The sequence below is a fragment of the Taurulus bubalis genome (genome assembly GCF_910589615.1).
Source record: "Taurulus bubalis genome assembly, chromosome: 4".
Classification (NCBI taxonomy): Eukaryota; Metazoa; Chordata; class Actinopteri; order Perciformes; family Cottidae; genus Taurulus; species Taurulus bubalis.
Window position 1 is genome coordinate 742605 of NC_136592.1, and position 63673 is coordinate 806277.

The 63673-nt window shown below is 45.4% G+C and overlaps 3 protein-coding genes across 4 annotated transcripts; all 3 read right to left on the minus strand.

The window, feature by feature from the left end:
- Nucleotides 1-391: 391 nt before the first annotated feature.
- chsy1 (chondroitin sulfate synthase 1) lies at nt 392-39232 on the minus strand (the record flags this gene model as incomplete). The annotated part of the gene is made up of 3 exons (XM_079217272.1): nt 38916-39232; nt 34066-34561; nt 392-1984 (listed from the first exon to the last, which is right to left on the minus strand). The coding sequence occupies exons 1-3, from the start codon at nt 39224-39226 to the stop codon at nt 392-394; spliced, it is 2400 nt and encodes a 799-aa protein (XP_079073398.1). The 5' UTR covers nt 39227-39232.
- A 4056-nt stretch (nt 39233-43288) lies between these two features.
- Nucleotides 43289-47775, minus strand: selenos (selenoprotein S). 2 transcript variants are annotated; one of them, XM_079217151.1, is made up of 6 exons: nt 47566-47775; nt 46710-46841; nt 45064-45170; nt 44841-44930; nt 44088-44160; nt 43289-43886 (listed from the first exon to the last, which is right to left on the minus strand). In XM_079217151.1, the coding sequence occupies exons 1-6, from the start codon at nt 47663-47665 to the stop codon at nt 43807-43809; spliced, it is 582 nt and encodes a 193-aa protein (XP_079073277.1). In that variant the 5' UTR covers nt 47666-47775; the 3' UTR covers nt 43289-43806. The 2 variants fall into 2 exon arrangements, with proteins under 2 accessions (XP_079073277.1, XP_079073276.1); XM_079217150.1 differs by having other exon boundaries at nt 46710-46859.
- Nucleotides 47776-48840: 1065 nt separating this feature from the next.
- On the minus strand, nt 48841-56413 carry snrpa1 (small nuclear ribonucleoprotein polypeptide A'). Its single transcript, XM_079216560.1, has 9 exons — nt 56257-56413; nt 54597-54744; nt 53956-54034; nt 53416-53462; nt 52520-52622; nt 52161-52240; nt 51584-51659; nt 50139-50232; nt 48841-49528 (listed from the first exon to the last, which is right to left on the minus strand). Exons 1-9 carry the CDS (start codon nt 56336-56338, stop codon nt 49323-49325), a joined length of 915 nt encoding a protein of 304 aa, XP_079072686.1. The 5' UTR covers nt 56339-56413; the 3' UTR covers nt 48841-49322.
- Nucleotides 56414-63673: the final 7260 nt, after the last annotated feature.

Sequence of the window (63673 nt, forward strand, 5' to 3'; positions counted from 1 at the left end):
TGGAACCCCGGCCAGAGATCGCTGTGATCGAGTCACTGATGAAACGTTGTTGACAATCAGTCTTTTGTAAACATTCACAATCAAGAGTTGAGTTCTATTTGGAGCACTGCTGGTCTGAGACCATTGGAATAACCAAGGACATGATGTGGCTTCATGTCACAGGAAGAGGGCCTCAGGCTCACAACACATTTATTTGATCATTAATCAATTATGTAATGCCATACTAGAACCCAGACTTGTTTAAAAAAAAAGAAGACATATTTTCAAAATATATCCATGTTAAGTCTTTCGTTTCAGTAAAAAATAAATTAGGTAGTGAAAACACCACGCAGTGAGACGTCAGGACCGACCGGTTCCCTCTTCAGTTCATGACCGTCTGACCCGGCTTTTCTCACGCTGTCCTAGCTGAGCCGTTATTGCTGGCCAGCCTCCTGAAGCCGTGGTCGTTCTTCTCCAGCCACAGCTCGGCCAGCTGCTGGGTGGAGCCGTGCGACGAGGCCTTGGAGCCCAGACACATCTTATATTGCTTCGCCTCCAGGTTTGGGTCACATATGACGGGGTGGTGCACGTGCACTATCCCCGTGTCTGTGCTTCTGAACAACTTAATCCCCGACTGGACAAATTTATTAAAAAGGTCCACGTCCTCCAACCCCCAGCCCTGTATAGAGGTGTCAAAGCCTCCAGCTCGAACCAAGTCCCCCTTGTAGACACAGACGATGCCGAAGCCGTAGTTCCTCCACAGACCCGTCTTGGCGGTGAAGACGTAGTGGTTGTTGCTAGGGACCTTCCCAGCATACACCACCTTGGGGTCATACTGGCTGAAGATGATGGGGAAGTATGTTTGCTCCCCCAGGGCCGTATTGGTCCGACAACGCTTGAGGAAGTCACTGGTGAAGAGCAGATCCACATCGCAGTAGAAGAGCAGCGAATCGTTGGAGAAGTGCAAGGAACCCACTTCCAAAGCCAGCGCCCTGGAGAAGGAGCCGGTGACGGGCTTTATCTCCATCTCGGCCCGAGGGTACTTCATGTGATACTCCCGCATCAGCTCCACCTGCTTGACCCGCTCCGTGTTGTTGTCTGTGCTGAAGAGCAGGATCAGCAGCTTGACGTTCTGGTTTGGGATCAGACAAACGCGTTCAAAGTTAGCCATGAAACGCACAAAGATGTCATAGCGCCCCGACAGGGGCACCAGGATGTTGACCTTCTTCTCTTTTGGTTCCCTCTGGTCCTGGCCAGAGGTGGCCAGCTTGAAAGGCACAAGCATCTTGAGAGAGTTGGACAGAAATGAGAGCGAGTCTGAATCCTTGTTGATATGGCTGGCCAGAGCTCTGGCATCCATCTTCTCGTCCTCTCTGAACTGGATCTGGCTGAAGGTCTGCTGCAGGTAGGCATGCCTCCTCACAGGAACCGTCATGGTCTTTCCTTTGTGCTTCTTGTACAGCAGCAGCAGATCCAGCACATACTCTGCCCCGTATAAGGGGTTGACTCTCCGGTAGCCATACTGGATCTCTTTGAAGTCAATGACCCGCCCTCGCGTCTTAGCATTGGCGTTGATCATCTCCATCACTTGCATGATGATGTCATCCAGGGCTTGCCTTTGGGAGGAATCCATCCCGCGGCGAGGCGGCTGACTGTCAGAGGAGGAGAACAGGTACTTCCCTGTCAGGAACTCCCACTCCAGCACCTCCTCTCTCTGCCGCGGATGGAAGCGCATGAACGAAGGCGGCATGCCGAGCTGCAGGTCCTCTCGGCTGGGCTCGTTGGCTCCGTAGCGTCCCATCTGGACGATCTCCCGGTGCAGCTGGATGGTTCGGTGGCGCAGGTCTGCGATCTTCCGGCTGAGCATGTAGCTGTGGAGGCGGTACTGGTAAGGAGGGTTCTTGTTGGGGTGGAGGGTGATGGCTCTGTGGATCTTGCTGTTGTGGAGGTCTCGTATGTAGCCCTTCTTATTTGGTTCGTAGTTCTCATAGAAGAGCTGCTGCATCTGTGGAGACAAGACATGGATTGTGTTAGTGCCAAGGACACTTTTGCAATGTCTGCACCCAACCACACAGCTTACTAATGACAGATGAAGGTACAGGTATGACCAGCAATTTCCGTTGCCAGCTGCACTCAGAACCATGATGTTGCGAGAACATGATAAGCACCTTGCTGTAAGTACCAGTCTGTGGAGCTACAGGCTTCAATAACGTTCCATAAAAGTGTTTCTACAGGATATACAGCCCACCCAAAAGGTGCGTTCAGAGCACAGACACATGGTTGTATTTTACTCAATCAATGTAACACAATCTGTCAGTACGGAAGACAGTAGGAGCAACTTATCAAACGCCACTTGAACAACTGGAACAGAAAGACTTTGTCCGATACGCCTGCTCTCAACTCCATGTCGCCTTTTTGGTGGATAAAATAATGGACAGTTATTGCCCATACTTTGCACAGATACAACATAATAAATAACAATTCACATTTCCCACACAGTTTAACACAGGTGGTCACCCTTTCAGAAAGATGTTTGTGAACCTGAAGGCCTGTTCCTGACCAGGTAACATCCCTCTGAATAATAACACCAGCAGGAAGAAGAAACTTTCTTCTCGTAGAACCGCTCCACCTGAAATGGACTTCTCTTTACCAGGTTTGGTGGGAACAATTTCCTGCAGCAGGTGTTTGATCTCGTGTTTTTCTTCAAAAGGAAAACTCTCCAATATGTTCAGCTGAAGGTAATCACATGACCACAGTTATTGTTTTCTGGAAAACAAATATGACGGCCAAATTGAAATGGAGCAACCGGTTCAACAGGAACCAAGATTTTCATGGCAGGCAAACTATTTCACAACTTTTCTGTCATTTACAGTCCTTCAATTGAACATTAATCAAGATGTATATTCATGTCTAAAGAGTGTGCTGCACAACAACAACTGCACAGTCCACTGCTGGCAACAAGTGAGTGAGTGAGTGTTCACTGCATACCTGCTGAGCTTTACAAACGACTGTTCCTCAAATCGCAGGAGGCTGAATGTGTGAACTTGCTCTGGAGCTGTGGCAGGAGCTCAAGCGTGGTCAAGAAGGCAGGGTTTGTGTATGTTGTCTCCCAATGAAGGGCTGCCGCCTCTAGAAAGTCTAATTTGAGAAGACGGCTCTGGAATGCAGCGACAATCCCCAGGGAAAGGCCTTACAGGGAATAGGACAGGACGGGCCTGAGAGAGATGGAAAATGATACCTGAAGCTGCATGCGATCACAGGAACTGCCTGAGTAACTCGTTGCTTTTCTGTGCTTTGGCTTGCATTCCTCTGCAGCTAAGAGAGGGCAGCCTGCCAATCAAAACACCCTGTAGCATGTCATTAATGGACGTCTTGAGCCAAGCTGTGCCTTCAGAGGTGAAGGGTCAGCCTTCATCTCAAACTGGGTCATTGCATGTGTAACAACGAACAGAAATTCACGAGTGCATTCTTTCAAACCAAAAACACTGCCCTCATCTGACAACGTTCCTGTGAGGGACTTTAACTCATTTAGGCATCTGAAGGCTGGAAAGTATTCTGATAAACCAGACTTATTCAGAATTAATCATGATTATTGACTTGGCCAGTCATCTATAAATGCTATAAAATTGAGAATTTGGCTGCTGAACTTTATGAAGAACATTCCTGGAAGTTGAGGAGTGAAAGCCGTGTTCATCACTCTGATAGCCCAATAGTCCCAACAACATCCTATTGGACAAAACTCCATTTGGTTTAATTGGTCTGGAGCATGTTGACGTGGTCGGGTGTAACACAGCCGGTCACAATCATTCCAGCGGCTGTATCGAATGTCATTCCGGCTTCGGAGGTTTTTGAAAGACAATTTGAATGTCCATCGTCACATTCACATTCACATTCAAGAAGATGGGGTAAATATTGTGCAATGTACCGTTACAAATGTTACTTTGAGCGTTAGTTTATGCAGCATCCAGCAGCACAAGTGAACTGCAGCCTGTATAGTCTGCAGAGCCCCGAAGCTCCGCCTTCCCTGAAGCTCCGCCCTCACTGTTACACAGGTATCGGTGAGTTTATTCAAAATGTAGTACCGTAAAAGTCGGGTTACAAGCTGCTTCTACATTCGGTGAGTGTCCCCGCTGTAGCAAGCTAGCACTGCTGCTAGCTCCCCACTGCTGCTGCTACTGCCCGAGTCGGGTATCGAGCCGGGGCTGGCCCCGCTACCGTCGGGGTGGTTGTCGGGGAGCTAGCAGGAGCGCTAGCTGGCTACAGCGGGGAGCTAGCGGGGACACCGACCGGAGGTAGTAGCGGCTCGTAACCCGACTTTTACGGTAATACTGATTGTGTGTCCAAATTGCACCAAATTCCACAGAGTTATTGCTGTGAGGTCCCCAGCAATACACCGGCAAGTGTCCATGCAGTCGGAGGAGCGGGTCATGATGAGATACGTGAAGGACACACAGAGCAGATGAGCCCCAGGCTTTAGTCTGCGTTTGTTTTACTGTAGGTTCCCTCCCCACAGTACGTGTTCAGTAGTTCATGTGTTGGCTCAGACGTATCCAGCAGGGACACACCGCTGGTCATCAGCTGACAGCCAACTGGTCCGGATGTTTATGGCTCTCTCCTGTGGTTTCCCCATCATTAGGACCTGTCCTAATTACATGACCTCTACTTTGTGGTCACCGTTGCAACTTATGATTCCTTAGTGCAATTTTTTCACAGTCATTAACCTCACAGCATCCCTGAACGGTTCTCTAACAAAGGCAAAGTAAGTCAGCAGGTATTGGGAGCTGAAGCCTGTGTGCTTCATTTCAAACTCTTCAGTGAAATAGACAGCGGACGGCTGCCCTAAGATTGCATCACGCTATTTGGGTTGCGTTCGGCATCGGGAAGATGAACGCGTTGGTTCCAAATTGGCTTGTGGTCGACTGAAACAGAGACAGCCTCATCAGACACGACGTCTGGATTCAGTTTCATCTCCACTACTGGGAGCCAAACAAGTCAACACAAACATAATAATCACAGCAGAGAAACAGTATTATCAAACCACCAGCACGTCATATTATCTGAAGGGAAAGGAGAAGATCTGTGCTGTGATTACAGAGGTTCAGACTCTAAATACACACTCTGACATGCATCAAGCCTGGCGTCCCGTAAGTCTCACGTAGGACGTCCTGCTGGAAGAAAGGTCTTTATAAACCAACTACACGGTCACTGTTAACACTAAAACACAGGAAAGGTGATCTGGGATTGCTGTTGGTCCCTCAATTTATTACCCAAAATAAAAACGGACTATTAGGAGTTACAGAGTTCAGTCAGCTGATAAAGCAGAGCGTAATGTTAAATGATGCTCAGTCACGGAGCACACGGAGAGGAAGTGAGGCTCAGTCCGAGCTGGAGGCCGCATGGCGTTTAATCTGCAGCACAATGGGCCCTGCTGCTTGTGAGCGGGCCATGCAAATCTAACTGAACACCGCATTATGCTGCTGTAATTGGCTCTTTTGTAAGCGAGGGTGGTCTGTCCAAACTCAATCTAAAAGCTTGTCTCACCTAAGACAGCGCCACAATAGTCTGTGTGATGCGTGTGATGGGAGGAGGTCATCCCATCAGCAGCATCAATGCTAACCGTCTGAGCGGTGGAGCTCTGAAGACATAATGGAGGAGTGGATGAAGAGATGAAGTCTCACTGCCCACAATGCAACACTGCTGCTGCTTTGATTCTCTTATTGCACATGTTGATGAGCAGAACATCAGTATGAGAATACAAACTCAACACTTCCTGTATCCTTTCAAATGAAAAGCCCTGTAGCGTTCCAGTGCACAGTCACTTCCTAACAAGACTTTCATTGTGAAACGTGTTGAGAAAAAGACCGTTTTCATATGCGGCACTGCAAATGTAACTACTGGTCCTGCAGGTGACGACCTGCAGCGTGGCATGCATGAAACAGGACAAGAACGCTTCAGATGACTCCTCCAGAACAAGGTGTTGAACTTTGTTTAAATTAAAGCAACAGAAATAAACAGCATGCACATTATATGACAGGCCCCAAGAATTCATCTTCATAATAGGTTTTATCATTTGCCCTTCATTTAAGCAGCGGGACCTCATGAGTTATGTTAACCTTATTTTAAATGCACTTGTTTTCTTCATCATCTGTAATGCAATAAAACATTGGTTTCTTAACGTCATGTGAGGTAAAGTGCCATTTTAAGCACATTTTGATGATTATTGTGATAATATTGTCAATCACAATTGTTTTGGCGGATACTCAGGACCTGAAGTGTTCGTATTGTCTGGATGGAAGGACAGGTGAGGAGAAAGAAGAGGAGGAAGCAGAGGAACAAGAGAAGAACCGCTGGATGGACCCAGACTGCCTGAAGCACCAGGGTTCAGATCTTGGTTGTACTGTACGTCAAATGGTAAATTTCCCATTTTATTTTTGTCAGTACTATTCCTTTAACAAGGTCATGGAATTTAATACAATGTCCTCTCCAATCAACCACATACAATGATTTACAAACGAATGCTGATGGGCTGTGTCTTTATTCTGAAGAGCCCTTCAGAATAAAAGCCACAGCAGTGTGATATGAACTGTGTGGCTGCAGCACAAACCAATAGAGCTGCTGGCAAGAGAGCAGAAGCGACTGATTCAGAGTCAGCAGGTGAAGGTTGTGTGGCCTGAATTCATTCGATGAGGAACCAAACAAAGACGAGGTGCGCTTTGAACAGGGCCGGGTCAGGATATTAGAACGACAGCAGCAGGATATGAGGCTCAGTGAGTCACATCACTCTGGACTCCTACTTATCACAGTCAACCGGACAAATGGCTCTTTCTACTCTGAGGCAGAGGAGTGAAGCGTCTCATCAACTCCTAGAACTGAAAAACCTCTGGATTAACATGACTTCAGAAAATAAAAGCTTTTTCTGACAAGGTTCTGTCTACAGAACCAGGCTGAATCATTGCCTGTCTTTCCTTGTTAAAGTCATTACCAGCTGACATACCATTGCGAGTTGGCAGATGCAATCATTTCCTTTCTTGTATCATAGAACATCATCCCGTGGCTACAAACTGCTCAAAAGAGACATTCCAGGTCCACATTTATTTTCCCGTTTCCTTCGTTGGAAGTTGACCAAATAGAAAAAACAAACATGCTGAAAGATGCCTGGCTTTCCCGAGCCTCCTTCCAGGGCCCGGAGCAGCGTGTGAGCGAGCCGGCGCTGTTCTGATGGAGCAGAGCCACCGCGGGATGACACACACACACACGCACACACACGCACACACACGCACGCGCACACGCACACACACACACACACACACACACACACACACACACACACACACCCCATCCTTTCTCTTGGTGACCTGAGGAGTTCCATAGCCACGTCAAATCAGAATGTTAAGTAGCACACATTCAAAAGGAAAACGTTTGACGACACCATATCAGATCTGTGGCAGTTGGATGCATTGATCTCCCCCAGTCACGTTCCAGTCAGGTGGTTGCTGGTCCACGATGCAACACACTGGCAGGAATCCCAGTTCTCAGACCGGCTGGTTGAAATGTGACCGAGGAACACGATCCCCTCCTCTGTTGCCATGACAGCATTACACTGAGCCCGTATCCATCAAACCCAAACACACATCATCTGTATCTGCCTGTCTTACACTGCATGGGTCCGTGATGTGCAGGACATGAAGACACTAAGGCTGGGTTGGTTACACCTGATTACATAGTTTAACTAATCATTTTTGCACCAACCTTTAAACTGTAGTTCAAAATGAAGAATACATTTAAACCTCTTTAAACGTAACTTTAGTTTTGACTAAACGCAGATTAAATGTAATTGCGTTGTACCAAAACATTCAACTTCAAGCTCCAAGTGAAGCTGTGATCCAGGGTCACCTGTGAACCTCCACCTGAGGAGGGTTAGCTTTTAAAACCACCTCAGATGGACCGAGCAGAAGAGGGTTCCTCTCAGGAAGTTAAGGACTCTGAAGCATCTTTCGATGAGAGTCATGAGTAACGCTCACGAGCTGACTCTTTAGCAAACAATGTCATGTTGTGTTCAGGAGCACAGAGCGGCCAGTTAGAGCCACTCACTGGGCCAACATGCATGTGCTTTTATTTGGGTCAGCAAGCATCTCCATAGTTATTAAACTAATTTGAATTGACTGAACTTGATCGTACACATCCAAGTGTGATGATCCCTCCGGCCAGACGCCATGTGTTGCACATCGCAATAGAAGGTCGATGAGCTTGATAAGCGTCATTATCTGAATATGAGCTCTTATTACTCCAGCCCTTTTGAGAGCTGCAGGAGGAGTCTCTGGTCTGAGGACCGGACTGGTGGCAGGGAGCAGGAAAGGCCCTTCGTTCCCTCTCTCCAGAGGTCTTCTTTAGCTCTCTCCAGGAGAGATGGGAGATATGCACTGTTAAGACTCAATTACAGAAGAGTTGAGGCCACGTCGGAAAAAAGAAAGATTTCTCACAGTTCTCAGAAAGACAACTAGAATTCTGACAGTAAAGTCTGGTGAGAACATGTATTTTTCTCAGATTCTGTTCTCCTGGCTGTGCTCATCCCATTAAACATGGCATCACCACTGGTCTCATGGCTTCAGAGACGTCCATCACATCCCCACTGCTGTCGGAGGATCAGCTGGCATCGCTTTGCTTTATATTATCCGTCTGGGCTTCCATCTATGTGTTGGACACCAGTGCCTCTCTGAAAAGTCTAGAGTTTAAAGTTGAACTAGAAACATACTCATTCTCCTTGTTGGGACCAATTGAAAAACAAACCCCCTCAGACAGCTTCTTTTCCTGCTCAGGACAGTGTAGCCCAAACATCCCACCACCTGGGGACTCGGGGACCCACTGGGTTTCTGACCGGATGTCAGCCTCTGATGGACCTGGACTGTCTTCCACATAGCAGCCTCTTAACATCCCTGTGGACCGAGAGGAGATCAGGCCTTAGGGACAGCTGATAGTCCCAGGTAATGATGGAGTCATAACATCTTCTGTGTAAGTAAAGAATGCTTTCATGGCACAATCTGAATACATGACGTGAAAAACACCTCTCCCCACAGCTTTATGTTGATGGATGGGCGGGGCATCCACGCCCACTCGAAGCCGTGATTGGTCGACTGTGTGGCGGTGAGGAGGAGCCAGGGTTTGAATTACTCCTGTCCCGTTTCACGTGAACAGAGTGAAGCGCACTTCAAGGAGAGCCTGTTGGAACACGCGTGTCATTATCCCCACAATCAAACGAGTCCTTCTCCCTAAGCCTGAGGAGCGCAGACAGCCAGCGTGGGGCAGACGTACCTGGAAGGTGTCCAGGTCAAGAACCCTACAACACAGGATGCAGCTGAACCCAGAGACCTGCCCAGTCCTCTCCTGGTGGCAGTCCGTTCTTCAAAGGGAGACAGTGGTTTGCACCAGCACCACAGGGCCGTATGCACCGTCAAGCCAACCGCCGTTCATGAATGCGTCTGTTCTGAGCTGACAGATGCACGTTTGGGTTTTTTATAGCGCAGAGAGTTGAAAACTGTTCTACTTTATGAATAATAAGCCGCTGCACTCGTCACTGTCACTTTTTTACAAGCGTCACAGTCCTTCTGTGATCTACATTCACCAATAAACCAGTATGTATTACGTTTTAAAACCGTCATACAACAATATACCGAATAATAGCCTCACAATAAAACTTATTTATAACTAAAGTCAGGGGAAAAGGCTGTTGAGCCAATCGTTGTCGCTTCAGGATAAAGTCCTTCAGGCCACATGAGCGGCCCTACAGAATATATTCATGCACAGAACATGGCAGCAGACGTGTGAAGCTGCCAGGTGGAAACCACTCACGCCGTTACTCTGTACAGGCAGCCCAAGAGGACAGCTTACCACAAAAGCAGAACTAGACGCTTGCTCCACTTCCGTCTCAAAGAAACCGTCACAATCAGTAGCTACCAGACCGGCGTCTTCATCACGTTGTTTGATCCCTGTTCACAGTCTGAAGTATTAACGTCAGACTGCTCATGTTTATGAATCTTCTTTTAGTGATGACAACATATTGCAGGACTCGTGACTACAATGGAACTGAATGAAGATCCAACTCTAAGTATCCTTACCACCCAGCATGCAGATGTTTTAGGAGCCATCTGCACAGTTCCAACTAAATGATGCCGACATAAAATCAATCCAGTGAGAGGATGAGGACAGTTCAATTATCCTGCTACTGGGCAAACCCAGAAGAACGCAGCGTGGTCAAAGATCTGAGGAGGGCTCATCATCATCATCATCATCATCATCATCATCATGCCACACCAGAGGCTGCTCTCACTAACCAAGAAGCAAACACACCTTCATCTGGTACCAAAAATAGTGAGAGTCCCTGCAGGCGGCCGTCCTCCTCACTAAGTGCTGCGGCGCCCGGGAGAGTCTGTGTGGCGTCACGCTAGCAGCTTTGATGTGTCCTGGCCTGCACCCTGGAGGGGGACGGACACACCCCCAGTCCACTACCAGGATCATCACACACCCCCAGTCCACTACCAGGATCATCACAAACCCCCAGTCCACTACCAGGATCATCACACACCCCCAGTCCACTACCAGGATCATCACACACCCCCAGTCCACTACCAGGATCATCACACACCCCCAGTCCACTACCAGGATCATCACACACCCCCAGTCCACTACCAGGATCATGAGCTCCGGTTGAGCTGCAGCTCCTTCATGAAGCTTTTAGAGAGGATCATCTCTGATTTCATGTGCCATGACATAGAATCACTGACTAATTAAACCAACAGGAGTTTCACCTGCCAGGCTGGTGTTTTGTTCCCTAAAGTGTATCAATTAACAACAAAGACCGGCGACAATTGTCAAACTTAATTTGGGATGAGGTAAAGGAACGTCTGTCCAGTCATTGATTATAAACCTGAGCTCCTGTTTCCAGGATAACTGAGATGGGCTTCAGAGCATAAACAGAGCCCGGTCAGTACTGCACATGAAGCCAGATGGCTCAGTCTTTCACTACTTCCATCATCAGCTCCTTTTTCCTCAGGCAAGCAGGCAATCCTCATTGTCGAGCTGCCTGCTCTCCATTTGATAAATACAATAAAGGAGCGCTAACAGCAAAGCGCCACCAGGTCAGTCCTCAGCCTGACCCACAGGAGTAGTCCGCACTACTTTGATATGCGTGATGTGGACGAGGTCTCCTGTCACCGACGGCCCACAGCTCCTCGTCATTCTGCGAGCAGCTGCTTGGTTATGGCAGAGCATGGGCGGATCACAGCATGAGCTGCCTCCACCACCGAGGCACAGGCCTAAATTAAAACCTTCCATAAAAGCGAAGGGAAAAACTACCCAATACTGGTCAATTTCTTCTTCGTTTTCTTTATTGTTGGAGGTAATTATAGCTGCGCAGTGGGCAGCAGCATATTTGTGGAGGCCTGGTGGTCCATGGAGCTAGCATTTAGTGAGTGCCGCCCAAGGAAGCTGGAGGAACCAGGAACTGGGACGTGGGTGGAGGAAAGCTCAGAGACAAGTGTTTCTACACAATGTCCCCGACTGAAAGTGAATATGTTCATGCAAACCTGTAATCTGCCCCCCTAAACAATCCCTCTGTTCCAACTGAACATCTCCCTTTCAAGTCCAATTCCTCCCCAATTAGAGCTCGTATCACAGTGGAGGAAGTGCATGGAACAGCACCTGCTACACAACAGCAGCTCCATCCTGTCAGAAGAGCTCTAGAGGTGTTGGTTCTGGTCTGCATTGGGTCTCCTATTAGAAATACATTTTCCTAAAATGTCTCCCTGTTTTCTGAGCTACCCAGGAGGTCAGAGGTCAGCCACCTGGTTGTACTAATACATGTCACATAAAGCGACAGAGTTCTTAGTGTGAAACCGTCCACTATGCAACAAATGGATTGCAGATTCATTACAACAGTGAATCTTGCAGATGAAATGTGCAGATCCAGCCATCGTTTAACCAAGACCTCACAGGATGAATTCCACTCTGTCATCTCCTCAGTGCCAGCAACGCTGTGGATGATGTGCTACACACTCACAGCTGAGGTGAGGCTGACGTTTGCGCCCTGAGGTCCAGACCTTCGGAGCAGAGGGCCTTCTGGGTACTGAAGAGGACAGAGCCGAGGCGGAGCAGGCTCTCCGGTTCCAGGAGTGTTCGGGGAATTCAGCTGGAGTCCCTCCCACAGCCCTGTGGTCTGCCCGGGGGGTCGGCGGGAGCGGAGCCCTAATTACACCCCTGTACTCGCTTGATCCCACCGGCCCCCAGGTACAGGAGAACAGCTGTATGCTGACGTTACGGCTCCTGGTCCAGATGTCACCACCGACACATGCAGCCGCGTGACGCCGCCGCCGACATGAAGGGAAACACTCAACTTCTCACTTACATGAGAACCTGGAGAAGAGCTTTGGTTCTGATGACGGGAAGTTTTGTTATTTGGTTTTTCATATCACATGGCAAAATGTTACACGTTAAAGTGAATCATTTTAGTCTAATCATTTAGAGTGTGTTCCAGGAGAACCCTAATAAAGCTCACACTTACATCCCTACATGAGTATCGTCTGAGAGATTGTTTTCCCTAAAACTGACTTCAATGCAGATCTGTAAAGAGTTGACCAACAATCTAATTTCCCCACAAACCGAGGTGAGAAACTCAGACGTAACAAAAGCTGATCGAGCCGATCCACTTTGGTTCATGCAGAAATGTTAAGCTCCCTCTGTAATAACTGGCAGCCAATCTGAAGCACGTGCAATGGAGACCAGTGCGCTCATGAGCGGCCTCTTGGCTCAGTGTGCAGCTCTAGCAGGTGAAGGATCCTCTGCCTCCAACAGGAAGGAGGCGCACGAGACGGCTGGGATGACACAATAAAGGCTGATTATTGAATCGATACATGGATCCAGATGGATGGATCGTTACACACTTACTTATCACTTTGTTGGCTGTGTGTGTGTGTGTGTGTGTGTGTGTGTGAGAGAGAGAGAGACTGGAACCAAAACAACAAGAACCAAACAAAAGAAGACTTGGCTGAGAGCCGATGGAGGAGAGGAACACGGAGACGGTGTGACTCCCGGGATGAGGCGCAGACCTGCTGTGCCCCTCAGTGTGGTTACGCTTCTCAAATCTCCACACAGACAGCGCTCGCTGCAATATCTGTGATGCTTAATGCAGAGCCGGCCGGGGCGACACGTCCCACATGTGCTTCCTCCAGACGCACGGCAGAGCTCTCACGCTATGCTGTGCTGAGGGAGGAGGGGGAGGGAGGAGGGGGAGGGAGGGCTTGTATTGCTGTGTTTGTGTGTGGATTGAAAAGTTTGGGCAGATTTTTTTACAACTGAAATGATATGCGTTTTTACAGAGAGTAAAGTGTACAACGTTTTCTCATTCCAGACACCGGTATCGCTCTAATGTGAACGGCAGCCCTGCTCTCCGGCTTCTGTGAGCAGGAGACCGCTATTGCATTATTAGGCCATATGATTATGAAACATTAACATTTCAACAGTCAGCATGAAGCACATATTTTGAAAACAGTAAGTCATGTTACAGTTTTACATTCATGTCCGTCCAAAATGTCATCACTTCATCATTTTATTTGATTAGAAATCGGTGTGAAATTGCTATATTTATTGAATTATGACAAATAGCTTGTTTTGTTTTTGTTCACAAACAGTTACAAAGGGGAGCAGGGGATGGCTGGAGACGCGTGCACAGTATATGGCAACACTGTGACGCAATGTGTCTACACTAAGTAACTGGAACGCATGTGGAAACTGAAGCGCTCCCTTGAGACCCTGCTAGTGGATCACTGGCCGTCGGCCTTGAGCTTCATCCACACCTTCCACAGCCACAGCAGAGCACAGCAAACAAAGGCCCAGTGTAATGAGGTCCCACTTCCTAATGAAATATTGTTGTAAGGAAGCTTGTGTGGTGCCAGAGAGTGCATTAGCTGAGACTCAAGAGGAAGAAACTGCTCATTGTTCTCTGAGGAAATAAATAAACTGCAACACCTACTGTACATGGCTCTGTTAGTGGCTGTTGATCAACACGTCAAACACACATGTGCTCCGTCTGTCGTCTTAGCCAAGTGAAGTCAAGCTGTTTCACATGACATGGAGTGACAATGTTCCACATGTTTAATCACCAGCAATAACTTCTACAGTTTGCCGTCCTCTCTCTGTAGACCAGCAGGTCCACTGAGTAGCAACAGAACAGAACTCTGGGACTTGTTGCCAGAAGACAACGGTGGAAACGGGCGTGAGAGTTGGAGAGGAGTGCAGGTCTGGAGTGTCTTGTGTTGAGAACAGAAAGCACAGCTTCATCTTAAAGATGTCCAACGTCACGGCTTGGTATCGTTTAAAACATGACAATCCAGTACCACTAGAATCCTTCAATGATACCATACATTGTAATATGCTGCGGCCCATAGCTCCAATTCATTTTGCTCCGTTTTTGTTCTAATAAGTGGTCTGCATTACTGGAGCACGTATGGCATTATGACAGAATATTCATGGGGATTTCAGTCCAGGGCTTTGCTCCTGTGTGTTACTGGGGCTGTGCTGGCTTCCATCTACTGGAGCCAATGCACTGCAATGGAGAAGTAGCTCATCCAACCACACTGCTAACAACCCAAACCATCCCTTCAGATGCTTTTAAAGAAGTGAGCGCCTCCCACTGAATAAGTACTGCTTTCTGCTGCAACCTGCTATGTACACGCAATGAGTCTCAGTATGTGATGAGCCAGTGAGTTGAGGTGTGGCATGCATGTTGGACTCCTGCTGAAAACAGAGGGCTACATAGTGATCAACAGTCACTTATCCATTTCCGGACGGGAAGTCCAATTCAAAACCCGACATGTAACTCTAAGTTAGTCGTAGCTGGAGGTAGAGAGCTAGATGGAGATAATAATGCAATACAGAGAAATGAGGGCTGGCAGGTAATGAAAGGGAAGGTTTAGTCTGTACTTTAAAGGAGCAGCATGAGGTTTCATTTGGAGTCCAAGTCCCAGTGGCTCATCTGAACACATCCTTCCACATGGATTAATAATAGAGTTGAGTTTTCTACAGACGTAGAGGCAGGGAGAAGTGCCGGCCTTAAAAATGTTGGTGATGACTTAAGATTTCCTTTCAGTCAGTCGATTTGTTGCTCCCATCCTCCCAGAAGAGGCCACTTTCCCATGACAATCCTATTAGTCCCCCGGTGTGACTAAGTGTCTAGTTTAGTGGCGCATTACCTTGGCTGAGGTCAGACTGACTTTCATGTTGCTTCTCTAATGATGGACACAGAAAGTGACACTTCACAATCCAAGACTGGATTCACATTCAATCCCTGCTCTAAGTAGCATCTGCATCTACTGACACTACTGTACTCACCAGAGAGGAGAGGAAACCATGGCACTATTGTGTTGGATACAAGAAGCACGGTTCATCAAATCAATCACTGCTGGAGATCATGTGCTGGTGGGGATCCCAACCATGTCTGGGCAAAGAGACTTGGTCTTGGTCCAAATGGACGCAAGACTTGTTTTGACTAATTTTAGAATATCAAGTGATGTTTGAAAAAAAGAAAAGTTTATGACGAGGTAAATCCTCAAAGAAAACCTGTGGATTTGGTGAGACGACTATTTCCGCTGAGGAAAGCAGAGCAGAGAGAAAAAGTTGTGAGAAGATGGAAAAAGTGAGAGCATTTCTAGACCGTCTGCACAGGTCAGAGAGGGAAAAGAGAGGGGAAGTGAGGAAGCTGTAGATGGATTCATTTGGGGAGTGAGGAGAAACGTCACAATAGAAGTCATTATCAAGCGGTATAGGAGAGATGTTGCTCACCAGCCCCTGTGCTCAGAGCAGCGATGTGCTGTCCAGTCTGCAGGCGCTGATACAACCACAACTTCTTAAAGCAGCGCATGCTGACATGTCAGTAACAAAGATGTCTGGTGTGGATACAACCTAGAGCTGTTGAAGGAGCTGTGAAATGACTCGTGCCTCAAAAAAGTAGAAGCCAATAGAGCTGGTGCCAGCTAAAGATCTACACCATCATAGAAGTGTCACAACAAATTAATGTGTGCTGGGACTACACTGAACCATATCACCTGCCTGCTGCAGCGAGGCACCGCCTGCTTCTCAGTCCACAGAGGGGCTGATCAATCACATATTCAGGCCCAGTCAGACCAGACAACATCAGGGACAGAATCCAGTCAGCACAAAGTCAGCTCCATCTTCTCAAGGCCTAACGAGTTTCCAATGGCCTTCCATTTCTGTCCGACAGCCTCCCTCTGCAGTCTTGGGACTGCCAACCTTGCACCTAAAAGATTCATCGTCTAAGAATGTAATCACTGAGGTTACGCCACACCTGAAACCCCCTCAGCCCCCTGCTGATGTAACCTCCGCTGAAGGTGTGTTCTCTTTAAGAATGACGTAAACGATTAGGGTTTACTCTTTTGATGCATAAAGCATCACATGTTCAGTCATGCACAAAGGTTAACCCAGTAACCTTAGCACAAAGGCTAACCCAGTAACCTTAGCACAAAGGTTAACCCAGTAACCTTAGCACAAAGGTTAACCCAGTAACCTTAGCACAAAGGCTAACCCAGTAACCTTAGCACAAAGGCTAACCCAGTAACCTTAGCACAAAGGCTAACCCAGTAACCTTAGCACAAAGGTTAACCCAGTAACCTTAGCACAAAGGTTAACCCAGTAACCTTAGCACAAAGGCTAACCCAGTAACCTTAGCACAAAGGTTAACCCAGTAACCTTAGCACAAAGGTTAACCCACTAACCTTAGCACAAAGGCTAACCCACTAACCTTAGCACAAAGGCTAACCCACTAACCTTAGCACAAAGGCTAACCCACTAACCTTAGCACAAAGGCTAACCCAGTAACCTTATCACAAAGGCTAGACCAGAAACCTTAGCACAAAGGCTAGGCTAGACCAGTAACCTTAGCACAAAGGTTGATTCGGTAACCTTAGCACAAAGGTTAATTCGGTAACCTTAGCACAAAGGTTAATTCGGTAACCTTAGCACAAAGGTTAATTCGGTAACCTTAGCACAAAGGTTAATTCGGTAACCTTAGCACAAAGGTTAACCCGGGAACCTTAGCACAAAGGTTAACCCGGGAACCTTAGCACAAAGGTTAACCCGGGAACCTTAGCACAAAGGTTAACCCGGTAACCTTAGCACAAAGGATAATCCAGTAAACTTAACACAAAGGTTAACCCAGTAACTTTAGCACAAAGGTTAACCCAGTAACCTTAACACAGAGGCTAGCACAGTAACCTTAGCACAAAGGCTAGACCAGTAACCTTATCACAAAGGTTAACCCAGTAACCTTATCACAAAGGCTAGACCAGTAACCTTAGCACAAAGGCTAGCACAGTAACCTTAGCACAAAGGCTAGCACAGTAACCTTAGCACAAAGGCTAACCCACTAACCTTAGCACAAAGGCTAACCCAGTAACCTTAGCACAAAGGTTAACCCAGTAACCTTAGCACAAAGGTTAACCCAGTAACCTTAGCACAAAAGTTAACTCAGTAACCTTAGCACAAAGGTTAACCCAGTAACCTTAGCACAAAGGTTAACCCAGTAACCTTAGCACAAAGGTTAACCCAGTAACCTTAGCACAAAGGCTAACCCAGTAACCTTAGCACAAAGGTTAACCCAGTAACCTTAGCACAAAGGTTAACCCAGTAACCTTAGCACAAAGGCTAACCCACTAACCTTAGCACAAAGGCTAGACCAGTAACCTTAGCACAAAGGCTAGACCAGTAACCTTAGCACAAAGGCTAGACCAGTAACCTTAGCACAAAGGTTAATTCGGTAACCTTAGCACAAAGGTTAATTCGGTAACCTTAGCACAAAGGTTAACTCGGTAACCTTAGCACAAAGGTTAACCCGGGAACCTTAGCACAAAGGTTAACCCGGTAACCTTAGCACAAAGGTTAACCCAGTAACCTTAGCACAAAGGTTAACCCAGTAACTTTAGCACAAAGGTTAACCCAGTAACCTTAACACAGAGGCTAGCACAGTAACCTTAGCACAAAGGCTAGACCAGTAACCTTATCACAAAGGTTAACCCAGTAACCTTATCACAAAGGCTAGCACAGTAACCTTAGCACAAATGCTAGACCAGTAACCTTAGCACAAAGGCTAGCACAGGAACCTTAGCACAAAGGCTAGCACAGTAACCTTAGCACAAAGGCTAGGACAGTAACCTTAGCACAAAGGCTAACCCACTAACCTTAGCACAAAGATTAATCCAGTAACCTTAGCACAAAGATTAATCCAGTAACCTTAGCACAAAGGTTAATCCAGTAACCTTAACACAGAGGCTAGACCAGTAACCTTAGCACAAAGGATAACCCAGTAACCTTATCACAAAGGCTAGACCAGTAACCTTAGCACAAAGGCTAGCACAGCAACCTTAGCACAAAGGCTAGCACAGTAACCTTAGCACAAAGGCTAACCCACTAACCTTAGAACAAAGGCTAACCCAGTAACCTTAGCACAAAGGATAATCCAGTAACCTTAACACAAAGGTTAACCCAGTAACCTTAACACAAAGGATAATCCAGTAACCTTAACACAAAGGATAATCCAGTAACCTTAACACAAAGGTTAACCCAGTAACCTTAACACAAAGGATAATCCAGTAACTTTAGCACAAAGGATAATCCAGTAACCTTAACACAAAGGATAATCCAGTAACCTTAGCACAAAGGCTAGCCCAGTAACCTTAGCACAAAGGCTAGCGCAGCAACCAAAGCACAACGGCTAACCCAGTAACTTTAGCATGCATGCTAGCCCAGTATTTTAGCACAAAGGCTAACCCAGTAGCACAACGCACACCCACTGAGCCAAAGAAAGATGGCGACTTCAAACTGGTCGATATCCAGCTGGAGATGTGAGGCCTCAGCGTTCGTATCGGCGGTGCTAAGAGCAGCAGTAAAACAGCTCCTCTCGGGGAGTCTCCAGAACAGTTTGGTCCAACAACGCCTCAAGTTACTAACTAATTGTTGTGTTTTTTGACAATTTGAAGATGTCCCCCACTGACATCCTAAAATGAAGGAGTTACTGATTGATCGATGTGGAAATGCTGCCTTTGAAGCATGGCTGAGGACAATCGCCCCCCTGTCTGGGCCCTGATCCCTTCCTCTCTGAGGCATCCTCACCTCTCCCCTCCGCTCCCCTCCAGCCATTCCTCTAGCAGCAACCTGAGCCCTCCTCCCAACTCCAAGCTGTGCAGCTCCCAGACAAAGACGGCCTTCTAATCCCACAGCCACACACAGCACAAGGAGGAAGGAACTCTCCTCCTCCCTAGCATATGCATGGGCGCACACCCGTAACCCCTATATCTTACTTTTCTTCCTGTCACACTGAGGGATAACGGTGTTCTTTATATTATTAAGCCTCCTCCTCAATCTGCAACCTCAATCTTCTTCATGCTCCCCGGTGATTCGTTCGTCCCTCAACATGGGGGAGGAGAGTAAGTTGCACCCCGCACACGTAAACCAGCACCAGACTAGGTTATCACCCGCCAGCTGGGCTAAGACACCAGCTCAGCTAGAAGAACAATGGAAGAGACAGGAAACAAGGAAGCTACACGGCCATCTCCAGTAGTCTAAACAGAGGCCGTTTCTCGTGTGTGTGTGTGTGTGTGTGTGTGTGTGTGTGTGTGTGTGTGTGTGTGTGTGTGTGTGTGTGTGTGTGTGTGTGTCAACACGGAGAGCAGACTGTTGGTTTTGAACAACAATCGGCTCCTGAAGAGGTTAGCTTAGCTGCTGCAATAGCATCAGTTCTATCAGAACTGGAGAGGATTTATTCATTTAAAGAACACTGAAGACTTTGGCTCGCTCGTACAAGAAAAGGTAAAAGAGAGCGTTAAGACAAGAATACCAACATGTTCTTGTCCAGTCTTGAAGACAGTACAACTACTTGTCTGTCTGGTCAGGTACAAGCTGATGACTTTGGTATGATTTGCAAGAGTTCTTTTTCCACCATGACCATTGTGACTTGAGAGAACAGCATCTGGGTCATAAGGCCCTGAAAGCTGAGGCGGTCTTATCTCCTCCGCCTGCAGCACAGCACTGGAAATATTCATCAAGGACGACATTTCTTCCAATGTGACCTTCACACCTTGGCATAGCCGGTCTATGCAAGACAAAGCCTTCCGAAGTAGTTCAACCGGCCCGTGTGATTACAGCTGCAAACTGTTCCATCACTATGACAAACACAAAGGTTAAAATGTGTCCCGTCTGGATATGATGTGTTAATGTGTTATAAAAGCAGACTTTGTACATGCAAACCAAAGACACATTTCTGTCTAGACAATAAAGTCTTTTTGATTCTATTCTTGGATTAGAAACGACCGGTGGTTAGAGAGCCTGTTGGGCTGCTTTTTGTACAAATGTTCTGCACCTCTTTCAACTGATGAAGTCTGGTTAGTGCAACACTCACATCATTGGTTTTCAGTGGGATGAATAATGATGTCGTTACATTTCATTACATGTATTTTCACTTTCAACAGTTGGAAGAGAATCAACCAAACGAACAGACTCTGTTAAGAACCATAGTATTATTGAGGAATAAAAGCAACAGTATCTGAATACTTGATATAGGGAGGAAAAATTGGTGTCTTTTAAACATTTGGGTGGACTGACCCTTAAAATGGAGCGACGACAGCAGCTTAGTGAAGCACTGACACAAAACAATACAACAACACTGACATTCCTTGTATAACTTATGGTATGACAACATGTGTTGTTGGTGTTTACGGTTGACTTATGAAATGCTTGCATGCATACAGTAATGCTGCTGTGTGAACTTGTAATCTGTGTGTAACAGAGGACCTGTCTGTAAACCTCAGTAGCATTACACTGTGACTCTTTAAATAGAGGAAGTTAACGACGCTGCTCCATCACTGTGCAAATGTGGACGGCACACATTGTTCCTCCTGCTGTGTGACGACTACAGTCACTCAATATAGTCACCGAGTATTGATGTTCCTACAGACCCCGATACATTCAGTGACCATGTAACCACATTATTGGTATAACTGCACATACATCAGAGATGTCACCGCTCATCAGTCGACCACAGGCATTGGCCCTCCGTCATGTCCATGGACCATGTTGACCACTGTCTGTAGTGACTGCTCTGTCACCATGGACCATGTTGACCACTGTCTGTAGTGACTGCTCTGTCACCATGGACCATGTTGACCACTGTCTGTAGTGACTGCTCTGTCACCATGGACCATGTTGACCACTGTCTGTAGTGACTGCTCTGTCACCATGGACCATGTTGACCACTGTCTGTAGTGACTGCTCTGTCACCATGTTGACCACTGTCTGTAGTGACTGCTCTGTCACCATGGACCATGTTGACCATGTCTGTAGTGACTGCTCTGTCACCATGTTGACCACTGTCTGTAGTGACTGCTCTGTCACCATGTTGACCACTGTCTGTAGTGACTGCTCTGTCACCATGGACCATGTTGACCACTGTCTGTAGTGACTGCTCTGTCACCATGTTGACCACTGTCTGTAGTGACTGCTCTGTCACCATGTTGACCACTGTCTGTAGTGACTGCTCTGTCACCATGGACCATGTTGACCACTGTCTGTAGTGACTGCTCTGTCACCATGGACCATGTTGACCACTGTCTGTAGTGACTGCTCTGTCACCATGGACCATGTTGACCACTGTCTGTAGTGACTGCTCTGTCATCATGGACCATGTTGACCACTGTCTGTAGTGACTGCTCTGTCACCATGGACCATGTTGACCACTGTCTGTAGTGACTGCTCTGTCACCATGGACCATGTTGACCACTGTCTGTAGTGACTGCTCTGTCACCATGGACCATGTTGACCACTGTCTGTAGTGACTGCTCTGTCACCATGGACCATGTTGACCACTGTCTGTAGTGACTGCTCTGTCACCATGGACCATGTTGACCACTGTCTGTAGTGACTGCTCTGTCACCATGGACCATGTTGACCACTGTCTGTAGTGACTGCTCTGTCACCATGGACCATGTTGACCACTGTCTGTAGTGACTGCTCTGTCACCATGGACCATGTTGACCACTGTCTGTAGTGACTGCTCTGTCACCATGGACCATGTTGACCACTGTCTGTAGTGACTGCTCTGTCATCAGAGTAGAGCTGTATTGGTGTTGCCTCGGCATGATCCGGGGTTGACATGCAGCCACGTGCAGAATGTACGCGATGAGATTGCGACCTCAGTGGGAGAGCAGAGTCGTCCTACTATCAGAGGATCGGCGGTTCGATCCCCGGACCACTAATCCATGTTGATGTGACCTTGGGTGAGACACTTAACCCCAAATTGCTCCCGTAGCTGTGCCTACGGTGTGTGAATGACAGTCCTGATGGACCTTGCATGGTCACCCCTCCCCTCCGTGTATGAATGGGTGAATGATGACAAGTTAAGTTATTTGGAAGACTAGAAAAGCGCGATACAAGTAGAGTTCATCTACGGTTCAGTCAACACCAACATCCCGTTAAACCCTCTGCACACAGCATGCAGGTAAAGGCCGTGATGTGAACAAGAAGCGGCGTCATGCCAGCTCCTCTGATCATCTCGGAGGAGGACAACATGGTGAGGACCTGCATGCTCATTGTAAGGCTCTTAGAAACTAATCTGCTCTAATTGGATGCTGGAGGCTTAGAACCACGCAGTGATCGACTGTGATGGTGTCATGAAGGATCGAGCACGGTGAGCGGAGCGGCCTCGGCTCCTGCTCACCGCCCGGTACGTCGTCTTAGAGCTGGGGATGCAGCGAGCAATATTATGAAAAATATGATTTACGTTACAGTAAAGCATCTGATCAGCATAATCAATGACTACAAAGATGAAAATGCGTCTACATCAATATTTTTTCTATAAACAGTTTTTTTGTTGGCTTGGAGCTGCTAAGTACACTCATCTAGTCATCAAGTGCTCCCTGAGAGATTCATTGAGGAAGTGTTTGAAGGGAAACTCTGGCAATCGACCAACTGTATGCCATGCCATTGTGTGACGTCATTGTGTGACGTCATTGTGTGACGTCATTGTGTGACGTCATTGTGTGACGTCATTGTGTGACGTCATTGTGTGACGTCATTGTGTGACGTCATTGTGTGACGTCATTGTGTGACGTCATTGCGTGACGTCATTGCGTGACGTCATTGCGTGACGTCATTGCGTGACGTCATTGCGTGACGTCATTGCGTGACGTCATTGTGTGACGTCATTGTGTGATGCATCTTCCGCCTAGAATAATTCCTCGTTTGTGTAAACATTCCTGGCAAATAAACGGTTTCTGATCCAATTCTGATAAATGGTTTAAATTAATCAACTCATCAGTACAATAGTTGGTAGATTAATTAGATTAATATATGGAATTGGTCGTTAGTGACAGAAATGTTTTGAACCGATCTGAAACATGTTTAAAGGAGACGTGATCCTAAAGGAACTGAGGGTCTGTTTTAGACCTGAGGTTAGTTAGACCTGAGCAGAGAAAAGGAGCACTGACACATCCTGATGAAATGGACAACTCAACTCCACAGTTCAGATCTGCTTCTAAAAGCACTACACTCTCCTGTGCTGAGGATCGTTCACAATGTCAGAGAGATGATGAGACATCTGCCCGTCCACAGAGTTAACATGAGAGCCTCTGGGACACAGCTGGACTTGGTCTGGCCCAGTCTGACTTGGTCGAGGTTGAGGCTTGGTTACAAGAAACCGAGTGGACCTGTCGGTTTTTGACTTTGACTAAAAGTCTTATCACTACATTCATGTATCTGTCTAACAACTTATTATTTCAGTAATCTGCTTTACAGACATGACAGGGTTAAGCTCAGTCCTACGAGATCTCAAGTCAAATAACCAGAATTCCCGTTTGGCAGGGCCTTATTATATATGATCATGTCTCTGAGCTGCTGTGAGGGTCAGTGCAGCTGCTCCTGAGGAACATCTGGAGGGGATGCTTGACATTTCCTCACTATACACACACACAACATGAAGATTGAGAGAGACTTTATTATTTCAGACATCAGTAACAATGCAACAGAGACCAAGGAAAGTGAAGTTGGGGAGATGAAGATATAGAAAAAGATCCCACCTGAACCAATTCACGCATGGTTTCTGAGCGCACACACACACACACACACACACACGTAAAGGAGGACCCTCAACTGCTCTTCCACTGTGTGCTGATGAGTGTGACGATGGCAACTAACGTACAACACTTCTAACAAAGCCTCATTAAATGGCCGGTTGGCTGTAGCAGGAGAAGAGTCATCAGGAGTGTGGGGAGCCAACACATGTCACACCGGCTCCATCCTACAAACTCAAGTTGACAACATGGAACCACAACAATAGTGCATGTTCAGAGGAAGCTGGGCGGTGGATCGACAGACAACAAATACCTCCTGGCATGGCTGGGTAGAGATTAAGGCTTACTGGTCAGCGCGCTGCCCCGATGTAGGCCAACGTCAGCAGCAGAGCTTAGCTCTAGAGAGCTGCTCCGAGACGAGGAGGAAGAGGAAGAGCGCTGGGATCGCCATTCATTCATCCACGCAGTCACTGAATACACCAACATGGGGAGAGACTGCTTTGTGTTGAACTGCAAGGGGAAACCAGCTTCTATAGACTGATCGGAAAAGAATCTCGACAAGCTCTTTGACAGTCTATTAAACACATGTTATTATTATATTTATACACCATAGGAGGAGTGCTAAACTACCCACAATCCTAACGGCGACATCTTTGACATTGCTGCATAGAACTCTCCGTGACCATGGACTCGTTTACCGTTAACAGCCATGAGGTCCGTGCTGCTCCACGAGTTCAAGTCGTACCAACATGGAGGCTCGTTTGGAAACGTTCCCTCACGTTATGTTGGAGAACGCGTCTTCATTATAGATCCACGAAGGTTCATTTCAAAAGGTTGTCATTAGTTTCCAGAAGCGGCGATTTACCATTCGCTGCCAACAAAATGGACTTTAGACTGAATATTATTCAGGCAAACTTCATCTACTGCGACCCATAAAACCAAACCTTAGCGGCAGTATATAACATGAGCATATGACACGGACTGACATCCAATAAGGACCAAGTGTCCTGGAGCAGTGGTGGCCAGGCAGAGGGCTGGAGCAGAGGGGATGAGGCACTAAATGAAAACACAGGCAGGGAGGTATAATTTATGGACAGATCCAAAGCTCCGCTCCTCACACAGAGGCACATCACAACTACCTGAGACGCCTGTGCTAGGACAACTAACACATCCCACATTCCCCTGGAAACGCTCCAGACAAACAGACGATAAACCTGGAAGATACAACCACACCAAACAAAGTCCCAGAAGAGTATGCAGGAGTCAGAAACATGCGGGGGCAAAGGGCTAACAAGTCAAACACATAAAAGAAGAAATACAACAGAATCCCTCAGGCCAGACAGGCAGTTCTCGTCCTTTGGCCTCCGCTTTTTAACCCAGTCTCTTCAGCTGTGAGGATCCAGACCGGCTGGAGGTCGTCTAGAGAACCCATGATGGACGCCCGAGGAACCCACAAGACTTCAGAGCTGAAGGGACAACTGACGGCACACTTGTAGAAGCTGGTGTCCAGCAATGGCCCTTCAAAATCACAACCAATGTTTTTCTTCTAAATACTTGAAGAGTATTCTCCTTAATGGTGTGTGTAGTTTCTAGTATCTCAATTTCTCCAGTGTTACAATACAACTTTAAAAATGATATTGCCACCTAAATTGTGCCAGAATCAATCCCTTTCTTTTTTTGTGTGTGGCTAACACACATGACGGAACCAGCACCTATATACTTAAAATAGAAGTAACCGTATAAATCAGTGCATTATCATTAGACGATATTACAACCCAAGCTGCCACTCAACCAGGAGACGAAAGGCATGATAGAGGGGAGCAGCATGGTTTACTTCTCTTCCTTCAGTCACAACAACAACAAGCTGATGATGTCACCGCCTCCTCCACTCCTGTGGAACACGTGGAACTAGGTAGAAGAGACCAGGTCACTAGTGGGGTTAATAGTAATCTATTACAGGGAAGTGCAGCCTTCAGTTGCTGAACAGTCAAATTGTCCTTATTTCCTCAAATAATGCACCGAGGTCAAAAGTAAGCAAAGCAGCATCCTGAAAATGGTATGTCTCATGCAATATATGTTTTGTATGCATCCTCTTGTTCAGAGGGGCAACACATGAGAGTAGGGAATGAGAATTCATCATCTTCATTTTATGCAAAGCAGATCAACTGCTGCTGGGCTTAATTACATCTGGAGTCTCTTAAATGCTCCACTCAGTTCAAACTGGCACTGAGTAATGTGCTGCAGGTTTGGTAAACGTCTCCTGAAGTCACGACTCTTCCTCGAGGAAGGAGAGACATTAGACGGGAAGACTTTGGATTCAAAAAGTTATGACGGAGACTGATGGTGATTCTTACAATAGACAATAGGCTTTCAGCACTATATGACCGGACTACTGTTGGAACAGCCCGGTGTTTCCGTCCTAGCCATTACAGAAGTTAGAGCGTCTGCTGCAGTATTCATAGCTGTGGTCATTTAACGACTCATTCATTTCATTTGCCAACCGTCTGAACTTCCTTTTCCACCTCTCACATGTTGCAGTCCTCCACAGAACGCCACGGGCTCTCACGCAGTTTACAAGCGCAAGACCTCTGTGCTGCCCAACAAGCCATATTTGGCTATTTAGCACCCAAAGGCCTCGCTAAGGCGTTCAGTAAAATGGCCCTCATGTAATGACAGAAAAACAAGAAAGGGATGGTGTTAGTGGAGTTACAGAACCTAAAGGTGGTGCAAGTGATACAGACACATGAATGATCGGGTAGTAACTGTAGCCGAGCAGCTGAGGAAGTTCTGGTTGATCAGCGGTTTGGGTTCAAGCTTTTAAAAGATGTGTTCGAGCTCACTGCGGATTCTCCATAGTGTTTGACATTAGAAGAATGAAGCAGAAACACAGAATGAGGGATAATGACACCGGGCAGGAAGCGGACGACCACACGGTCCAATCAAGCGAAGTGAAAACACCAAACACTGGGAGAGCGCTGCCTGCTTGGCAAGTCCCAACGCATTTCAACATACAAGTAAGTCGTGTCATTAACAGGACGAGAGAATAGGGACCCTTCAAATCAAAAGAAAGAAACTAATTAGTCAGAGCGAATGCTCAGCGGTTAAAATAGGGCTATTTTAAAAAAGAGTCATTAAATTGAATAGATGAAGTCATCACAGCCAGAATAGGAACAGGAGTGTCAGACATCTGTATGGAGACCTCCAGAGTCAAGTGAAAGTGAACGCTCCTTACTAAAGACGCTAGCCATAGCAAGCAGCAGGCGGTGTCCTCACAGACAAACAGGATGACCACACACACACACACACACACACACACACACACACACACACACACACACACACACACACACACACACACACACACACACACACACACACACACAGGCAGGCAGGTTACAGTGCGCGTTGGTTGGCCACCAGCCCGCTAATGCTAAAGAAGGCTAGCCATAGGTAGAGAAACGGATGGCTGCAGCATGTGGACGTTCAAGAGGCTGGAGGACCGTACAGCTGTGTGAGGGTTGACAATGTGCACTGATGAGGCCTCCATAAACGTCTGTTTCCTCATTCGTATTTATGGCTTAGATGTTGACGTGAATGGCATTCACAAGATGAAAACTGGTAGTTAAAGTAAATGTCTCAGTATGCTTCAAACCAATTAATTCGTCCAACATGTCTGATCATGTCCAAAACCTCTTTTTGTGGTATAAGAGCTTGACGTCTTGAATGGCTAGAAGGGAAAAGGAGAAATCCTAAAACAACCTGAGCAAAAGCAAAAAGAATAAGTAAAACTAAACAATAAAATACATGAAAAACTTTCGTTGAATCACATCTCTCTCTCTGTACACAGGGAGATGAAAAGAAGGCTACACTGGTTCTGGTTCTGGTTCTGACTCTGCAGTCATATGGCAGAGAGCTGCTGGCCCGCCCACTGGGCTGCTGGCCCGGCTTCAACAAGCTCATTTACCAGAATGGCCCGATCAACCCACTTCTGGGCTAAACTTGGTGCTGTCGGGATGAGCGAACCTCAAACCACGCCTGGCCTTAAAGACCCTCCACTGCACAGGATAACCTGGAGCAGACTGATGGAAGTTGGAAAAGTCTTTACCGTTATTACTACTTTCGGAGTGAAGCTGTGACTGTCCGGTGTCGGCCATTAGTGTCCTAAGATTGCCTGTTTTTAAGTCTTGACATACTCTGTAATAACAGTCAGTGCTTACCCTGGGCTTTAATTCTAGACAGGACTTTGTCAGAGAAAGAAAGAGAGAGGAGGAGGAGGAGTCCCGCAGCATGACTAAGGCCTCTGGTGGCAGAGCTTTAGAGTGCCAGTAAAACCAGCAGCTTTGGCCAAGCAGACAGGCTTCTGGGTACGAGACACGAGAGAGGAAGAAGGCAGAAAGTCCAACTGGAAGAGAGCAAAGTCTGAGGGACAAGAGGGAAGAGCTGCTCCCAGACTACTGCAAAGGATACATGCAATATCACATTTCATAAACAGGCAACAGGCACTGAATGACAGCGCTGGACACAAAGAGCAGTCTCTTGACAGTGCAGAGCTGCAAACATGACAAAGGCAACATCCATTACCATTGTTTTAATACCTTTATGAATATTGCATTCACCGTGTCTCCAGAAGCCTCACCGTCCTAACCGTTACCTCACAACTAACCAGCCAGACAGAAACCCACCAACGACTCCAATAGATGGACGACATGCACGACTGCCTTTTCGTGCTTTATCGTTACGGATGTTACAGATGTTTGATAGTCCAAAGAGCTGAGGTTTCTGGGGGAAACTGGACTATTTATCGTCTTCATTGTCCAGTTAACCACTTCATATGTATGCAAGTAAAAATGGTGGCTTTCTGAATTGAGAAGAGAAGAGAAAAGAAACGTCAGCATTCTGCTCCAACAGTCCTGGCAGAGTTGGTAAGCATACAATTAGAGAGGAAAAAAGGGAAAGCAGGAGCATGAGTTGGCAGTGGGCTGGACACAAAGGAGGAGCCTGCACTGGCCCAGCAGAGGTTCCCTCCGCTGGGCCAGTGAGGGAACTGGCCTGGAGAAAAGCTTTCCAAGAGTCAGACACAAAGGGCCTCATGCGCAACATCGTCCTATTCTTATCCTGAAGCTCACCGTCGTTCCTTTGAGGATGTTAGCGTGAGCGCCACACGTAGTACAGACTCACATTCAGCACACACACCTGTACGTTTCAGCCTGATGACGTGGAAATGTGCGCTCAAAAGACTTGATCATTGGTCACGAGGCCTTTACACACCGGGGACGAATGAACACGAAGACAATGCTAAATATTTCACAAATATTGCGACAGTTGCAATTCTTTTTCAATAAAAAGGTTGGAATAGAGATGTGCAGGCAGAGGAGCAACTAGCAGGATCCCACTGGCCCAGAGCCCAACTACTCAAAGCTATTACTTCCCTTTAACTTAAATGCTCAGCTAGCTAGCTGGTGTGACGATGTTTAGTCGGCTCACTAAGACACTTTTTTAAAGATGTGTAAAAAAGCTTAAAAATTCACCAGGGGCTATTTTCTCCTTTTGAGTTCTTGAATCTTAAGCTTGTGTTAAGCACAGACCATATTTCAGAACTCTAACCAAACACACATTAAAAAACCCATGGACTCCGAGATGAGGGAACCAGAACTGCAAAAATGCTGACTCCTCCTTCCTGCAGCTCTCTGTAGCGCTGTGCAGGCAGTGAAGCGGTGTGTTCACCGTGCTGCGTGCTGTGATGCTCCTGCCAGGGCTTCACAGCACACGTCGTAAATCGAAGCCGTTTAGGCCCAACACCACAATGCTAAGCGAGCCGTTCCTAATCAGGCAAGTTCCAACTCCAGCTGCAGACGTACATAATGCCCGGAGAAGGCTGAAGAGGAGCACTGCTGATTCATCCCGCTCTCGCTCCACGCAACCGCCACGGATTAAGTCTGACAGCGTTAGTCAGTCAGGGAACCAGAGTACATCACCAAGTCACTGGAGGCTTTCCTGCCAATGTACGGCCATCTTCAGAAAACACAGCCATTGTTGGAAAAGCAGCAGGAATGAATAAAAAAGGAAGGGTTCAAACAACTGGTGAAACAAAAGGTGTTCTTCAGATGCTTCAGGGAGTTTGTGGCTGGAGGCTAAATAGTTCTTCCAAAGAGGTGAACATGGACACAATGGCCTCATAGAAGTTAAGTGGTGGTCACAACAGTTTGTGATCTCCTATTCACTGCTGAAGGGGTTTCATGAATATTGTGCCTACTCTCCTGTTCTCCCCTTTTCTAAAGGGCCTCTGGAAAGAAGCACAGCCTGTGATTGATGCTCTGTTGATGCTGAACATATTACTGCTGGTCATAGACGGTCAACAAGAAGAGGACGTAGGCGTCTAACAGAACTTTGGCCGTCTCCATCTTGGGTTTTTTCAACCAGTGAAAAGAAGTGACCACATTTGGACTGCAGGGGAGTAACGAGTAAGGTTGTGGTGGCGGACATGACAACTACAGGCTTTCTCTTGTGCCAGTCAAATATTCTCCATGTTTCTGTATTAGTTTAGGCACATTTCTATTGGTCATCTTTGAAACCCTCCACACTAATGTTCTGTTGGAACAATACTGTAGAGTGCATGCACTGGTTACCAGACCAGAACTCTCTCTCACTCACACACTTTTTTTTTTTCCTCCACCCTTTGCATATCTAAGATTTAAGAGGAAGCAGCTTAGATTAGATGTGAAGCCGTGTGTGTCAAAGACAGCTCAATGGTATTTGTACCAATATGTACAAACGGAGTTGAGATGGGAATGGATACATGTGAACGCAGTTAATCCTGAAGGAAAGAGGCAGAACGGGGAGAGGACAAAGGTGCAGAGGGAGGTTGGGCCGGCCTGCAGGCCACTCAGCCACATTGGGATTAGGAGGTGGACTCTAGCAGCCTTGTGATTCCCATCATTAGCCGTGTTGGAGCTTGTTTGTGTGCTGGCATGCAGGCTGGTGTTGGAATGGAGTGCTTCTAAAGAAAGCAGGTTCCTGCTCACCTCCAGCACAGGATGACCACATACAGTAAGCAGCCACAGGCTCTCAGCGGGCCTCACACCTGTGACAGTCATGTAACCTTTGATCAGATATCATAAATCATATTCATAGGCATTTTAAGATTGAAGAATAGATTTGTCACATATTTATCAGTGTGTGCAGTGAAGTGCAGAGGTGTCAAACTCTAGCGCATGACCTAAAGGGTTAGTGTGTAGTAATAATAGTACAAGCTTGCTAGTACTTCCCATGTTTGGGTCCGAGCAGGATTGGAACATATTCAACTTCTGACAGGAAACACTAGGCTTTAAAATAGTGATATTTCATCAAAATCACTTTATTCTATAGGTCTCAACTAAAACATGTCTAAAAATAAACCATTCAACGCACCAGATCCTGAAATAAAGGTGACATGCTGATCCATGATTGACTCCGCTGGGCCCAACAGGCTGGAAGGAAACGTTCAATGTGGAGCTTCATCTTTACAACGAGGGGCACTTTGAAAACGTCTGTGCTTATAGATTCCTTTTTTGTTTATTAAATTATGAAAAAAAAAAAAATCTACTTACAGTAGTGTTTTTTCTTTTTTTATGACAACTGTGTTATACTGCATAAAACACATGTCTGAGTTCTCTGTACTTCTCGGCATGACTGTGCTGTTTCCATAGCGGTGCAGGACTTGTGTGTATTGCAGTGCTCGCCTGAGGCAGACGTGCATGTATTTACAGCTTCCTGCTGAGCCTCAGACATGTGGCGTGTTGCAGTGACGGAGGCCTCAGGTCGGACTCGGCAGACTGCTTTTGGGCCTTTCATGCGAACGGGCCCAGGGGTTTGGGTCTGGGAGGGACTCTAGCTGACAACACCTCTCCTCCATGGTGTGCACGAGCATGCAGTAACACACTGACCTAGAGCAAGGGCTCACATGGTGCCAGCGCCGGGCAGCAGAATGAGATATGTATCAGGAAAAGCCCACCCGCAGTAATGAAGACTTTTACAGGTTTCAGCGGTTGCTACAAGACCTATAAAATCTCCCAAAGAGTCTCCATCCTGCATACCAGTGGCCGTGCTGCAGCCGCACACAGCCTGCACTTCATGTGCAGAGCTGGGATTCAGGCTCCTCCTGCCTCTGGCCTTCAGTTCTGTTTATTTTGTGAATCGTGAGTGTAAATATGGTGGGGCCTACTTTTAGAAACATGCAAAGCACTGCTGAGGAGAGACAGAGGAGACGCACAGAGCGGAGAACCATACAGTGCACAGATCATCATCATCATAATGATAATACTACAGGCATAATTTAAGAAGAACCGCTCCGCGTTCAGAGACAGGAGGAGGGTGTTCCTTAGGCGCTGTCAGAGATAAGAGCATGTTGAGGCGTCGCTCATGAGTGGGTGGATGACGTCACTTCCTGTGTCTTTGTCTGGCATGAGAACGTCATGATTATCCTGACCTCAATGAGTGGGAGTCACAATAGTATTCTGACAATCTTCAAATGGGACTAAAACATACTGGATTCACTTCACAATTAGTTAGGAAACTAATATCTGTATTGCGTCACAGACAGGACACATCTTTCTTCAGTCAACATCCCAAACAATCTTAAATCAGGAAATCATGAATCATAAAGTCCTCCTGCACTGATGAACAAATAACACACGTTTGTATTCCATGATAATTCCTGTAGTCTTTGAGTCAGGCTCCACTCTTCACTGCTCTCCCATGAGCGGGCTACACAGCTCGTTCAAGTCACTTGTGAAAGTCACCACCAATATATCTGTATCTGTAATTAATATTATGAACGTCAAAGGCAACCAGAACCTACATCTTCACTGATACTCCAGTAGGAAAGTGTCCTCATGACTGACCTCTGGCCACTTTGGGAAATGATTTTCATAATGAAAACAGGGATCATCTCCAACACTTCACTACTACAATGCGTGCACACTGAACAAACACTCCGAACAGCAACAGGTCACGGCGAGCTCTGAAACTGAAAACCAGCCAAATCAATGGTGTAACAACCAGCTCTGGTTCCTGGTGAACAGATCAGATCTCCGGTCATCTCATCCGTCCGTCAGCAGCAGAGCAACAGCTCGGTGTCAGCGCCGTGTCCGGACACGTCAGGAACCGGCTGCGTGGAGAGAGCGCTCCTCTTTGGCTTCAGTCTGATCCGTGACTTTTCTCATGGCCTGCAGTCACAACGCTCACACAGGTGACAAGTCTCAACAATGACTAAAAGCCGTCTGCTCAATCAATAACAGAGCTCAACTAGCGCTTCTTTTCTCCCACAGCCGACGCAAACGCAGGCCAGTTTTTTTCCACCCTTGACTTATAGGCAGATTGATGAGAGGAATATTTGTGATTACGTGTCTCAGCAACTATTGTGTAAGAGATTAATGCGCAAGCAAGCAAACCACTTGAAAGCTAACATATATGAGTGTTCCACTATAAACTACACAACGCTTTGTAAACACCACACAGCAGTGAAGGCAGGACACAGGGAGCGTACCAGCCAATACAACGCTATTCTGGAAACCCAGGTCAAAGGTCAGCCCCCAGGTCAGGAGCGTCACGCTTCAGAAACAAGCGTGAGTGCGACCATAGAGCGGTTATAATTCAGCTACACAGATCAGATCAAACAGCCTTTGATCTCTTACTGCACTCAAAACGACACATTTATCCTAGAGATGCACCTATCCGGCAGCTGATTGGTCGATCAGCGTCTTATAGCGGCACAGACAGTAGTGTCACAGTCCCACGTACATGTGTGTGTTCAGAGTCATGACGATGAGAAGCTGTAGGAGCTCTGAGGGTGTTAACGTAGCTTCAAATGATGCTTGAAACCAACATGCAAAACCTGTTCCCAACTCAATACTTGTCTATGGTAGGGTCCTTAAGTCCTGAATCTAGACATTAAAGAACATGACATGGGAACCGGATGAAAGCGTCTTACCTCATAGGACCAGACGCACTGGACCCCGGCAAACCTCCTGACACAGCGGCCCACCTCCACGTCCTCGTGGGTGGTGTACATCTCCTGTAGACACTCTCGGATGTGGGGCACCATCCTCCTGAGGACCTCGCGGCTCATGATGACCCCTGGCCCCCCCATGCAGAAGTTCTCTCCGGGCTCCAGGGCCAGTTTCCCCAGCTCGTCCCGGGCTCCCATGCCCGTCTGGCCCAGGAAGATGGCCTCGCTGCTGTTGAGGCTGCGCAGGAAGCCCTCCAGCTTCTCGCTCTTGATGTAGACGTCGTCGTCGGCCCTCATGAACCAGTCGTACTTGTCCAGGTAATGGTCGTGCATGTACTTGAGCATCATGAAGGACTTTTTCTGCGGCGGGTACGAGTCATCCACGTTCCTCAGGGCCACTATGGGAATGGGGATGGAGGTGTCGGAGCCCTCGCTGGAGAAGAACTCCACGCGGCCTGGAACGGTCTGTGCCCACGTCCTGTAAACACAGAGGAACGGATGGAGTCAGAGAGGTGTCACGTGTAATAACAGGGAAACACATACACATCTATCTCGCATATTCATATCCACTCCTTGCCGTTTATTCTACATGACCACAGACTGTCTATACGCTCTACATTACTCTGCACGTCACGCTACTTCTCGTGACATGCCAAACTGCTTCAGGTCGTCTCCCTTCCTGGACAAAGACACTGGAGCTGAATTCTGATCTAAATGGTAAAAGCTGAAACGCAGACATGCGATGCTCTGTGGTTCTGTGCCTGTTGGTGTTGGTATACACCAACGCAGATGGTCCACATGTGCATACACCAACAGGGCGGCCACTTTCAAGCGAGTGAAGTCCGCGACGTAGTCTCGTGTTCTGGACACTGATATGATCAGCTGACGAAATGCTTTCTGAGGGTGGACCGCACAAACTAGCCTTAACTAATCTACTGCGCATGAAAGTGTGCGGTCAGGAATGTGTTAGAGATGGAAGATTCTCTTCAAAAACAGTTTTCTCTTCACATTAATAAAATCACACGCTCTGACTAATAAAAGCAGAACATAATCCGTATCTGTCGCAGGACTGCATCTTCATCATCATCATCATCTTCATCATCATCATCACATGGGCCCGGATGAAGAGTGGACGGACTGTGTGAACTCTCCCTCCACTAGCGGCCTTTACAGCTGTGAGTACTAACATAATAGACATATTTGCTGCTAATAAATGTAGATGCACATGCATCAAGATATGATGTCATCACAAAACAATTCCATTAAAAGATGATAGCTTATCATCTAGAATTATCGATTTGTGTTCGGTTATACTAACAATACTAATACATATCTGGTTATGCTAACAATACTAATACATATCTGGTTATACTAACAATACTAATACATATCTGGTTATACTAACAATACTAATACATATCTGGTTATACTAACAATACTAATACATATCTGGTTATACTAACAATACTAATACATATCTGGTTATACTAACAATACTAATACATATCTGGTTATACTAACAATACTAATACATATCTGGTTATGCTAACAATACTAATACATATCTGGTTATACTAACAATACTAATACATATCTGGTTATACTAACAATACTAATACATATCTGGTTATACTAACAATACTAATACATATCTGGTTATACTAACAATACGAATACATATCTGGTTATACTAACAATACTAATACATGCAGCAGTGTCTGCTTTTATTCTGCGTTTGCTTCCAGTGGTTTGACAGAAGCTTCATGTCTTGATTCAAACAGTTCCGCCTCATGGAGTAGACAGAGATGTGTGCACTAACAGAAAGCTCTCCTGACACCGTTACAAACAGCTTGTGCAGCACATGGGGGCAGCTAGTTCTAGACAAGAGGAATGTGTTCCTCACTAGAACGCATCTCCACAGTGAGAGCTCTCATACAAAGTAAAGCAGCGGTGTTAAAGGGGAGGGATACCATGAGTCACAGACACCCTTCCATTACTCCCCCGCTGTTCTCAGCTTTTAGTGAAGCGTAATGTGCCAACACAGCCGTGTGTGTGAACTTATTAACCTCATCTATATCGAGTGATCAAGCTCCCAGTCTGTCTGTGGAGGAAATCCAATGAATCAATACGTGGGCCTACGACCCCGGTGGATTTCTTCCCACGGGGCAGACATGAAGCGCTTTGGTTCAGTGAGTGTCTGCTGGCGGTCAGCTGGTGAAGCCGGTCAGCGAGCCGCTGTCCACTCAGGAGGTGCTGCTGACACACACTCGGGTCCGAGTGGACGACAGAACGCGGACGTCGCTTTAAACACACCGCGGGAAAATACAGTCAACTCAGAAAGTCAAACACGGATCAAGTGGGAGATTAACAATATGTGGAAACAAAAAGTCTGTCCGTGAGACAAGTCTCTATCAGACCTCATTCCCTTTCTTCACGATGTCAGATAAAGCCGCTAACAGCTGAGACTGTGTGACTGTACTGTCAAGTAAATACTTCATGCAGCAGCGTGAGAAGCTGCAGAGTGGGAGGATTCTCACTGATAAAGCAATGAGTCAGACCTTTTTTCTGTGCATGTCTATAACTTATGGGAACCGTTTAGAGTGGCTGAGAAACGGTGACGCTGTCCTTTATCAAGTCAAAGCCCTTAGCACTGATACTGGTGCTTCCTCCACTGAAGAACCACCTGAAGCAGAACTAAGAATTAGAGAGCAGAGACGTAACGGCGATGATCTTTCTTTTTACCGTGGTTGTATTCCTCATTATGGGTCAATACGTGGAGGTACTGTAACAGGATAGAGGACTGCAGAGGTTGGATTTGTGTTAGGAAGTTAGTGTCACACTGGTTCCCACAACAAAAAGCCAAAGGGATTTTTTTCATTGTATTTTTGATTATTGCACAAAATAAACTCTGGGAAAAATAAACGTTTTTGATAAGTACATGTTTTCTTCGCAAATGAACCCCGCTTTTATAACTTCGTTAGAACTTCGCTAGAAGCAAAGACTGTATATAAAAAGCTAACCTTGGGCTATAAAGGAACTTTACAGCCCACGGTCACATGACTTCACGGTTCCACCCCTAAGCTAAAAGAGGACTCGCGTCCCAGTGAGGACGTTCAGTCGTCAACCGCCTTCACAAAGACACATAAAAGCTTCTAGTCACCACAGAGGTATTTACTGATCTAGTTTATATCAGACAACAAAAGCTTTTAAATCTCTTCAGCTTGTGAAAAACAGATTTATTTCAGGTATTTAATCAAAACCCATTAAAATAACCCATTGACATTGAGACGGGGGAACCTGAAGAGCAAAGATGTCGACTCACTTCTGGATTTCGTCCCTGCAGCGCTCCACTGCTCTCATTCACAGTGACCACAGTGATCACCCATCTGCCATGTAGACTCAGTGCTGTGTTCCCGCTTAGCCCACATGATAACAGCAAAAGCTTAAAATAATAAGTATTCATTCCAACTGGGAGGCATTTTAAAGGGAATTGAAGGACTGTTGTTTAAAAAGGGTAAACAGATCATCGGTGTCTGCTGATGGACTGGTCACTGGCAGCGCAGTCCAGATGGGTCCTTAAGGAAACTAGAAACGCAGGAGAACAATCTGCTCTCCAAATCTAGACATCTGCTTGTCCGAGCTGTACTTTGATTTCTTTGAGGAAAACTCCATCTTATTTCTAGAGGCTTGAACATAGCAGGAGTCAACAATGACCACACGAGTCGTGAGCTTCTGTCTGAGGTCCCAGGAGATGCTCGGGGGAACGTCAGCTCCTCCACAGAAACAAACAAGCTTCTCCTGTGACTGAGTGTGGTGCAGTGAGGCCACGGCGGCTCTCAGGCACACCTGATGTGAGCGTCAGGTGGCTGAGGACAGAGACGGTTCGATGAGCCTGTTGGCATATTGTCTCGGTACATGAAGCCCTGGAGGCATCGTGCAGGACCAGCAGACCCTGACCTAGTCCTGGAGGACGACTAATCAACAAGTCACTTGAAAATAAAGGCTGTCCAACATTCTGACTGGACATATTGGGGTTTTTGAAGCCATTTGAAAAGGTCACCTAGGGCTCTGGTAAATGTCATTTCTCTATTGTCTGATATGTTAGAGGCTAAATGATGAAATAATCAAGGAACAGGTAACTATTGATCGTTGTAGTTCTAACCCAAAAGTCTCTAAAGACACCAGCTGTAGTTTGGAGAAATGGGTCTAAAATGATGGACATGTCCATTTCATGGAAGCGTGAAAGAGAGAAAAGACTCATGGATATGAGTCTTTTCTCTCTTTCATGTCTACATGATAAGAGAGAAAAGACTCATATGCATGAGTCTTTTCTCTCTTTCATGTCTACATGATAAGAGAGAAAAGACTCATATGCATGAGTCTTTTCTCTCTTTCATGTCTACATGATAAGAGAGAAAAGACTCATATGCATGAGTCTTTTCTCTCTTTCATGTCTACATGATAAGAGAGAAGGTCATCCTGATGCTCGGTGTTTACACCGTGTAGCTTCAATGAAGAGGCACGATGTTGCTTAAGAGGACGTTACAAAGGAAACGTGTCAGACCTAGTTGTGTGTGTGTGTGTGTGTGAGTGTGAGTGTGTGTGTGTGTGTGTGTGTGAGTGTGTGTGTGTGTGTGTGTGTGTGTGAGTGTGTGTGTGTGTGTGTGAGTGTGAGGTCCCTTCAGACACCCGGCTGGGCCCCAGCGGGCAGCGCTAGCTAGCTGCCCGATAAAGACACGCAGAGCCCTGGAGCTTCACAGAGAGGACCGTTACCCCGACAGAAAGACTCATTTATGGGGGAAATCTGCATTTTTCTCAGACATGTCACATACCTATGTGCCGCCACGGCGCGGCTGTTCAGGTATTTCTGTGCCGTCATGACACCGACGAACAGGAACTTATTGGACCGGGCGCCGGGATGCTCGGTGGCCGGAGAACCGTTATCTCGCGGCGGCCACAGGACTCCGCCGTACTCCGTCCTGTGACCGGCGTTCAGCCCGCAGCCGGCGGGGTTGGCCTTTCGTTTCTGTCCAGCTTTCTTCAGCTCCGTCGCCTTGGGGAGGACGAGTCTGGAAGCCAGTGTGAACCCGACCACCAGTCCCAGCAGAACACTAAACCATGCTCTTCGGTTTCGACCTGCCATTCCCCAAAACTTCACCAGCTCACTGTGTATCCTCGCTGTATCCTACACAAAAACAGCAAAGCGATAACCAAAATGTATAGAAATGAAAACAAAAGAGAGAACGATAGGGCTCCTCTGTTTCCAGACAACCGGAGTCACACACACTCTCTCATAGTAGAAAAGCTCTTTTCTCGCAGTTGCCTACGTAGCATCACAGCAGTCCCTTCGCCACCTGAGCCGTCCCCCGCCGCTGCCTCTGCTCATCAAGATGTCGGGCCTTCTCGACCATCGGAAAACTTCAACGCCGATCGACCAATGCAGCAGCTTTTTTCTTTGCCTTGAATAGCGGCCCCATTCTCACCATTATCTTGCCATTGGAAGAATGTCGGACTGTCGAGATCGCTGATTGCGAAGGGGGTTTAACCAAGCAGTGGTTTGACCCAGAGGCTTTCCGTAGAAGCGCTCTGAGTGGCTGCTTGGTGGATCGTGGGTGAATCTCTTCGAGGTGGGAGGGGCCGGAAGTACCTTTTTTCCATTATGCATTCCCATCTCTCTTTTTATTTAAACTTTCATTAGTGTCCTTTATGTCGCCCAGATAATGTAACGAGCATATACGTAGCCAGCAGGACCATCTGTTTTTTTTTTAACGTTGTTTCTGAGAAATGATGTGCTGTCAGTTATTTTGGTTTGACCGGCGAGAAATACTACAATACCCATGAGCCTCAGCCGCCGTTGCCATGGAGAAAAATCCGGTCTGAGGCGCAGTAGTGAATTCAGAACGCGTCGGTGTGGCTGTTGCTAACAAAACACCGCTTCAGTTGCTCTCTGTGACAATTCTTAAAGCGTTTATAATAGAAACACCGATACAACATCAATTATGATACTAATAGTTATGTCTCCGATGTCCAGAATCACTGATTTTAATTTACATTATTGCATTAATATTTATTATGACACCAGAATGTATTTTGCTCGGCCACTGTTTCACCAAAGCTGAAAGGAACTACAGAAATTACAATAAAAACACAACTTACATTATAAACACGTCCTGTGAGGCAACTGAACATGTAACAATACAATGCATATTATAAGAATGTGTTTTATGTTTGTTGATTTGTTTTGCAACAGCATATTTATACTTTAGTGCTTTAAGACAAAACGTCCCCAAAAAGGTATTTTCGACGACAGCATCCATAAACAGCTGTTCTGGAGCGCCCCCATGTGGTCGTTGTAGGGATCTACAGTGGTTGGTGTTGTGTTGGTTATGTTTCCAGAGAAGTTGAAGGTTGTTATGCTCCTTAATGCGCAATAAACAAAAACAAGCAAAAACAAGCAACAATATTGTTATCATTAAGATTCACATTTGAATGAAAGTTCAGAGGTGAGGGGATTCATTATTACCTCCATGAAATGTAATTTATTAAAAACTGTTTTATCAATTTATTAAATCTGACAGACTAATCTTCAATATGAAGCAAAACATTTTTTATTTGCGTTCACAGTTTGTTTATTTTTCAAGTATTTTGTTTCTAATGGAGGTCACCAAGAGGTCCATCACATCATTTTTAGTTTCTTGTTGATCTGGTGTTTCAAACATGAACACCTGAAAGTACAGTGAAGCATGGCCGGATATCACTGCAGCAGGAGTCCAGTCCACAAGGCTGGACCTCTAACAGGCTGCACCTCTAACAGGCTGCACCTCTAACAGGCTGCACCTCTAACAGGCTGTACCTCTAACAGGCTGCACCTCTAACAGGCTGGACCTCCAACAGGCTGCACCTCCAACAGGCTGCACCTCCAACAGGCTGCACCTCTAACAGGCTGCACCTCTAACAGGCTGCACCTCTAACAGGCTGGACCTCCAACAGACTGGACCTCTAACAGGCTGGACGTCTAACAGGCTGGACCTCTAACTGGCTGGACGTCTAACAGGCTGGACCTCCAACAGGCTGCACCTCTAACAGGCTGGACCTCTAACAGGCTGGACCTCCAACAGGCTGGACCAAAAACAGGCTGGACCTCTAACAGGCTGGACCTAAAACAGGCTGGACCAAAAACAGGCTGGACCAAAAACAGGCTGGACCTCTAACAGGCTGGACCTCTAACAGGCTGGACCAAAAACAGGCTGGACCTCTAACAGGCTGGACCTAAAACAGGCTGGACCTCTAACAGGCTGCACCTCTAACAGGCTGCACCTCTAACAGGCTGGACCTCTAACTGGCTGCACCTCCAACAGGCTGCACCTCTAACAGGCTGGACCTCTAACAGGCTGCACCTCTAACAGGCTGCACCTCCAACAGGCTGGACCTCCAACAGGCTGCACCTCTAACAGGCTGGACCTCCAACAGGCTGCACCTCTAACAGGCTGGACCTCTAACAGGCTGCACCTCTAACAGGCTGGACCTCTAACAGGCTGGACCTCCAACAGGCTGCACCTCCAACAGGCTGGACCTCCAACAGGCTGCACCTCTAACAGGCTGGACCTCTAACAGGCTGCACCTCTAACAGGCTGCACCTCCAACAGGCTGGACCTCTAACAGGCTGCACCTCTAACAGGCTGGACCTCTAACAGGCTGCACCTCCAACAGGCTGCACCTCCAACAGGCTGGACCTCCAACAGGCTGGACCTCCAACAGGCTGCACCTCTAACAGGCTGCACCTCTAACAGGCTGGACCTCTAACAGGCTGCACCTCTAACAGGCTGGACCTCCAACAGGCTGCACCTCTAACAGGCTGGACCTCTAACAGGCTGCAAAAAATAAGTATAATAGAGTCAGATCTGGCTCTCTTGTTACGTTACGTTATGTTTATATTGGGCCAACTTGTTTTTCCCAGGTTCTCAACAGATGAATCCAACAAGGCCGATCAAATTGTTGCTGCTACGTATCAAGTTGATGTTTAGTTACGACCTACTAAATCTTCAAGTGCAAGGACACTCTAACCTATTCAATTCAACTCAATTTTGTATCTGTCAGTTTTTTTTTTTGTCAGACCACAAAGACCTCAACGCAATCGGGATCGGGCTGAATTGCGTTGTGGAGCAGCCGGCCGATTGTGGGTTCGTTTTCAGAGGTAAACCAGCAGTGAATGAATCTACTAACAAGTATTGCGTTGCACTGTCCTGCATGTTCGCAACCTTTTGAAACTTAAGGCCAACTTTTCTTGAGCCTATTTCTGAATACGGCCAACAATTCTTATCTTTAAAAAGACCTTACCATTTGGCAGCACCCTGGGGCCCACCGGTGCTTAAATAAAGGCAACAGCCTACTTTGTTATGGATACTAATCAATAAAAAAATCCTTCTAAATAAGTAAAAGTAATAAGGAAAACTTCTGTGGGACATGGTTGATCTGCCCCAGAGCAGCAACTGTGGATTAATCCGTTGCTGAAAATAGTTCCCAACAAATGCACTTCATCTTCCTTTTCTGAAAGCAGTGAGCAGCTGTTATAGAAGAACTACTGAACCTGTACATACAGACTGAGACTTAAATGACACCCATCGGTCTGTTGGAATGTCTCTAGCGAGGTGATGAGGGATATGTGTCCATTCTCCTTCAACTCAATATTCTTTTTTGTTTAGCTGCAGTTCTCACTCACTCACTCACATTGCCTGGTGTGTGATCTGGAAGGTGATTGGTTGTAGCGGAGCAGGTTAATAATGATTCACTTTTCCAAACTCATTTAATATCCATAGTTGTTAAGAGAAATTATATTTTCATCCTGATGTTGAGGGTTATTGGTGGTTGTATTTCTCTGTGGGTTTTCCCATAATGTTACCAGACTCTTATAACAGTCAGTGGCAACAACACTGGCGTTGGCATTACAGCCGTTAAGCGACTGCAGCGTTCCTCCTTCAGCACTTCCCAGATTCAGAAACTGGCCCCGGGGGTCTGGGGCCCCTTTAATGCCCTGGAGTGTTTGTACCGACTCTTCTTCTGTTGTTGTACAGAGCTTTGTCAGAATCAGGTGTAACTATCAGTGAGCGCTGCTGGACACGAGGCTACAGGAGCGCTGACTCCCTCATGGTGGCCTTCACTGACCTTCAGGTGCTCGGAGATTCCCAGCTGGACAAATGCAAATACCCAGCGAGCATATATTTATTGGCTAAAAATGTCTGTATACAGTGTAGACATACCTTCTTACATTTTGATCAAACTGTTAACGATATCGTCAGGATGGACCGGTTCTGGTAACTAACCAGATGTGCACCATCAACTCTACAGCTACGCTGGTACACATTTCAAAATATATGAACAAAAAGAAACACACTGACTGAACTTCATCAGCCAAACCTGCTGGTGACATACCGGTGACAGGAATGGCTTCATTGCAAGCGTTCAATTCCACAATGCATGTATCCCTTAACAGTGTGATGCATGATAATCATCTATATGAACAACGCAGAGGGATTAGAAAGTAAACAACGAATCAAACAGGAGATATGCAATTAATGATGAAATATGGAGCTGGTTAAAAAAACTAAAACATCTTGGTGATATATTCCAGGGTTAGTGATATTGTCAGCTTGGTTCAGTCAGTGTGCACATCAGGATGTCAGAGGTCAAAGGTCAACAGACCAACATCTCTGACCCTCTTTACCCTCATCCACCAGAGGACGGGGCTCTCCTGCCAGGTCTCCAGGCGCAGGAGCTGCCTCCCTGTCCCGTCAGGGGGTTGTAGTCTGAAACACACAGGAAGCAGACGAGACAGAGGTTAAGATGACGATGCAGGAATAGAAACACTCGTTGTGCCCGAGCGTGTTCATGACCTCTCCAAATGTGTAAAGAAATGTGTAATCCAAAATGTTACAATTAACTTCCACAAAGTAAAAGGATCCCATGTAGAATGTGTGAGGTTTAAAAGGCCTCAGTGAAGTACATACCCGCACTGCGAAGTGGCTTCTTGTCCGACTTCGGTTTGGACGCGGTTGTTGAGGAGCTGGCCTCTTCAGTGGTCTGCAGTGACACGCATTCATCAGACATTACAGTCAGGGACTCAGACCACACTGATCCGTTTCATGTGCTTAGCCTCGGTTAACAGCCTTTACCACACAAGCAGTCTCTGAAGCAGAGACACAGTTGTGTGATCAATTACACTAAAAGAATCAGAGGAGGCCGAATGGATCTGAACCGGTTCAAAGTAGTTCACATAGAAAGTCTTTGGATCACGGGACAGCATTCATGTGGTGGACTTTCTGAAGAGATGCCAGCAGGGACTGTGTTCTAAGTAGAGTCACGGTTTTATATCTTCTATCTATACCATTAGCAACTTAAAGTGCATGCACGTAGGATTCATTGCTCCACGTTCCCTCAGCTCCACGTTCCCTCAGCTCCACGTTCCCTCAGCTCTTAATTATTATGCAGAATGACATCAGTGGACCTTCACAGCAGCTTTCTTTTGGTTCTCACATAGTGAAGCCCCGCCCTCCTCTGCCTCTGATTGGCATGTTCTGATATTCTTCCCATAACCTCATAAAGCTCAGCAGAGCAGCTGGTGCACCCTAACATCCAGCCCACCTTAAGAACCTCAGCTATAGTTTTCATAATGATAATCAATACAGTTTGCGGTGATAAAGTAATGTAAGAGTGAGCAAGGCTTCAGATGAAAGAATAAATCTCCCGATGACTAAACTCACCTGAGAAGGTTTTGCGTTTCCTTTGTAACTTCTTCCCTGCTGCATACTGTCCCAGATCTCGATCTTCTGCCTCCTCTTCTCTTCTTCTTGCTGTTCACAGAATAGATAGATAGATAGATAGATAGATATATACTTTATTAATCCCCAAGGGGAAATACACCACATTCAGTTGGTCTGACGTCATCTCTCTTTCAAACATGTCATTGTCATGTCACTACTGCACCTGTCTTTGTTTCTCTCTGAAGATGTCAGCTTTGGCGTCCAGCTCTTCCTGCATCTTCATGCGAGCAGCTTCCATTCCTTCTTGTCTTTTTGCCACCAACGCTGCGTCTTTATGAAGAAAACAGCAGAAACCATGACGCACAACCTTTCCCACAGACACGTTCCACTCATCTGTCACGAAATAGTTGAGAACAGAAGAACCTTTAAATTCACAATTTTTACAGTGGTCCAACTTGTCAGGGCTTCATTCATCAAAAGACATTTACACACACAGGAAGTGAGACAGTTACTGGACATCTGAGGGTCAGCAGGTTCATAAACTCATACAGGAGGAAGACGTGAGAACATCATGACGTGATGAGGGAGAGGTGACAGGGACGGACAGAGAGGACTCTGCTACGAGAACATCACAGCAGGCAGCGTTTACCGTAGAATGGTTTTTGGTATATACACACAAAAAATACATATATATATATACATATATATATATATAGGAGTCCATGAACGAGACAGCAAGTGTCTGTGGTTAGTTCACATGTCCGCAATGACCGTAGGACAGTCGAGTGTCTGTGACCTGAACTGACTAACGCTGCTAGTCTTCCAGCTGCAAACAGGAAGTGACCGACATGCAAACATGCTGCCAGTTTCTATCTTTTCTAGAGCAAAGGATATTCAATTAAAACAGATCTCCACCGTTTTTCATGCTTTTGCTGACCCTGTGAAATACTATGCATGTCAGCAACCCGTCATTAGGAGGGAGTTGGGCCTTGCATGCGCTCATTCATTTGGATGTCAGTGAACACTATTTTGTTGGTTTAAAATGTATTGTAATAAAACGTTAACTCCTGGTGTTTTACTCGTGTTTTGTAAGAAGGAAATAACGGAGTAACAGACAAACCAGCTTTAAAAGTGATGCATTTTCTTTTTAAATGAGCGCCGTGCAGTTGACCTAATAATGCTGATGTAAAGAGAGGTTTGGGTGGATTTCCAAAAGAGAATGATGAATCTTAAAAGAGGGAGCAAGGTAAACACTGCCAGTGGGAAACAGGTGTTTTGATTAAATGAGTGTATTCAGTCGGCTGTAAACTTTTGTGTTGAGTCAATAGACTTTTCATTTTGGTGGCAGCAAGGAACTTGTTGGGGGATTGACTCACATCGAACACAAAAGTTAAATGTTTGAAGTGAGGGCCGGCCTCTTGCAGGAGTGTTGTGTTGTGTTGTTACTGTGTGTTGTGTTGTTACTGTGTGTTGTGTTGTTACTGTGTGTTGTGTTGTTACTGTGTGTTGTGTTGTTACTGTGTGTTGTGTTGTTATTGTCTGCAACCGTGTTTCAGAAAACATGCCGAAGTAAACGAGAACACTGAAATAACCAACTAATAAGCTACAAAAGCAGAGGCATCAAAACATAGACCCAACTAACAGATGAGCTAATGTGTTGCTAACTATTTATATAATCGATTTAAATAAATGTAATTGATTCGTTGTTGCAGCCCTAGACTGGAACCACAGTAGATACGAGATGCATCCATCAGATGAAGTCATTGAGCTTTCTACTGAACCATCACATGAAGTGTGACACTCTAGACTTGTACACGGTGTGACTCATGGTCCATCCTGTGGAGCAGGTGTGCATGTACAGGTGCTGACCTTGCAGGGTTTGCTGGGCCGAGCTGCTGGCGCTCTGTCTGGATCTCCTCTTGCTCAGCTGCTGCAGGAGCAGGTAGACGACCACGGTCACCGCCAGCAGGTACCATCCATACTGGGACAGCAGCTCTCCAGCTGTTGAGGCAGGAACAGCTTCATTTGGCATGAGGAACACAAGTATGGTTCAATTACCCAGATCACGTTCATTAAATAAAACTGATGAGAAAAGATATTGGTTAAGTTACGAAAAACTGAGGTCACTCATAAATAAAACTAGGAGGATTTCCAGTTCCTTTGATGATATTAGCTCATAAAGATAATCATATTTATCAGGTCAGATATGCTGTTTGAGAGCCTGTAGACACTAGAGTGGAGGAATAATATGATTAATAAATAGAGTTATTAATACAACACTGTTCCTCGCAGTAACGAGTTGGTAGAAGACGTAACGTTACGTCACGCGACGGCACGTTTCTCCTCACGTCAGTGTGACGTTCAAAACAAACAGCGCTAGCTACTAGCGTTAGGATGCTAGCGTGTGTCGCTACCAAAGACACAGTAGTTTACCACTAACTAGTTCAATGTTTCCCGCTAGTTACATACGTAACCTAGTAGTTTACCTCTAGTTAAATACGTAACTAGTAGTTTACACATAGTACAATGAGAAGTAGTAGTTTGCCTCTAGTTAAATAAGAAGTAACTAGCTTAGTAGTTTACCGCTAGTTACATTAGCAGTAGTAGTTTACCGCTAGTTACATTAGCAGTAGTAGTTTACCGCTAGTTACATTAGCAGTAGGTTAGCTTACTCCATCATGTAATACACCGCTAGTTGCTCTTGTCTTAGTTATCATGTCGTTACCGAGCAGGCTCAGGGAGCTCAGGTCCTGGTTGTTGGGAGGCTTCTCCACCCGGAAAGGAGAGTCCTCGTCGTTGACGTCTGTGATCTCCACGTCGTCCATTTCAGTAACGCGTCTGTGTGGATGTCGTACCAACTGTAATAAATATCCCGTATAACGTGGTCGGCTCCTGAGTTACATGCCGTGCTGGGAACGCTTCTCCGTGTCAACCATCTTTGCTAACTACCTGGTCATGAACGCAACGCACTTTAGGGTGACGTGTCGGCGTCGTGTTGCGTTGCAGTACCGCGGGAAACAATAACACTGTTCCACAGGCGACGTCTTTTCCCCTCCTATGGACTATAGACGATTTCATTTTGTATTTCACTTTACTTAAAGCAAACAATGGCCACTTATAGTAACGTATAACCAGCTTGTGATGAATTATAATAGTACATTGTATCGGAAATTATAAAACGTGATCCTTGCAAAAAATAGTCAGAGTATTTATGACTATAATAGTGCTATTAGCAGATTATAACACAATATACGTGTTTATTATAGACATGGTAGTAATAGAAAGTCTTACCAATGACTTATCACATTATCCCTTATCAACATTTCTTCCACATAGTGTGCACGGTGAGGAAGGACACGCCCACTCAAACATCAGAGGATGTTCACACACATTCTGACCAACGGATTTCATGACTTTTCCATGACTATAAACCAAAATTCCATGACCAAACATTGAGAAATCTCACTGTTAACAGGAAAAAGTGAGTAGAATTTAAACTACAGTATTTAAACTAACAATGAGAATACAAAGCATACAGTAAACCTTAAATGACTCAAATGAATGAGACAATAGTTTGATTAAAAGAATAAATATTTACATAGATGCCTGTATGTATGCCTGCTTATATTATGAGCGTCTTCCTTTAAAAAGCAAATTAATTATTTCTAACTCAGCGTAAATGAACGTCATGAACACATGAATATAACACATTTACATGACTTTTACTAAACTTCGGGGTTTTATTTTTTTTAAGGACTTTTCCAGGCCTGGAAATAACCATTTTAAAACTCCATGACGTAAGAATCCTGTGTGTGTGTGTGTATATATATATATATATATATATATATATATATATATATATATATATAGATATATATATATAGATAGAGAGAACCCTGTGGTGGATCCCAGCCCGAGCCGTTCTGCAGAGTGTAATTCATCAACGCTCAGACGCAATGCTGTAAATGAAACAAATAGGAATCCACAAAGAGATTTGTGCAAACAATGATTTTATTTTTTATGAAAAAACGTAAGCAATAATGTAGAAATTAGTTTTTTAATTCGACACTAATGGATCCATCTGTTGACCATCAAAAAGAAGTGGACTGATTTAATGTGAGACAAGCATGACCACTTCCAAGGGGACCAGCCAGGGCATGACGAACAGAAGGATGCTCTGAAATGCATTTCTGGAACGTCGGCTCCAGTGATTTGTGAATCATGCCCCGGATTAGTCATAGCCAAGCCTTTAGCATTCTGATGCTACCATTTAAAAGCCATCCCTTTGGAGCCTAAAACTGTCTGGAAGTGCGATGTCGCTGATCAACACAGGACATGGCACAGACTGTTGAGAATAACCTGGACAGCAATATTAGAAATCATTTTAATGGATAGCGTTTTACAAAATAAAAGTCCTGGTACAAGTATGTTCAACTCAAACTAAATACAACATAGAAAATAGCTAAATATATTTCCAGGTATTCAGGAGCCATTAACACGTGGCTCTTGTTCCATGTCTTCCTCCTCCTCCTCCTCTTCTTCTTCTTCTTGGTCACCCTTATTCATCTCCTCTCCAGAACCTCCATCCATATGTGCAGTCTCTTCCTCTTCTTCTTCCTCCTCCTGCTGCTGCTGCTGCTCCTCCTCCTCCTCCTCCTCTTCTTCTTCCTCCTCCATCCCAGCCGGACCTGATTTGACAAATTAACATACACATCAATCCATGAATCTTAAAATACAATGTTTCTTAAGAAAAACAAATCTAATTCAGATGAGGCTAAAGCGGACGGTATCTTTTATTATTATGTATTCAAAAAGTGTCTGTGTCGGCTAATCTCACCAACTACTGGATCCATCAGCCTAATATTTCTGCTGATTTAACCAGATTATACCCAGATTTTTTTAATGCGACCCAGAGGACCTCGCATTTATTAATTTGGTAAAAGACCCTTGAATTCAGTAGGTGCATGGTTGTATATTGATGATAGAGGAGTATGAATGCTTCCTAGAAGGAGCCAGACCGTAGCGCACACGTTGTAAAATGTAGATTATTTTATTTATTCTGTTATTGGGCATCGATCTCGCATTTACGCTTGCATGACACGGTATGTGCAGACACATCTTAGATCTTTCCTAATGCTTTCCGACTTCCTACTCGGCTACTGAGGACAAACATCGTCACCTGTTGTGGAAGACCAACCATAACTTTTTTTAAACAATAACTATATCAGGGACTCATTTGCAATTCACTCCCATGCGTGCGGCCCAGAGTAATGTCTGTAGTATGTGATCAGCACTGACCTTGTCTCAGCTCTCGTCCTGGGATCTGACCGGCCTGCAGCATCCCTTTCAACCTCTCCACCTCCGCCAACGACGACGCATTAGCGATGGCAATCTGAAACGCAAACAGACTCGTGTAAATCTCACCGGAGAGATAGATAGATATATAATACCAAGTATTATAAATATTTTTAGGGGTCATTTTACAGTCACGCTAGAGATGAAAATGTACATCTAGAGCAAGTAGGAACTGAGTTTAAACAAAAAGTAACCAAAAACTGCCTTCATGATTAAAAAGGGATCGCATAACTGTTCATAGAAAAATTCAGTTTCACCAGTGTGAATAATTAGATAAGTTAATCAAACTAATTTCACTTCAGATGACTGGTGTGATCATACGCATCTAAGAGTTAAATCCAATAGTTGTCATTTTTGTAAAAATCTGCTAGATATAAAATTGCGGCATATCTTAAAATAGAGATATGATCTATAAGCCATATAAAGTTAGAGTGCAATTAAGTCCTCACTTCATCGCTTTGTATTTTATGAAATCTGCTGGCACACAGAAAAGGCTGTGTGGTGGAAGCACTAGCAACGAGGTAAAGAACCCAGAAATACCTTTTTATGGGCTGAAGAACCCAACAACTATATACAGCCACTAAAACGTGAGGCTTCAGCAGGAAGAACGACAGAAACATGGATGTGACATTCAGTACGAGCGTGTGTGGAATGAGGATGAATCTGAAAGCTATGAGTAGCACGTGTGCTTTAGTAACTACAGGAACCGGCTCACAGCCAACATGTCCCTTCATCATGTAGCTGCACACACGGGGCTGAGAAGACTCTCCAGCTGAGGCTCAGTGGAGCTGCTGAGGCCGGTAGGTCCTGGTTCAGCCTCTGGCTGCATATCGTGTTCCCTCTGGTACGGCTTTCAGAGTTATCATTGTCCAGCCCGTGTAACAATAATGTTCGGCAAGGTTTTAGTCAACCGCTGCAGCGCCGCCCTGCCAAGACTCAGTAACCATGGCGTCGGTAAAGCTTCCAGTCACAACGCTTTCTTTGCTCGGCTGTAAAAGCAACAACATGGCAAAGGAGCGTTTCCCTATAATGTTCCCTTAAAAAGAAACAGCAGTTTTTTCTTTGTTGCTGGTCAAGAATGCTCTCTGGACTAGACTGAAATCGTTCAGCGCAGCCACTAAGAAAAAGTCAAAGGTCATCGAGCAGGAGTCAGTGGCCGACCCGTGAAAGATCGAGGAAATTCACATCCGACACCAGAGATCATCTTTCAGTTAACTCAACCCTCTGAGCAAGACTCCAACGGGACTGAAAACTCCACAGAGGATAGTGAATCAACCTCAAGTTGAGCTGGACCAGTTCAGGTTTGTTCTTTTGTTAAATACCAAACATTTTGTTTCACAATTTCAACGATGGAGGGATAGAAAGTAAAGTTCAGCTCCAATCCGAACCTTGATGGCTTCCACGTCTGCTTGAGACGGGCCCGTCTTCTTCTTCTCAAGCTGGGCTGCCACTCCAGGAGTGAATCTGAAAGGAACACCTCATTAGACAACATGGCACACACGGGCTTCTCAGACCTCTCAACCAATGTAGTCTCATGTATAGTATCTTTTCTTTCGTCAGGTAAACTGATACATTGTCCACAGACAGCAGTCCTGAGCAACACTGTGGGGAACGTTTCTGACTTCAGGTTTAACGGTAGTGTGAAGGCCCACTTATAGATCATCACCTTCACTGTGGATGGATGGTTTGCTCACATTTGACCAGGTGATCTTTTGGTGCAGATCCCAGAGCTTCTATGGATTTTTTTGCATTTTGAAATCCTCAGAAATCATTTAAAACGTGTTTAACATTGGGGTATTTGTCATAAATGACTGCATAGAGTAAAAAACTAAATGTATATTTGTTTATCACTGTTTTTGATGTACAGAGATATTAGTGGTGACTGTTTTTATACATTAACCCGTTCCATCAGCCAGGATCCAGTGATTCTGAGGAGCTGCTGTCTAACATAGACGTTCATCTTACGTTTTGGTTTTCCTGGCAATATCCTTTGCAAGTTGAGCACCTCGTTTGCCTTTGAACATTTTCTCTGCCTCCTGGCGTTCCTATAACAATATCACACAGTTAAAGTGAAAACCCTCATGAAGTACAGAATGAGCTTCATCCAAGGCCAGGAAACGTACAATTCACCAGAAGCTCTGCAGCCGGTCAACAGGTTAGGAGAGTTTAACACAGTTAATAACCACAGTAGTGTTTAGAAGGGAAAAGGTCGTACTAGTTCATCTTCCATCACCAATACATTGATCTGTGACTTACACCTCAACAGGTTCACTGAAGACCGTCAGCATCCTTATCTCTCGTTTATGAGCTGCTCCACGGCTTACCTTGAGCTTCACCTTCTGGAAGTCGAGCACACGGATCTGTGGGATTTTGTTGATGACATAGAGCCTGTAATGCTTCTTGTTCGTCACTGGATTCCTTAACAAGCTGGGAATGTATAACAAACATGGTCATAATTCAGCGGTGCACAAGACGGTTCAATGACCAAATTATGTTTGAAGTCGGATGAACCCGGCAACCACCGTGTTCACCATTACTGCGGTGGCCCGGTGTAGTGACTGAACCACGCTGAAGGTTGATTGAGTTCATATATTCTGTGTGACTACCGTAGCCCAGGAACGTGTTAGCCAAACAGTGTGATGCTACAGATTCAGGTTCTTCCTAAACTCGTTGTCAAAAGTAACTGGGAGAACAGATGCTTTAGCAGCAAGCCGTGTCGAATACTGAAAACTTGGGACAATAGAAGATTTTCCTGATAATGCTCAATTGAAGACAACATCCCTGTTGAATGCTAGCTACTTAACGTTAGCAGTCGGTGGGCAGCACAGTCCTGCTTTGCTAAATAAGGGAGCTAACAACTAATGTACGGAGGTTGCATTGACTTTGATTAGGACACGTTCAAGCTATATTCAGTAAAAAGGAGTGTTGAAGGTAAATCATCACACTATCATTGTGTTCAACTGTCATCTTGTAACATGTAGTTTCTCACAATACATTTGAAGCAAAAACTGTATGCTGACGGTAATGAAAGGTGTGTATGTTGAAGTATATGGGATTTATCGCTACTAATCATGTAACTTCACTGGTATCGACCACTGAACAGGTAAAAGGTCAAAGCGGTGCCCTTCTTAGGACCGCTTGCTTTAGGCGCGCTCACATTGTCGAGATGCCACCGCAGTATTGGAGGCGTTAACTTTCGGGATTCATACATTGATCATACCTGAGGAGACTCAACGTCTTCACTGTGGCCAGCGGGTCCAAGTCGCCCTACACAGGGAAACAGTATTGATTCAGAAAACACTATGACAGTGTTTGATGGTATTTTACCACCTGTGAGGTCACATTAAACCCACACAGAGGGTATGTGTTACTATTCAAATGTTAAGTAAACACGGGCAACTAAATACACTTTCAAATAAATAGCAAATAGAGAAATATAAACACCCGTCAATTGTAACAACACTAAACGCCATTTTGCTGCAGCATTATTGCAACGTATTCGGTTCATGCTGGCAGAGAGGTGAGCAGTAAACTCGACTGGATGAAACTTTAGGAACTACAGTACAACAAACAGTGTGGACACAATACTCTTTACAGAGGTAATAAGACTTAGAGGGTTGCTGCTTTGCATCAAACTTAAGAACACGTATTCCTCTGATATATCAGAGGGATCCACCCACGTTTGTATTCACTATTTTGCTCATATCCTGTAAACGTGAATAACGGGTGCAGATGGTTCTGTTGCACTTGCTCTACTCACCAGCTCCTGGATGTTGTTGTTGGTGAGAACCAGTTCCGTCAGACCCTGCAGAGCGTGCTCCAGATTCTCACCTATCCGACTGGAGACACATTTCATGAGGTTACAGACAGCCGTGTCCTGGCTGGTCACGTTTACTGTGACCAATTTAAACAAGTCATTAAAAAGGGCATTCATCAGATATAGGAAGGCAGACCGCTGTCTCAGTACAAAGCTTGACTTGTAACGGTCCACTTGCACATACAGCGTCCAACCAGGACGTGCCTCTCAGGTAGCCCGTTTCCCCCTAGAGACAGCGCCACGGAGCGGACCTGTTGTGCATCGGTAGGAGACTTTACATCTGAGGTATTTGGAGTGGTGATGAAAAGGAATTTCCATGTGACAAATAAACAAGTTATTGTGAGAGACCAGATCCACTCCTCTCGTTCTTCTCTATGTTCCTCTGTCGAGGTTAAAGCCGGAATAAAGTTCACCCTGCAGCCTCTGTGTGGCTTCATCTATATAACGTGATTTGTTGATACCTTAATTTGCTGTGCAACCGCTCAGAAAACTCAACTATGCTCTGAAAAATAAAGTACGTAAAAGTACTTATTAGAACAATAATAAATAAAGGAATACAGATTTGTATTGATGCTTTAACTTACCAAATCCTGTTGTTGTTCATTAGCAATGTTTTCAGTCTCTTGAGCAGAGGAAAGCCGTCCAGTTTTCGGACTTCATTATCAGAGAAGTCAATAGTGTCAAACTGGTCCAGAGTCGCTCCAAGATTTTCAAGCACTGGAATTTTATAACCTGTGATGGAGAAAGAAAGAAAAGTTGAGGAGGAACTTGTTCATCTTGAGAAATCATTTATTTTGTCCCCAGAGCTCAGTATGATGAGCATGGAAATGATGGTGTGTGACTGACACAATTTTATAGAACACCAAGAGTTTTTCATCAAAATGGTATAGTGTTTATGGCTGATAACTATACAGAAGTGACAGAACACAGAGGTTCTTTCTTCCATTATAAAAAGGCAGAATATCCATACATTTCACAGTCACCTCCTTAATTTGCACAGTGAAGGTTACAGCTGTGAGCCATGAAAAGCTACGGCACCGCATGTATTTTAACTGCAATGGTGCACTCGTATACACACACACACACACACACACACACACACACACACACACACACACACACATATATATATATATAAAACCGGGTTAGAATTATTACTTTATGGAAGTGGAGCGACCATGAAGTGAATGTGCTTGATGTGCATGGCGTCCCGTCTGGGAACGGGCAGAAATATACTTTTTATAATGTCGTTCATGTCATCTCTACAGATTATTCCATGCATCTGACACACCAAAGAACATTTGATCTGTACACTCTTCCAACCCAATGGGATTTAGGTACCCTATTAAATCATTTGTTTAAATCCATTTCAGATGCCAGAAGAAAAAAAGATGTTCACAGATGTTACCAGTCACCATCTTTGGCATCAACATCACTGTATGAGTTTTCTCTAAGAACTATAACAAAACAATTTATTTTGCATTATATTTGCAGAGGACACATTACTCATCCAGCATGGCTGAGAAATTGAAGTGGTCACTTCAAATGTGACAGGGATGAAATGATGTCATCAGCACACTATTGGTGCATCTGAACCCAACGTGCATTTCAACACATTTCGCTCTCAATAAAACCTGAAAGTCTACACAGAAATGCTACTTAACCGAATACAATAACAACCTGATGCCTCTCAACGTTAACAATCTATAGACTTCAGATATGACATAATTGATGAACCCAACATGGATTGAAACAGTAACATTCCTCAGAAATCATGACAGTCTGGTGGTTGTGCCTTCACTGTGCGCGCTCCCGCGAGAAACGCACACATCTCGGCGGGCTGACTGAACTCACCGCCGGAAACCCCGTTAACTAACTAGGTTGGATAGCAACAGTTTACCTGCGACCCTGACAACATAGAAACACACGTGTGTCCCGGAGGTCGTGACGTGTTGGTGATCACATCACTGAGGATGCTACTGGCTTTGTAGAGCTTAAACTTTGACCCGCAGAGCTACAGTGCGTACAGTTAGCGTTAGCCTAGCTGGGCTAACATATAGCTAGCATACATGTTATTAAGACGCGTGTAACTGCTAGTAGCCTACAGAGACATTTGGCTGCGTGCATTGGGTATAAACACGTCTCTACACAGTCCGGCGCGAGGCCCGCGTAAAGCGGCGCAGCTAGCGTCACATCTCCTCCTGAAGCTACAACTGGCGCCCTCATGAAGGAAGGTGAACTGACCTCGTAGATCCAGCTCGCGGTCTCTCACGGGGTTCGTGTACTGAGCCGCTTGCTCTATCAGCTCCGCAGATAACTTCACCATGTTGAGCACAAGAACAGCTGTTACAGACAAACTATTGCTGCATCAAAAGCTCCTGCTCAGGCGCACGACGCTACAAACACGCTGGTACCCGGAACAAAGGCGCGTGCGGCTCTGCGCGGATAAAAGCCTGTTTATACGGGTTAGCGCCCCTAGCGGCGGGAGGACGCTCCTGCTGCAGCAGCGATGCTCTCAGATTCAACTTTATTGTCATTGCACAGAGGACAAGTACTGGGACACCAATCAACAACAACAACAACAGTGCATTATATATTAAATTATGTATATGATATAGTGCTCAGACAAACAGATAGCATTAATGTATAGTGTATGTTAAAGTGACATAAACAGTGGATATGAAATGTAGATATATACACTCTCTCTCTCTCTCTCTCTCTCTCTCTCTCTCTCTCTCTCTCTCTCTCTATATATATATATATATATATATATATATATATATATATGTATATTATGTATAATATAAAAAGCAAAATGCAAGTGTGTCATTGGAGGAAGGTGTCTGGGATGTGTGTGGGATGGGTGGTGATGTTAATGCTGCTGAGTTCAGGATGTTGACAGCTGAGTGGAAGAAACTGTTCCTGAGCCTGCTGGTCCTGGAACAGAGGTTTCTATAGCGCCCCCTAGAGGAAGAAGAAGGGCAAACCGTCTCTGCGGGCTGTGTGGTGTCCCTGATGATGCTGTGCGCTCTCGCCAGGCAGCGTTGAGGTGGACGGTCTCGATGGCAGGGAGTGGAGTACCGGTGATGCGTTGGGCTTTTTTATTTTTTATACGGTGGGTCAAAGGCAAACAAGTACATGTTATGTATTATGATCATTGTTATTATTAATAATAATACTAATAATACTTGTGTGTGTCTGGTTTACTTTGGCTGATAATACAACATATTAATTTCCCTAAAATACGCCTTTCAAAACATACCTTTTAAATCTGAGATTAATGTCTTTGCAATCATATCCACTCATCCATAGGTCCATCATGCTGTCTGTCCAGTGTGTGTGCGTGTGTGTGTGTGTGTGTGTGTGTCTCTGTGTGTGTCTCTGTGTGTGTGTCTCTGTGTGTGTGTCTCTGTGTGTGTGTCTCTGTGTGTTTACCAAAACAAAGCACCACTGCTTCACACACACAGGGGGCAGAATTCAGTCATCACTGCTGTGGCATCAACACTGAATTCAGTTTATAATTAGCCTTCACATTAGGATTAACTAGAAATTTGAGAACTTTTTGAGAATATTTTCATTGTATGCTATTTTTTACTCCACTAAATTCATGACAGGTATAGTTACTAGTTTCTTTTCAGATCAAGATTTTACAAACAACACATGTGGTCAGTGTTTAAATATGATTCTGTGTTTTATATTTAATTACTCCCTCTCTCCCCCAATGCAAACACGACCCTGTAGAGCACAAGCTCTTATAGATGAAGGCTGGATGGACAACACGATATAGTGATGGTCAGGTTTAGGCAACAAAAGACTTGATTCATTACAAGGATAATTGTTGCCAAGGTTAAATATTAAAGAAAGCATCTGGAAGCAAACCTCTGTAAAAAAAAGAGTTGTACATCCACCAGCCAGAGTTACTGTAAGAATGTCTCACTACTTCATGCACTGACGTGAATAATGGAAATAAGTGTAGAAAAATCATCCAATATGAAAAAAAGAGTGGTGGAGAGATGACGTAACAACCTGGAAGTTGTCATCGCACCGGTTCCAATGGGATATTTGGGATTTCTGCAAAAGATCATCTTCACAAAATGAACACAATTTCTATGATTTTTTAAGTGTTAATGCAATCAGCAGTACAAAGCTAACGTAAGGCTATAAAGAAACGACATCATGCTCTCATATACGCGACGAGGCTGAGGGCAGACTGTTGGTGTGACGTCAGTCCTCTCAAAGACAAGCTTCTAAATTCATCAGAGGGGTAACAACTGATTTTATATTGTAGAACACAACTTTAAAATCTCTTAATCTTACTAACTACAGACCTTATTTCAGATGTGTAACCAAAAACCTATAATAAAAAATAGTATACCTTCACATGCACCAAATATTCCTGTTTTTGCCCTTGTTTTGAAAAAGACAATGTTCCTAATAAACTCTTTACAAATGAATATTTCACTCTTATTTCTATTTACATGCAGCAGTGCATATTCTGATTAACGTAACATGACCCCATGCCCAATCCTCATCACCGGTGCCATTCTCGGCTGTGTTTGACGGGTCGACCTGTTTCACTCTTCATTCCTTCAACCACCTTCTTGAAAAGCTTGCGTTCCGATATTTGCGTACATCCAAACAAGAGACCCAAGTCCTTCATAATGCTTAAAAGTATACGTGTGTTTCTCCTGCCGGCCACAAATGTGGGTTTTCTTTTTTCCGGCATGCTTCTTCTGCAGCTGTGAAAACTATTGGTTAGTTTGCAAATTTGTTAGAGCTGGTGGTAAACCGGAAAAAGGATACGTGTCCAAAGTGCTGCAAAACCCTCTATTGATACACATAAACCAAAGAATGCTGCTCAAACATGAATAACATTGGCATATGCCACATGTCTTAATTGTTACATGTTCTATTTGAATAAGGCCTAATTCAGAATATCCCAAAAGAATATAATGTTGACATGAGCCAAATGTAATTCGGAACATTGTCATATTCAGAATAATAGTGGAACGTGAGTGTGCATGTAAAACCTAGTCATTGACTTCAAAACCAGGCAACCAGAAGTTAGAAAACGCTGGCTCATGCCCATGCACTCTTACTTGGACTACTGTGCTGTTTCTTCTTCTGTTCAGAGCTCCCTCTGGTTGCTTTGCTCGGGAGTTTGCACCACTCCTGCTAGACAAACAGCAACTCTCAGCATCGCCCAGAGCTATCATCAGTCCAGCCGGATACTCTGATAACAGCTCATACACCTACACATGTGGCTTATCTCTCTCGCATACCAAGAGAAACCAAACCTGTGATTCCCGAACAAGCAGTCTTCCTTGAAGTTGCAGTTAAAATAAACATAAAACACAATTTTACGTAAAGTAAACCAGTGTTTGATGGATGTGTGCTGTATTTCGTCTCTACCACGATGGAAGCCGTTGCTCGTACTGTAACTGTAACATAACTCCAACTCTGTGGTAACCAAATCTTTTTCCAGTGGTAGAAAAGTAACAAACACATTCAGTATTGTACTCAAGTACAATTTTGAAGTACTTCTACTTCCCACTCTGTTACTTTATACTCCACCAATGTATCTGACAGCTACTGATTATTGATCACCTCATACAATAGGATGTGTTGTTAAAAACTGAATTACTGACAGTGCATTGTATATAATAGTAATGTTTAGCTCCACTGGCTCAGTAGCTAGGGGTCAGGGTTCCTGTGAGCTCAATCCAGGCCAAGTAAATACTCATTTGACCCCAAGGTTACAGCGAGTTCATCTTTTTTCTAAAAACCTCAAGCCATATGATGTTCTAATGCCATTTGGTCAACCCTTTTATTCCTGACGTGTGAACCAAGCCCTCAGGAACAGTGCTGGGCTTTGGAGCCAATGTTCCTAGTGGGCAAACCCACAAGTTGCAAAACAGACAGAAACTCTTGCGAGACTCGCTGCCCTACAAACTACAGTGTGCCAACCTCAAACAATCTCAACGCCTCACCTACATTTGAGGTTTATGTAATCAACAATGTGATCGCACTAGAGTTTTGCTTGTGGGTTTATAGACAAGACCACCAAAGTGTGTAGTAATAACCCTTAGGGTCCAACACATGATGCCATTTACTATGGACATACCCTTTGGGAAAGAGATGTCTGTAAAGTCTCGAGAAATGTATTTTGAGGTAAACACCTAAATGGTCCATATAAAGATAACCAGGTCCCAAAAGTTTAAAATGCACTAATAGCCGAATCCAGAGTTATTTTCCTTCCTTTGTTCATGTGAATGGGCCTGAGAACGTGTGGCTGCTGGGTGGAGGTACTCTTGCTCTAAGGGCCCATGGATGTGGAAGATAGCCGAAAGATCCAGGTAACTCGGCAGTCTAGCCGTGTTCCAGTAGAGTCAAAGGCTGCACGGAGGTCCAGTGGGACTGAGATGGTCATCAGAGGAGAGCTGGAGGTCGTTGGTGACTTTGATTAGATCTCGAATCTCCCTTTTCTGTCTAAAATACCAACTCAAAACCCACCTGGCCTCCAACCGACTGTATGAACATTTCAATCCGGATTCAGATCTCATGACAGCACAGAAACAGACCTAATCAAACATCGCCCGTCTACACCTTTCCTCTTCAGCCGTTGAAACACTCATCCTCGTCTTCATCACCTCTCGAATGGCCCACCCCAGTCCTCCAGAGATACCCCATCACCCCAGTCCACCAGAGAGCACATCACCCCAGTCCACCAGAAACCACATCACCCCAGTCCTCCAGAGACCACATCACCCCAGTCCTCCAGAGACCACATCACCCCAGTCCACCAGAGACCACATCACCCCAGTCCTCCAGAGATACCACATCACCCCAGTCCTACAGAGAGCACATCACCCCAGTCCACCAGATACCACATCACCCCAGTCCTACAGAGAGCACATCACCCCAGTCCACCACAGAGCACATCACCCCAGTCCTACAGAGAGCACATCACCCCAGTCCACCAGAAACCACATCACCCCAGTCCTCCAGAAACCACATCACCCCAGTCCTCCAGAGACCACATCACCCCAGTCCTCCAGAGACCACATCACCCCAGTCCTCCAGAGACCACATCACCCCAGTCCTCCAGAGACCACATCACCCCAGTCCTCCAGAGAGACCACATCACCCCAGTCCTCCAGAGACCACATCACCCCAGTCCTCCAGAGACCACATCACCCCAGTCCTCCAGAGACCACATCACCCCAGTCCTCCAGAGAGTACACATCACCCCAGTCCACCACAGAGCACATCACCCCAGTCCTACAGAGAGCACATCACCCCAATCCTCCAGAGACCACATCACCCCAGTCCTCCAGAGACCACATCACCCCAGTCCTCCAGAGACCACATCACCCCAGTCCTCCAGAGACCACATCACCTGGGGGGTCCGGGCCTTCTCCATTGCTGCCCCCTCCTCTCCCCATCACCTCAGACATTCTCCATCACTCACCACTTTCAAAACAGCTCCTCAATCTCATCTATTTAAATCTGCTTTTAACCGGTGGTGCCAGTTCACTATGTTTTTTGCTTTGTTCCTCACTGTTATGTCATCTCTCTTCTTTATCTTGTTGTTGCTTTTATTGTTTCTGTCTTTACCATGTAAAGTGCATTTGAGTATCTTTTGTAAGTGCTATACAAATAAAATGTATTATTATATGAATTTTGTTCAGGTCTGTGTGTCAGCTGGTGATCGATATTTAAGCATGCAAGCATTACGCATCAGCTGCCACTTAACACTGACTGCTGCTGTATCTTTGCCAATGTTAACAAGTTGCATTGTGTTGCTAACACACACGTGAGAGCACTGAACAATAGAGGGAACAGGTTTACTGTGATTAATGACTTTGTTCACGTCATTGAGACTGTTACACACATGGGAGAGTAAGAACAGGAGCTAATTCACTTTCTGACTGGATGCCAGCCAGATACGTAATGATCAGATGTATTGACCTGACCCAAAGTCACATTTCATAATTTTCATGCAACAATGTTTTAAATCAATGGAGCCCATTCGGGAGCTGCAGAGTTCTTATGGCTTTGCATTGATCATAGTATTAAAGACGGTGTTGTACAATGGGTTAGAAAACATCAGGATAGTCGCAAAGTTTCAGAATGAAATCTGAGACTGAGGCTTAGTGGTGAACAGGGTCGTCCTTCAATCTGAGGATCGGCGGTTCGATCCCCGGCTCCGCTAGCATATGTCGATGTGGCACCTTGCATGGTAGTTCCTCTCATCAATGGGTGAATGAAGTGTAAGACTAGAAAAGCGCTATACAAATACGGGTCCATTACTGTGATACAGTCTGTGTGCCGATCACTATTCAAGTGCAACTCTGCTGGAAAGAGCATTTGGCCTGTGATTCTTCACCTCATCATTTCATGGCCCAACCCTATTCTACAAGTACAACATTATTTATATAATACTAAAGTGTGTTGCAAAATACATCTTGAAGAAAACCGGCTAGACTGAAATGAGTCGTGGTCTGTTAAGCCAGTCCTGATGTTCAGCCCCTCTAGGCACATTCAGAATTACCTTCTGTGCTCTTTTCTTGTTACCTGAGCTCCTCACTCCAAAAACCTTGTGGTGAGTCATCCTGGCTTTTCTCTGTTCAGTGGCAGAACAAGTTAGTGCCAGAGATGGACAAAATACATCAAAATGTATTTTGATACAAAATACCCCTCAAATGAATGTATGAAAATACAATGCAAAATACTGGTGCCAGAAAACTTTTTCCCTGGATTTTCTGTTTTCTCAAATTCACAATTTGGTAGAGCAGAGCATTCAGGTTTGGGCTGTATATATATTTGTGTACATAATGTACACAAAGCTCTGGTGAACCCGACACAAAGGAAGAACAGTCAGAGAATGTCAGTCTAACTAAGCAAAGCTATTAAAAGACAACCACTCCTCGTACTCCCATGAATTGATACCAAAGCCACTGATGTGACATAGCAAAACAAAACTGCACAGTCTTACAAGAGCATATGAGTCCATTTGACATGTTTATAACACAACAACCATAAATATTAACATAGACTCGAAAGTGACTCAAGAGAGCTCCCCAAGTTATGGAAATATTTATTTTCATTTCCCTAGCTTGCGAAAGCTTACGACCTACAGAATCCACCGATACCTCCAAATCCCTTGTGAGACAAAGCCTCAGCAAGATATCAACCACATTCCAGCCAAAACACTGAAATATGACTTACTTATAGTTGAACAATATTCTACACAGCCTTGCTTGGTATGTTTTGCTGCATCTGCTTGAGCAGAGCCCCTCTGTTATGGAACCAGAGGCATTCAAGGTCCAGGAAGAAAGTTAAGGCATTTTTGCTTTCAGAGATCTAAACCTCCGGTACACTTTTCTAGTAAACCAGTAACACATATCCTGCTATATGAACCTCTTAACTAGTCTCACAAGTGCTTTCTGTATATTATACCTTTTGAAATTATTTAAATAGCCCTTGTGGTTGAGGAGATATTCTGTATTTAGTATGGGTATGCGAAACCATTCGGAATTTAAGAAAAATGGCTGGATCTTCAGCGGAGCCCATAAACTTTGGCTTTGTATCAACAAGAAAATATTCATCACATATGAAAAGCATCACACATTAGGCCTATGTATACTCTAAAAGCAAA

Coding starts and splice junctions, on each gene's coding strand:
- selenos (XM_079217150.1), bottom strand. CDS start 47,665: ATGGACGACGTGGAGATCACAGACGTCAACGACGAGGACTCTCCTTTC. Junction 44,931..45,063: donor TCAGAGAGAAACAAAGACAG/GTGCAGTAGTGA, acceptor TTCTGTGAACAG/CAAGAAGAAGAGAAGAGGAG. Junction 44,161..44,840: donor GAAACGCAAAACCTTCTCAG/GTGAGTTTAGTC, acceptor GTGTCACTGCAG/ACCACTGAAGAGGCCAGCTC.
- snrpa1 (XM_079216560.1), bottom strand. CDS start 56,338: ATGGTGAAGTTATCTGCGGAGCTGATAGAGCAAGCGGCTCAGTACACG. Junction 54,745..56,256: donor CCGCGAGCTGGATCTACGAG/GTCAGTTCACCT, acceptor TCTCCATCACAG/GTTATAAAATTCCAGTGCTT. Junction 50,233..51,583: donor CAGACGTGGAAGCCATCAAG/GTTCGGATTGGA, acceptor TTTGCGTTTCAG/ATTGCCATCGCTAATGCGTC.